Source organism: Asterias rubens, chromosome 4 (genome assembly GCF_902459465.1).
Source record: "Asterias rubens chromosome 4, eAstRub1.3, whole genome shotgun sequence".
In the NCBI taxonomy this organism is placed as follows: domain Eukaryota; kingdom Metazoa; phylum Echinodermata; class Asteroidea; order Forcipulatida; family Asteriidae; genus Asterias; species Asterias rubens.
The window spans coordinates 12,124,649-12,182,729 of record NC_047065.1 but is presented as its reverse complement, the minus strand read 5'-3'; the positions used below and the strand labels follow the sequence as shown (position 1 = coordinate 12,182,729).

Sequence of the window (58,081 nt, the reverse complement as noted above, 5' to 3'; positions counted from 1 at the left end):
GAGACTTCATTTATTACAAATGTACGTTTATCTTGTGACGCTGGTATAGGCCTCTCGGGAATGGTTTCAATTGAAAGGGGGGACTGCAGTGTTCCTAATTGGGTTTGTTTCCGCAGGACGATATCATGATTGGATGAGTTTTGCACCAAGATGAAGACTTTGCTGGATGGCCCCCTTTTCAACCGAACAACTGATGGTTGAGGATGAAGATCTTCTGGCCACTGGGTGTCCACATCAGGCTCAAAGACAGCGGTAGTGTCTTGATTCAGTAGATATGATGTCGCTCTGCAGGCTACCTCGATGACGCTTCCGCCGGGTACGGTGACTCCTTTTCTACCTACATGGACACGGCAGATGTCTTCTGGTGGCTCTTCTTGAATAATGTTTGCAAGGGCTGTCACTGCTCTTCTCGTCATTGATGGGAATGCCGCTCTCACGGCTTGAGTAGGGGTTGAATGGAGAGTATCTCTTTGAACGATTTCTTCTATGACGTTGTACCCAATTATGGGGACTCCAGAAGTTGCCCGTGTCACCAAAACTGGAACTCTGATCTCATGGTTCAGCCCTGTCATCAAACTGAAGGAGACATTCAGCCAGCCATCATAGGGTATGGGGGATCCATTTGCAGCTGTAAGGTTTAGGTCAGTTCCTCCTAACAGCTCACACAGTGGTCTCAGCTTGGCTTGGGGCAAGTGGGTTGCTCGCCAATCAGCAGGTATGATGGTGACCTGGGCTCCTGTGTCCCATAATGCCTGCGTCTTTGTTCCGTCTATCATGCAGCTCACCATACATCTCTTACCCACTAGTCGGCTGACATTCGCTTGTCTTGAGGGGGTTATTGAACAAAGATGGGACTTCTGGTAATTGCTTTTGTAGGTTACTGGCCGTCCCGTGGCAGTAACCCTTGGCCGTTTCCCGATTGGTTGCGTCGCCACTGTCTGCATCCACGAGCAAAGTGCTCCCCAGAGCCACACTTGTAGCAATGCTCGCAACTATCTCCAGTGCCACTCCGTTGGCAATTAGAACAGCCTCTCTGTCTGTTGGTGTCACGGTTGGTCCTTGGGGTCCACTGCTGGCGTTCACTAGGCTGGGCTAGCGACTGTTGCAGACCAGCTATCTGGGTTTTCATAGTGGCAATCTCCGCAATTCCTGCCTTCAATTCAGCAAGGTCGGTCATTAAACTGCCTTGTCTTGGCTGCTCCTTGAAGTTGGTCCCCGATTCTTCTCTGCTTGATCCCTGGTGTTGCACCACTTTGACGGAGATTTGTTTTGCACTGGTTACCCCGAGTTTCTCTTGTCGTTCTGCTTCCTGGCGGGCTGCTACATTTATTTTCTCAAACAACTGCTCATCCGTCGTACCTGGATTCTGGAGATAGGGACGCAGCTCTGACTTAACAGCATCGCTCCTTAACCCAGTCAGAAGTCCATGCAGGAACATACTCTGTACAAGTGTGGGGTCATATTTCAATCCGGAACCTGCTTCCTGGCTTGCAAAGATCACTTTTTGTTTCAGGTCAAGGGCACGAACAAGAAAACTCTGTGGGGATTCTTTGATGTCCTGAGTCACACGGGATAGTTGTTGGTAAAGTTCTGTGGCATCTTTCTCTCGGTAATGGGACCGCAGAACTTGACGCAGACTGGGCAAGGTAAGGGCTACCCTACCTTCCAGGTAACTTCGCAGGGGAGAGCCTGGTGAAATCGCTCGGATAACGCCTTCTATGATTTCACGTTCGGTGTGGCCCTTTAGACGACCATTCTCGATCTGGTGAGCTAAGCTGGAAAAAGATAATTTATCTTTCTGGTTGGGCTCTCCTATCTGGCCAGAAATTTTGAACTCCCGTCTGGCAAGAGTCATCAAACTGTGGGGTGTGATGGGAAGAATGGGTTTCTTCAGTGCTAGCTCAGCATCTAGTATAAGTGGCTGTTCTCCACTTGCTGGTTGAGGAGGATGTGTTGCAGATTTAGATTCCGTGGTCGGGGATGGTTCAGTCGAAGATTCTGAAGCTTGGGGTTTCACCACTAGTGGCTGAGGCTCAGGAACGAGTTTCTTTAGAAAACATTGTATCTCCTTGAAACTGTCCAGGCCTTCATCCTCCATCTCATCAATCTCACCTCGGTTGAGGTGACGGTTGACTTTTCTAACTAGAAGCTGGTGGTTGTCTTCCTTCGCCTCTAATGCCTCATAATCGGGTAGATCAATGAACTTACAAACTTCGAGCAACTGGTCACGGGTGAGTTTACTGACTTGGTACATCAAAGACTGACATAGCTCTTGTGCGGACTTCTCCATTTTGGGGCAACTCGTTTCTTCAAACTCTTTGTTTGGTCTTTGACTTCGTCCCTTGCTTGCTTTGTCCACTGCTATTCACTTTTCTCTTGCACTACCTAGTCTGGACTCCTGCTACCATGGTTACTGTAGCTCAGGTCTTGGGTTCAGGTTCAGGGTCGCTGGACAGGCGCTGTCGTTGAGCATTCTAACGGATGTAATGCTGAAACACACCTGTCCCGTCGGAGGTGCCAAATGTTGCACCCGTCGTGAATTAAACGTTCACTCCACGGTGTACATTAATGAAGATTCTGTATAAAAGGATGGAATAAGGGATCACAGTGAGTTGGGTGCTTAAGTACTTTTAATCATGTGTCTTTATCTCACCATCACATCATCCAGTATGGATCTTTAACAATAATAATAACACTTAAACAATAATAATAATAACACTTAAACATTTACTTCGAAGCTTGTCATTGTTTCGGCACTAATTACTTTCTCTGCCTCAATTCAATCCTAGTATCATTTGCAATAAACAAATACTCTGATTGTCAATAAACATAATATACAGTAGGTCAGAATCTATTAATACTGACTCCATCTGTTCACTACTGAAACTAAACTCAACAAGTAAAGCAATCCCAGTGGTTTTGCCAAATAGTCAAAACAAAGAAACACATTAATTTTAAAGGATAAAGAAACACGTAAACAAAACCCTACTGGAACATAAGCAAAGTCTTGGGTCTGGTATAAACAAAATCAACTTGGCTAAAACTAGGCAAGGTCACTTTCTAACCTGGCACTTGCCTCTTAACAAATAAAACAAAGAAGGTTGTTCAGGCAGCAAGGCTATCCCAGGCTATCTTGGCTATTAAAGAGCTACTGCTGACCAAGCCCTCAGGGGTTTAAGTTAATGACCCTACCAGGCTTTCAGTCTCCACTAAGAGTTACTGTCTCAGACCAGGGTGGTCTTTTGTACACGTGTATCACATACATTAAGTACTGTACAACTGAACTTATAAAAGATGGGCAACTACCCCTGCTTTTCCTCTAGAAATATGCAAAGTTGGAAAAGTCATAAAACACAATTCTTAGCATCAAACAGTTCTATAGAATATGAGCTATCAGAAACTCAAGTTAATTAATCAAAACATAATAAGGAAATGGAATAAAAGTCTAAATCAATTCAGTACACTCTTGAGCTTAACCATGTTTCAACCCAATAGTAAAGCATAGGCCTACACACATCGTGGTTCATGGTGAAAGTAGCTAAGTTTGAGGAGATAATGCTCTCCTATCCTTGAGTCAAAACAAGTTTATAATAATACCATGTCAATCACAAGGTTATGAACTTATTATATTAAACAAATTAAAATCCACATACCTGTATAAAAGGATGAAATAAGGGATCACAGTGAGTTGGGTGCTTAAGTACTTTTAATCATGTGTCTTTATCTCACCATCACCTCATCCAGTATGGGGGGACATCTGTGGGGGTGAGACCCATACCCACTCACTGAAGTATTTCCAACCTTTTGATTGGTCTAAACCGGCTGTTGAAACAAGGGGGTTATGAAGCAGCTATTGAAAAATTAGAGGGGGCATAAGACTTGAAAATTTAGGAGGGGGCATAAGCGACCTCTACACATGCATGTGAGACTTCCTCTTTCCTGGTTTTGATTTTCATATTTTTTCTACACTTTATGTGTACAAAAGGATAGGAATATTATCTTTTCCTCTTTTTTTCTTGCCTGGTTTTATCTTTTCCTCTTTTTTCATGGGTAGTAACTCACATGCCTGTAATAAGAACCTGTCCTGCTATTTTGTTCCTACTTCCACGAAGTAGAAAGGGAAAAAAAGTTCTGTATCCAGATTCCCAATCTACTTAAACTCGATTGGCGACGCTCTTTTTGTTAACATAGTTTCCGATATCGCAACATGTATAAATAATAATAATAATAATTAACCATTCTTATATAGCACATAACACAACAGAATACAAACAGAAGATATGGCTCAAAATCAAGATACAGATCTTAGACTTGCCCAGTCCCTCCAAGCCAGTTTCCAAGTCGGTTTATAACAGCGTTGCCAATCAAGACTACAATATTCTCAGCAGCAATAGATTAATAGCAGGACAGTTCTTTCAAGACACATCAGTGTACATGTATATGGGTAAAAACCAAAATGAATATTCTTTATCATCGGTAAAAACCAAAATTTTATCCCAGATGCAAATTTAACATTTTTAAAAGGACGGTTCTTATAAACCTCCTCAGCAAAGCAGTTATTAATTATCCTGGTGTTAATACCACAAACCAAAATGCTTAATTAATTAAAGATTTTTACAAGCAGAGAGTGCATATAAATAATGCACTGGATTGACTTTGTATATTAGCATGTTGATACCTACACAGTCTGTAATTATTAAGACCACTGCCATTTTTCATTTTTTTCTGCCATGAACACGATTTTATTTGTATGAAATATTTCAAAAGGTAGTGGGCAGGAGTATGCCTGTCAACAGTACTTAAAATTTCAGTGTGACAAAGCCCAATCTCATGGCTCTGCATGGAAACCGTAAGCAAAGAATCGGCGCTTACACAAGCAGAAAATTCCTCGCTTGCATCAAGCATATTTCACATGTTAGCAGGGAGTTTCTGCTTGTGCTTGTTCGTAGTCCACATTAATAGGCTTCCTTTCCTTACATAGCTAGTGCAGAAATTCAGCATTTGTCCTGTCAGTTAAAAATGGTGGTTGCAAGCGCAACATTTTAGCAGTCAACAGAGCCATGAAATTTGGTCCCGGATCCCTTGTGTCAAATTTATTATGCTATAGTTATTCCTGAAATGTGATTCGGTCACCATTATTGCTTGCCGTTTAATGAGGCATTTGTGAGTTAAATTTAATAATAATAATAATGATAATAATAATAATATTAATATTAATAATAATAATATTGAAGTCTTATATAGCGACGTATCTAGCAAACAAGGTACTCAGAGCGCCGAGTATATACAAACTTTCAGAAAGATAGGTTATTGCAGTGATGAATTCTGAGACCCAATTATGTAGCACTTGTAGTACAAGGTGCTACGGCGCATTAAGCAGCCACAACCAGGAACACCGGGGCGAACCCCTTCTCTTTTCGATAAGTGCACTGGGTTCTTTTACATGCGTGACACAACACATCGGACCAACGGCTTTACGTCCCATCCGAAGGACGAAGCAATGGTAAAGCGTCTTGCTTAAGGACAAAGTGTCACGGCTGGGGATTTGAACCCACACTCTGCTGATCAGAAACACCAGAGTTAGAATTCAGTGCTCTTAACCGCTCGGCCATGACTTGGTTGGTCACAAGTGACTGCTTTAAAGACAGTGGACACTATTGGTAAATGTCAAAGACCAGTCTTCTCACTCGGTGTATCTCAACATAAATGTATAAAATAAAAAACCTGTGAAAATTTGAGCTCAAGTGGTCGTTGAAGTTGCGTGATAATAATGAAAGAAAATAACACCCTTGTCACACAAAGTTGTGTGCGTTTAGATGATTGATTTTGAGACCTCAAATTCTAAATCTGAGGTCTCGAAATCAAATTCGTGGAAAATTACTTCTCTCTCAAAAACTATGGAACTTTCAAGGGAGCCGTTTCTCATAACGTTTTTTACCGTCAACCTCTCCCCATTACTCGTCACCAAGTAAGGTTTTATGCTAATAATTATTTTGAGTGATTACCAATAGTGTCCACTGCCTTTAAACATCTGGGCCCAATTTCATAAAATATTTGAGAAGAGCCCTTTGCAGAATTTCTATTTCATAAAGCTGTCTGTAGAATGGTGAATCCAATTTTAGCGCAAGCCACTTTTTCACCAATCAAGTAATTGTACTCGTTAGACATTTCTAAAAATCTAACTCACAAATGGCAGTATTATATGTATACATGTACATGTTGATGTTTTGTTATTTGAGGGTGCGTCCGCTTAGCTTCCCTGGGTCGGCCCCGGTCTGCCCCGGTACGTTCAAATAGCTTTGACGGGGATCACCCGGGTCAGCCCCCAGTGCCCTGATTGTGGAGTGGGTCACTTGGGGGTGACCTGAGGTACATGCCGTCACCACGAGAGGGCGAGTGTGATTGTTCGATTAGCTCTTGTCAGGGGCTCACCCGAGTGAGCAATGCGGGCTCGACCCAGGGAAGCTAAATGAAGGCACCCGTAGACAACTGCTTTAAATAACGGTCCGAATCCAATAAGATATTCTTTATCCTCGACGCAATTATTTCATTTGTTAAAATTTTTGTTGTGTATAATTAAAAATCATTGTGCAATGGTTCATGGTAAATATTATTATATAAAAGAGTTTATACAATAACTTTGCATTCATACATTATGTTACCTAGTTTGCAAAGTATTGTTTTCAGCATTTGGCTTTCTTGGTGACAGAATAAAAAGACGATAAAGAAAAATACCTCTATTAAATTTGTCATTAAATAATTCTGTAAGTCGAGCCGAAATCCCATCCGTTTTAGCTCTTTGTGAAATCACCCCAAGGAATTTGATCGTGGAAGAGAACAAAGCTTTTACATTTTGCACTTCCATGGACAATCTTTTGAAGGGCACCAAGGCCAAGACGAGGGCTACAGAGGCTGTGGCTGGCTACAGAGGCTGTGGCTGGCTACAGAGGCTGTGGCTGGCTACAGAGGCTGTGGCTGGCTACAGAGGCTGTGGCTGGCTACAGAGGCTGTGGCTGGCTACAAGAGGCTGTGGCTGGCTACAGAGGCTGTGGCTGGCTACAGAGGCTGTGGCTGGCTACAGAGGCTGTGGCTGGCTACAGAGGCTGTGGCTGGCTACAGAGGCTGTGGCTGGCTACAGAGGCTGTGGCTGGCTACAGAGGCTGTGGCTGGCTACAGAGGCTGTGGCTGGCTACAGAGGCTGTGGCTGGCTACAGAGGCTGTGGCTGGCTACAGAGGCTGTGGCTGGCTACAGAGGCTGTGGCTGGCTACAGAGGCTGTGGCTTCCATGGTTGCCGTGCCCCAAGGTTTCAATGGATTAATAATAATAATAACAACCTTACTTATACAAAGCCTTACGAAATACAATAGCAACCAAACAAAAAGATAAACTACATTGTTTTACAGACAAAACAATGCAATTAACATTGATTCGATCTAGAGTAACAGAGGCTGTGGCTGGCTACAGAGGCTGTGGTTTCCATGGTTGCCGTGCCCCAAGGTTTCAATGGATTAATAATAATAATAACAACCTTACTTATACAAAGCCTTACGAAATACAATAGCAACCAAACAAAAAGATAAACTACATTGTTTTACTGACAAAACAATGCAATTAACATTGATTCGATCTAGAGTAACTTAGGATAGAGGTGGGTTTTTATTTGGGATTGGAAGGAACTCAGGGAATTGGTTAAACGAACAGATTGAGGAAGATGATTCCAGCATTTTGGCCAAGTTGCAGCAAAAGCTATAGATCCTACATTGGTGCGTGATTGTGGAGCATTCAATACAACAGCTGAAGTGGATCTTGCAATATTGTTGGCTCCCAAATACGACTCTAGTCACAAGTACAGAGGTCACACAGGAGCAGCATTCTCGAGAAAGCGTATTTACGACAGCTATTGCGCTAACACCGTGACAAACCATTAACGACTTTCGAGAGAGCGTATTTACGACAGCTATTGCGCTAACACCGTGACAAACCATTAACGACTTTGGAGAGAGCGTGTTTACGACAGCTATTGCGCCAACACCGTGACAAATCGTTAACGACTTTCGAGAGAGCGGGTCTACGACAGCTATTGCGTTAACACCAGGACAAACCATTAATGACTTTCGAGAGAGCGTGTTTACGACAGCTATTGTGCTGACATCGTGACAAACCATTAACATCTTTCTAGAGAGCGTGTTTACGACAGCTATTGTGCCAACACCGTCACAAACCATTAACGACTTTCGAGAGAGCGTGTTAACGACAGCTATTGTGCTAACACCGTCACAAACCATTAACAACTTTCGAGAGAGCGTGTTTACGACAGCTATTGCGCTAACACCGTGACAAACCATTAACAACTTTCGAGAGAGCGTGTTTACGACAGTTATTGCGCTAACACCGTGACAAACCATTAACGACTTTCAAGAGAGCGTGTTTACGACAGCTATTGCGCAAACACCGTGACAAACCATTAACAACTTTCGAGAGAGCGTGTTAACGACAGCTATTGTGCTAACACCGTCACAAACCATTAACAACTTTCGAGAGAGCGTGTTTACGACAGCTATTGCGCTAACACCGTGACAAACCATTAACAACTTTCGAGAGAGCGTGTTTACGACAGCTATTGCGCAAACACCGTGACAAACCATTAACGACTTTCGAGAGAGCGTGTTTACGACAGTTATTGCGCTAACACCGTGACAAACCATTAACGACTTTCAAGAGAGCGTGTTTACGACAGCTATTGCGCTAACACCGTGACAAACCATTAACGACTTTCGAGAGAGCGTGTCTACGACAGCTATTGCGCCAACACCGTGACAAACCATTAACGACTTTTTCACAAGTCTGTGTACAGTACCAACCAACAACCCTTTGACCAAATCCATCTTGGTTGGTTTTTATCATTTTGTTTTGCATGGAAATAAAACTATACAACAATTAAGTAAAACAAGATATATTTAAATTTCCAATACAATTGGATACATTTATTTCATCATGCTTGTACACCAAGCAATGATTACAAATAAAAAATAAGTAATAAAACAACAGAATTGTCTTTTATAAAGACGATCTCTTTACATTATTTGCATGATTAAAATATCACATTTGCTTTTGAACTCATCTACAATCAAACTGGTATTCAAGTTTAAAAAAAACCCTTTTTTTATATAACACTCTGGGCCCACTTTCGTGTCCCTGGTTACAACATTCTGCGCTAACTGTGCCTCATGAAGGGCGTTCTGCTTTGGGCTAGGCAGGGCTCTTTCAAAGACACTGGACACTACTGGTAATTGTCAAAGACCAGTCTTCTCACTTGGTGTATCTCAACATATGCATGAAATAACTAACCTGTGAAAATATGAGCTCAATTAGTCGTCGAAGTTGCGAGAAAATAATGCAAAAAAAAAACACCCTTGTCACACGAAGTTGTGTGCTTTCAGATGCTTGATTTCAAGACCTCAAATTCTAAATCTGAGGTCTCGAAATCAAATTCGTGGAAAATCACTTTTTTCTCAAAAACCACGTCACTTCAGAGGGAGCCGTTTGTCACAATGCTTTATACTATCAATCTCTCCCCATGCTAATAACTATTTTGAGTAATTACTAATAGTGTCCAAGCCTTTAAGCAAAGAACTGAACTCCATGTTAGTGTGGCATCATAAACTTGGGCCCTGGTATAAATAGGTCGACAAGCAACCATAATAAATTATTTATCTTTTAGTTTAAATACAATTTTTACTCTTTGGTAGATACATGTAGTGTTAAGTTTTTAGCATTGCACCATCATAACTTACTTTATCCAACAGTCAACTAGATTTGATGCACATGCACATGATAGTAAGCCAATGTGCGTTAAGACTTGAATATTGTCTGGTAAAATGCTTGGCTTAGTCACAAGTTAGCTCAGACTATAAAATAACTTGCAAACGACTTATTGTCTATTACATTTACAAGTATTGTGTGTCACAGAGTCAAGTGTCTGTGACTGCCATGTACATTGTACAAAGGTATGCATCATATTGCTATATTATTTTGATATATTTTTAAGTGGGACATCATGCTCTGGGTGGGGTACTTCATCAAGCTATTTACTGGTGAGAACATTTCTTGTGCTCAGTAAATGTACATTATCAAAAGTTTTTTATTATTTTATAATTAATGGTCAAGAAGATAGGAAAGTGGTGGTGTGTGTGCATTCACATTGGATTTGCATTATTAAGGTCACCCAACAGGCAACATCAGGCCATTAACCTTTGGTTTATTGCAAAGAAGGAAAGACTTGGTGGGAGTGCAGTACATTCTCAGTTAAACAGTCCAGCTGGTCATTATCAACCGTTTAAACACCCCTACATGACGCGCTCTCCACCAATAGCGAAACTGTCGGAGGTATTTATGAATAAACATTTGAAAACAGTAACACAATACTTTTTTGAAAGGTGGGGTATTACTTCGGTAACAAACCCCAAAATAAATTGTTTTTTATTCCAAAAAAGCCTACTTGTTAAACAGAAAAATGTCATGTTAGTAAGCATTGTACATGGTTAACCCCTGTGTTTCTGACATTATCATAATTCATAAAAACTTCAAAAACTTGTCTTACGTAAAAAAAATCTTTCTTGGTATAAATCACCTTGAGAAGCTTATTGTTGGATACTACATGCTCTGAATAAGACTGCAGTATTATTTTCAAAATTTTAATCAGGCGAACAGAATTCCCTACAAATGAAAGCACTTCAGATTATATCGTTTTTCGGCATCAGTCAACTTTGTCCTGTACTATCAGCATAAATAATGTTCTATCGTCCCAGTTCTTGCAGTATCGGTCTCTGAATACTTGAAAAGCTTTGTGTGGAGTTAAAAGATATTATGTGATAAATCACAGCCGAGTTATAAAAATAAATATGGTTACATAAAGGATGAAACTGAATTTAATTGATGACGAACCCTTGCTTACAAAAGGAGTGACCTTGTACATTCCACAGCTTTTCTGACTGGCAAGATTCTACACTGGTCATAACATGTGATTTCCTTCCCCAAAATTTGTTTATAATTCCATATAAATTCATAAAAAATAACAGCTGATGTGTTTTTAGGATGCCCCTATCTTCATATAAAAAGTTTATGAAAAGACAATTCAATCCCCCCCCCCCCCCAAAAAAAGAGGTTTTTTTTTGTGTACTTCAATTGAGCTGTTTACAAATTGTGCCTGCAGGAAGTCCAGGCTCTGTGTTTGTTTGTTTTACTTGTGATGTCACAGGTTGCATGGTTTGCGCCTTGGAACACCCAGCAAGGTGGACATGTGTGCATTACAAATCTTTATTATTATAATTATTTTTTACTGCAGACTTTATCAGAGTTCTACAGTAACCGTTTTTCCTGTAATTTCCTTCTCGTGATTTGCTTGAATACAAGTGCCGTTACTAATACCGAAGCAACCATCGTCTAGAAGACAGAGGTATCTCGGGTGGCGGCACATCACCCTCTTGTGGCTCCTTCACATTGGAGCACCCCTCCACCAGATCATCGTCGTCATTCTCCGAGAGAGACCCATCTAGTGATGGAGCTTCTCTCTGGGTCACCGTAGTAGCAACGTCCGAACTGTAAGTGTCCGCCAGAGGGCGCAGATCCAGCGGGGGCACCTCTGGAGCTGTTCTAGGGAGAGGAACAGGAGCCTGGGTCTCAGTTCCTTGTGGCTCTTCATTCATTATGCTTTTGTCGTCCCCTGCTACGATGAGCTGATGAGATACTGTACTCCGAAGAGATGTTTGACTACTGTGTGTCTGACCCGAGTCGTGCTGTTGGGTTCGTTTCCTCGGTACAGGTTTTGGCACAATGGGTGGTAGCTCTGCTTTGACTTGAGTTCTGGCTTCCAATTTAGGTGATCTCATCCTGCTGTCAGGTTTAAGATCAGAATTCACATCCTCGCGCACCTCTGGCGCGTCATAATGCCTGTTCGAATTCGGCGCGGATTGTTTCATCGCAGGTTCTTGATCAGAGTCTCTATGCACGTCAGCAATAGTAAATTTTCCCTCAGAGGGTTGTGTTAAGATGTGCTGACCCAATTGTCTCTCTGGTCTCTGCTCTGATCCGCGCCGACTCTCAGAACCGGATGTCCGATAGCCATCAACCTCCTGAGCAAATTTTGAAAGCAGTGGTTCCTGGTAAGAATCTTTCCACTTTCGCGTCTCAACATGTGGCTTCGCGACATCAGGTAGCAGACCAGCGTCCTTCTTCAGCGAAGCTTTCCTCTTGGCCTTTCTCACATGGGAGCTGCTCTTGGTATTTCCATCTATCATTTGAACTCCTCCTTTTAAGGTGTCCAGGTCAGCTTGCCACGGAGGCCGTCCGTTCATCACGTTTGGGTGGCTGTAGTGGTTGAAATTGTCCAAAGGGTGTTGATACAGTGGACCTGCTTGGTAGTTGCCTCCATACGGCGGAGCGATCTGCAAGGGGTTACTGAAGGAGCGTCTCGTCGATCGCTCAATCGGGATCTCATTCAGACTCTCTGCGGAGGAGGAGTGATAGTCCACAGCCGGGGCGGGCGAGTCCATGCAGATAGCCATCAGTGGAGGAAGTTGTTGGTTCCGCATGTTCATCTGGGTGGTTGGAATGGGCTGCTGCTGTTGCTGCTGCTGCATTGAGGGGAACTGCTGAGTGAAGAAGAGGTCCTCGACAGGCTCTGCAAAAACCAAGAATAAAATTATATCGACTCTTAAGATTATAATGAACAAGATTATAATATAGAAGATTATAATGAACAAGATTATAATATAGAAGATTATAATGAACAAGATTATAATATAGAAGATTATAATGAACAAGATTATAATATAGAAGATTATAATGAACAAGATTATAATATAGAAGATTATAATGAACAAGATTATAATATAGAAGATTATAATGAACAAGATTATAATATAGAAGATTATAATGAACAAGATTATAATATAGAAGATTATAATGAACAAGATTATAATATAGAAGATTATAATATAGAAGATTATAATGAACAAGATTATAATATAGAAGATTATAATGCACAAGATTATACAGTAATGTGAGATTATAAAATACAAGAAGATATTGAACAACATTATTACAATATGAGATTATAATATAAAAGACAATAACAGTGCACAAGATGCAATAATATGAGGAACAAGGCAAGGTGTGGATTTGGAAAAGGCTCTGAAGAACACTGAAGAAAGGTTCAACCTGCCTGCTGTATAAGGAGCAACCACAACATAATGTCAAGCACATTCAAGCACATTGGAAATGATAAAAATACAAGTTATATATAAGACAAATAGCACATCACAAATGTATTTAAGAGCACAGGAAGCTTGACCAGCAGTGTAAAATAAATACCACAAAGGTCGCCACAAAAAGAGCGACATATTTTGTTAATAACAAAAAATTCACTATTAACAGAGTATCACTGTTAAAAAGATAGGGCTATCAGGGGCCGCTTCAACACATTGCAATGGAGACTGTGACGTCAAAAATTGTTTCGCATTGGCACTTACGGGAAGTATGAACCGGGCTTACGGCAAGGGATGCAGAACTTGGCAACCTTGTACGGGTGAGAAGAAGTACAAGTAGAAAGTCTTCACTTACCGGCTGCAGGGTACTGCTGTTGTACCCCTCTTGGGGCAACGATGGGCAGACTGTAGCGTCGTACTAGATGTTGCTCCAGGTAGGTCTGTGGCATACTGTGTGCTAGCTGGACTGCTGGATACTGGAGATGACCCACTAGGGCTGGACCCTTTGGCTCTCTGGCCGTTAACGAACGCTGGCGACCTCGCTTCTTCTTTGTTTTCTTTTTCTTTTTTACCTGGGAGGGAAACAAGTTTTTATTTATCCATTTCATTTACAAGTCCAACGGGCAAACAACAGGATAAATAGGAAAGATGTTTTAGATGTGAGAGGAAAACCCCAAATTGAGGAAAACCCATGCAATCAGGACCCAGTTTTCATGAAGCTTGAAAGCACAAAAACTTGCTAAGCACAAAAAAGTATTGCTTAACAGAAACAGGTTACCAGCACAAATAAAATCATTTTAAACTATTTCAACTGGTGCCCTACTTGTTCTTTGCTAAGCAAAGGAATTTTTCAAGCAGTATTTTCTGCTTTCCAGCTTTATGAAGTTGGGCCAAAGTAGGTACTGAAAACCCAATCCACATGCAAGGCTCTAGTCTGTGGTGGGATTTGAATCGGGGTCCTGAGATGAAAGGCATGGAAAGAAAACTCTTTTAAGAGAAGTGTTGGTTCTGATTGCCTTAGTCGGGAGAAGCTTCAAATATCACTTACTTGTGGTTTACTTTCAACGAGGGCCGAGCTAGTCCAATTGTCCTGTCTCACCCGACAAAACTATGCTAAGGTTACAGGCCAAAGTACCTTAACTTTATGTACCATCATAACTTGCTTCTTTTTGCTTAGCATGAATTTTTTAAATCAAAATTGCCTGCTTAAAAGCAGCTCTATTGCCCAATTTCACAGAGCTGCTTCAGCATACGATAGACCGATCCAGCAGGCTCCGCCCACAACACACGTGTGAGCAAGAACATGTGGGGCTCTCCAATGCCTTTCTGCACAACTCTGCATGTCGGACCTCATTTGTTGGACCTTCGTTGCGTTGTGATTGGTCAATACACAATGGGGCGGAGCTTAATGGATTGGTCTATTAAAGTTTAACAGTCCTCTGCTAAGCCAAACTAAGCAGGCGACCAGCCACATATTGTATAGACATGGTTGTTTGCCTGGTAACATTTTCCTGAAAAACACTGCACTGCTTACAATTGTTTGTCCAAACACTTATTTCCATCATACATCTATATTGAGCAACTATAATTATCAACCACAAAACAACATCACTCACTTGTGATTTGCTTTCAACGAGGGCCGAGCTGGTCCAATTGTCCTGTCGCACTGGTTTGATGAGAGGTTCCGATATGACTTGTTGCTGTTGGAGTTGTAGGTTAGAGTTGGAGTTGTTATTTGATTCTTGATCGGTTGCTTGTACGTCTCTACAAGGGGAGAACACAAACAAAAACCAAAAGAAGTTCTAACGGTAGTTAGCCTCGTTTGTATTGAGATAAAAGTAATATCTGGTAAACGATATACATGTATATGACATCAATAATAAATAAATAAAATAAATAAATGATTGACGCTTTACACCATTTTCATGCAATTTACATAAAAAACAACAATATTTAAAGTTCATAAACAAAAATGAAAATTATAATAACAACATTTTAAAAAAATAGCATTTTTATTTAAGATGAATTTTACAAAAAAATCATCCGATAAAACCATTTGAAATGGTCCAGGTTAAACAGTAGAGCTTTTACAATAGTCCAACAGTTTGGGTCTTGAGTCATCGCATCATGTTGAATTTTGCAAGCGTGAAAAAGATATCATTGTACACAATCCAGAAAAGATTTAAAGGGAATTTTGGGAATTGTCAAAGACCAGTCTTCTCACTTGGTGTATCCCATCATGAGCATAAAATAACAAGCCTGTGAAAGTATGGCCTCATTCGGTCACCAAGTTGCGAGAAAATGATGAAAGAAAAAACCACCCTTGTTGGACGAATGTGTGTGTTTTCAGATAGGATTAAAAACTTCTAGCTAGAAGTCTTTAATTATTTTAGTGAGAAATTTACCTCTTTCTCAAAAGCTGTGTTACTTCAGAGGGAGTTGTTTCCCACAATGTTTTATACTATCAACAGCTCTCCAATGCTCGTTACCAAGTAAGTTTTTAAGTAAATATTTGTTTTGAGTAACTACCAAATATGTACCTTCCCTTTAAGGTTCATGAACATTTAATAGCTATAAACAATTACAGAAATACATAACATAAAAACAAAAGAGCAAGGATAGATACCTAGTTGGCTGTAGGTATATAGTGACGAGAACATTGATGTAGACCCAAGTCATTGGGGGTCTTTGCCTGGCAAGACGGGGCAAGTTGAGGGCTTAAGGCATGAATTCTTGCTACACCTACAAACACAAGTAACAGTGCGTGATGGATGAGCGATGGAATGACGAGAAGAATGGACTGACAGATGATTCAATAAGATGGATAGATCAAGGAGAAATAGACCACAGACATGTGTATGGATAGAAAGATATATGACATTTGAAACACTGAGAAGATGCAGTGGAAGAAAAAGAAAATTAACCCTCCTACTCTCTGACCATTCAATATCATCCACTGTTGTTGGGATGGACAAACTATGCAAGCCTGCAAACATGATGTTTGGAACGCACTACATAGTACTACACAGTCAACCCTACTACTGTCTGATCATTCAATTCCACTGTGGTTTTATATGATAGATAAAACAATGCCAGCCTGTAATATGATATAATAAGTTCAGTGCATCTACACAGTACACAGTCAACCCTCCTACTGTCTGACTATTCAATATCATCCACCATGGTTTTGAAATACAGAAACTTTGCCACATTTTTAACAGCTAATTCTGTGCAAAGCTGTGCCACAACATGGTTGGTCATATCCCCAGAAAATGTGAGCAAGAGTCCATGTAGGAGGGTTAAGGTGAGAGCAGAAAGAATAAAGGTGACAATAAGAATAGCATAGCAAAATAAACCGCCAAAGGCACATAGATACAATGTGATGAAAGCGTAACACCATGAATATGCTATGACAATTGAAATTAGCAGGACATTTACCTGAGAGGGAAATAAAACAAACAGACAAATACTGTCATTGTACATCGTGCACAAAACAACAAAGCAAACAAATAACAAAAATCTTCTTCCTGGCATTTCATTCATGCAGCTCTAATTCCTAATATGAACATTTATTTTCTTGAACATTTCACTGCAAAGAACACGCTTTTCAAACAGTCAATGAAAAAGTTGTGCGCAGCGATGATAGGACTATTAAAAGAACTTTTTACCTTTTTTTTTAAGCGAAATAAAATCATGCTTACCAGACTAAGGTTACTGGCCAAAGTACCTGGTCTCTATGATCTTTGACGGCTACTTATGCTTAGCAAAGATTTTGTTAAGGAAAATTTTCTGCTTAAGCAGCTCTATTGCCCAATTTCACAGAGCAGACAATACATGCTGAACAATTTGCTGCTAAGCAAAATTAAGCAGGACACCAGTCGCAGATGGTATAAACATGGTTGTTTGCCTGGTAACATTTTCCTGGTAAATACCGCACCGATTAACAATTTTTTACAAACACTTAATTCCATCATGCATCCATATTGAACAAGTATAATTTTCAACCACAAAACAACAAAATCTAAAAACATTCAGCACTTTAAAACAAAACAAAATCATCTAAATTCCAAGATCTGAGACCTGTAAAGAGACTTACTTTTTGACATCAGCCAGTTCTATGTCTTCCTTTGCATCCTGAAGAGGGGCTACTTGATTATTGCACTGCAAAAAAGAAAAAAAGAAAAAAAAGTGAACAAAAATTGTCTGCTAGATACATAATAACAATTCTTATATAGCGCATTTCACAATAATTGATCAATGCGCTTTACATTCATAGTGTCCAGGTCGTTGGGCCAATAACATCCTTAAACAACAAAAAACATTTCTCGGCTTTCTTGGGAGTATACAACCTGGTCAACAGTTTATATCGCTCCAAAGGCTTTTCATTCACAATATCAACCTCGACCCTCGCAGGTTCCCATTTACACCCCTGGGTAAAGAGAAGCAATTATAGTAAAGTATCTTGCTCAAGGACACAAGTGTCATGCAACGTATCTCTCCTTAGAAAACATTTGCAAATTTTTCGTTGACATGCCAAAATATGAAATCAAGAATAAAGAAATCACTATAAAACAGAGAGTTTGTATGTTTTTTATGTTTTCAATAGTTTTGTCAAACAAATTTAACTCCTAGATGACATTTTCTGTAAACTTTTTATGACAAATAAGCCCAGTGTAGCCCAAGTAAATATTTGAAGAATTGTTCTTGCTTTGCCAAAATGAATAAAAACCTGCTTTAAACAACATCTCAAACCTGTACATTTAAAAAAAATATCTGCAGAAAAGGTTGTTTTTAATGATTAATAAAAAATAAAAAAATAAAAAAATGGGGTCGGGGGGTTTTGAACGGACGGGCGGGGACGATCAACAATTTTCTTTTTTTATTTGGCCTAAAGCATCAAACAGCGCACAAATTTGTGGGAAACAAATCTGCTTTTAGCAACCTTTGCAGGATACCAGTCAAACAATGTACACGTGGCATTGTATTTTTGGTGGTAACCTTATTCTGATTTAAGCATAATTTTGTTCTGTTTTAGCTACTCTGAAAGGTGGGGCCCTGGGTGATGATTGCATTTGTTGAATCCTATTGCCTTACCTGGCAGCAACCCTTCTTCTTTGGTCTGATCTGCTGAGATTCAACATCCCGGGAGTTGAACGCAGTTCTGTCTTGCATAACGTAGTCATATGTACTAAGTTTATTGCAGACTGTAACAAAGAAAACAAAAACAAATAATGTTGAAACATTTCTGAAGAAACATAATGAGCTGTTGCAAACTGCCAAAAGGACCTATGGTATAAATGCAACAAAAAAGTGGATGGCCTGACATATTTAAAGCTGGCAGAACTTTCCCCAACCAGAAAACACTACAAATTTACGCTCTCAAAATTGGTCAAAAGAAAATATTAAGTATCAAAATTCATTGTTGATTAAAAAATAATGGGGGAAAAAAAACACCCAAATTTTTTAAGGGGAAAATACCTGTGAAGCTTATTCTCTCTCGTTATGTAAATATGTGATGTCTTGATACAAATAATAATTATAATTCGATTTATTAAGCTCCTCTCGCTAAACTAACATGAGGTGCTTGAAAAACATGTAATAAGAAAGTTCCACACACACAATGCATAGATATGTGAGGTTTTCTTAAAATGAATATTTCACCTTCGAGGGTTATGCTTACTTAAAAAGAGATGAAAGCCCAACAAATGTCCCAAAAGGCAGAGGGCAACAAGGAGGAGAATTGCAATGACGACCGCCACAATGAAGAAGGCTAATCCCGGTACTGGGCTGAATATCTTAAGATTGTTGCGGTAGACGTCCAGAGGGTCTGGGTCCGGCTCTGAGTTAAGTGGCATTCCAGACGCGTTTGCAGTTTGCAGCTCTATTGTTGAACTTTGCAGCGAGGTTCCAGAATAGTCTGGCGATAAAAGACATTTTTATTTATTAAAAGACTGACGGATACTTCTTGAAAGAGAAAAAAACTTTGTTTACACATCTCTAAAAACTTAGTTTATAACAAAAAACAAATGCATGAGATTAACAACAATAATAAAATAGTCATATTGTTTTCCATAAATGTAACCCGCTCTGTGAAAATGAGTCAGATGTAGGCAATTTCAAGAATTTAGTTATATGCATGGCTGGAAAGAACACACCAGCAGCAGTAATTTGGTATGTGTCTAAGCTTTTGGGTGTGTCGCGTTGCTGAGTTACTCTCGTTTGAAGTTAGCCAATACTTAAAACCCATCTCTTCAATCACAAAAGCGCTTAGAGCAATTTTGTATTATGCGCTATATAAGAACTGTTTATTATTATTATTATTATTATTACATCATTTTTTTGTGAAAAATTAATTCCAAGTAAAATGATAATTTAAACTACCATTGTGTGCAAAAGGATACAAATTAGACATAAGTATGATCACAAAATTGTTTTATTCATAGCTTTATTGCCTAAAAGTAAGTGTTCCAAAGGTTAACCATGCAACTAAAGATCCTTTTTTTTTTTTAACATTACATTTTCCACATTAAACTGTCCATAACTTATTATTGCATTGGGCGCACCTGACTCATTTTCACAGAGTGGGTCACAAATAACCCTTGAAATTGTATGTTTTTGCGTAAACTACTTCGTCTCGGTAAAATTATCAAGAACCAGGCCTCGTTGGGATTAAACCACTAGTTGAAAACCTCTTCACCACACATTGATTCCCTTAGTTATAGTCTTACCAAATAGCTCTGGGTGTAGAAGTATCGGATTGGCCCAGTACACGATGGACATGTAGAGGAAGACAATGAATACAAAGAGGCCACTGAGGAAGGCAGCGCTGAGGCACGTCACGAAAAATCTGTAAATGCAAAATATAAATATTATTAGAATAACTTGTGGAATATTCTTTACCCTCAATGTAAATTTCCATCTACTACATAGAAATAGAAAGTCTGTGAGAGCACTGAGAGACTAACCCTGGAGGACTTTCACATTCACAGAATAGTCAATTTGTGCATAGTTTCACAGAATAGTCAATTTTGTGCACAGAGAACGGTAAACATCGGAGGTCATAAAAACAGATTGATTAAAGGGTTTGGGTCCTTTATTCTGACACAAACCACAAATGTTCACAGATTTACATTAACCTAAACACAGCTTAAAGGCCCCGTCCCATTGCAGCGATAAAAAGAGAACGCATTACATTGGTTGAATGAGCGTGTGCCTATTCTGCGTGGAGCAATTTGACCAATATAATGCGTTTTCTTTGAGTCGTGATCATTATCGTTTTCGTTATCGCTGCAGTGGGACCGGGCCTTAAGATAATGATATTAGTAAAAAGCTGAAGTTTTTGAGAAATGAGTAAAACAATTTCCAGAAAAATAACTTTTGTTTTCAAACTAGTAGAAGCAAGAATTCAAACATGTTCGATTGATTTCAACCTGTGTGAGTGACTTCAGCCATGAGGTCAAAAAAGTCTTGTAACACAGTGATTACAAACATACAAGTGTTACTGCAGATTATAGACGATGCTACGTGTATGTTTACATTCAACCACCAAAACACAAAAACACTATACACATGTTTTTGCCGGGCAAAAAGATGCATAGTCATGGTAAGATTGCATGTAAGCTGGCTGCCAAAACACAAAGGTTTTGCCCGGCGGTATGCACGCAAATCATGTTATGGTTTTCGAGTGACGTCAGAGGTCACATCGTCTATATTGTTAAGAAATTTCTGCTGCAGCAAAAACAACATGATACCAGCCACAAAATGGTATTTCAGCCGGGTCCGTTTTCACAAAGAGCTAAGATTGATCTTCAAGTATTATTTTAAGCTTTGCATGGTGTGGACAAATACGGAGAAACTATAAATAAAAAGTAAACTTGCGGGTACAACCATGTGTAAATCTCTTTTCGAGAGTGTTGGCTCTGAAAAGGGCCTGTTTGGTCTCTTTTCAGAGCCAACACTCACCCTAAGAAAGATGATCTTAACTGCAAATCAATCGTAGTTGCTTAAAGAAAAGTGTGATGTCACAATACAATACTGACAATTTGTCTTGCGATGAATTCTATTGCTTTGTGAAATCGGCCCCATCTAACCTTAATCTGGTGAGGCTTTATTTTGTTGTGCTTCTAAAGCTTCTTTTTGTTGTGCTTACAAAAGCAGATCTATGAAATTTGACCCTGGCTAGTACTAGTAATTTCACTTTCACATCGTGGTATAGAACATTATAAATTCTTACTTGTAGTTTCTGGAGCCGACACAGTTGTTGAGCCACTTACAATGATGATCAAAACCAGCAACACACTTATTGCATGTGCTGCAATGTTTGGATTTTAAAGCTCTGAAACGAGACAAAGAGAATGCACAATATACCAAAGGTTTGCAGTAACAGTATGTTATTATATTCTCTAAATGAGTTGGGGTGGTTCTGGAAAAAAAAACCATAGGCTATCAATTCAACCTTTGGATCAGTATGCTCTGATCATTGTCTGGTGAAAGCATGACTCTGATGGTACACTACATGCTGCTTAAAATAAACAGTGTATCTTGTGTACAACGCTGATTAGGTAGGCCTACTGTAGTGATCTGGGCCCAACTTCTGCATAGAATCGGCGCTTATGGAAGCAGGGAATTCTGTGCTTACGGCAAGCGTATTTCACGTGTTAGCGGCGAATTTGGGCTTCTGCGCGTGCGTACTTCACGTTACTAGGCATTCTACGCTTACAAGGCTAGCGCAGGGAATCGCGACCGTAAGCACAGAATTCGGCGGTAAGCACAGCCATAAAATTGGGCCCTGCTAACCTGTTATCGGGGATTGAAGGAGCAAGGGCCCTCAAAATGAGGCCAACAAGCATTCACAACGATCTATACATTTTGACGTCAAGTATAAAACATATTGCATTCATTTGCATTGATTAGTAGAATACAAGATGAATATAGCACACTTTTAACAGCACCACACTATTGTATGACTCTCTTTCTCTCTCAAAGTCAGTGAGATTAAAGACAGTCCAATAGCCCATGCACGCACAATAGTAAGGTTTTCCTAATTAAAGGAACACGTTGCCTTGGATCGGACGAGTTCGTCTATAAAAAGCGTTTGTAACCCTTTTTTATAAAATGCATATTGGTTGGAAAGATGTTTTAAAAGTAGAATAGTGGTTTTCCTTTTACTGTGGGAACTAACACGGTCGGCCATTTATGGGAGTAAAAGGAAAACCGTGCAATTTCGAGGCATGTTTGTGTGGATCATTGTATTCTACTTCTTTCAACGACTTTCTACCCAATATGCATTTTATAAAAAAAAACGGTTACAAATGCTTTTCAAAGACCAACTCGACCGATCCAAGGCAATGTGTTCCTTTAATATGCTCCTATTAAAGTTGCATTGTCACACAAGTGAACACTGAGGGCGCAATTGGTATCCCTAACCCCCCCCCCCCAAGTAAGAATAACAAAAACTGTATAACATGCACACATTATATTCATTGTAGTGCCTACAAGAACAAAAATACAAAATGAAAAGTACAATACAATATATGTACATACATGGAAATATACAATGAAAAATGCAATGACAATGAGCGAGAGAAGGCTAAAGACTTGCGTTACAATTTACAAGTACGTAAGAAAGTAGATGTTTGCGGTTAAAAATTGCCCTGTCCCCCGCCAAAAGTTATACACATCCAACTATTTATAATGATTTTGGGGATCCTAAAAAATTCAACCGCCAATGATTTTGCGTAAAAAAAGAAAGAATTTTATTACAAGGATCAAGCAGTAAAGATATAGACCGTATTGAGTAATCCTTTTTTGGCTATGAAAGTTGCCATCTTGTAGGGCAAACCTTGCGCGTCCAAACGTGTACACCAATGAAGCACACAGCATTCCCGGTTCAATTTCTACGGCACATGCAACCACACACAGCCACCCACACAGCCACCCACACCCACACAGATGCGCTGTTGTAAGGCAGATATTTGAACGGTGACGCCATATTCAATACGGTCTATAGTTTGTTTACAAGCAAAGCTGAATACTTACACATCCACCTCGCACAGATAGCAGTGATTATTCTCAATCACATGGGAATGCTGCGTCCTATCAAAGGATGGCATGACCTTCTTGGCTTTGCGGATGGTGTTCGGATCAGCAGGATTGATGGTCAAACAAATCCAATGGGTGATGATGTGCAAGGCCAGCATGATACCGACAATCTGGAGTTTGGAAGTCAAGGCCATTTAACATTTTGAACTTATTTAAAGCCATTGGACACTTTCAAAAGAGAACAACAATTAAAAGTTCACAGATTTACAAATAACTTACAGGGTTCACAGCAGATAATGGTGAAAGACTTCTCTTGAAATATTATTCCATGAAATGCTTTACTTTTGAAGAAAACATTAAAACAATATCAATTCTCGATATCGAGAATTACAGATTTATTTTAAACACATGTCATGACACAGCGTAACATGCGGAAACAAGGGTGGGTTTTCCCCGTTATTTTCTCCCGACTCCGATGACCAAGTGAACCTAAATTTTCACAGGTTTGTTTTTTTATATACAAGTTGTGATACACGAAGTGTGGGCCTTGGACAATACTGTTTACCGAAAGTGTCCAATGGTTTAAAACTGTGAAGCAAACTATGAATACAGTCTGTGCCAGTGTGTACGCATCAATCCTCCTGGGCCCAGAGTAAGCTGCTTCATATGATTTGTAAAACCAGTTACCACTTCACACAAGTACAAAATGAAACATATAACCCCAATTAAAGGGAAGGTACATGTTTGGTAATAACTCAAAACAAATATTAACTTCGAAACCGACTTGGTGACAAGCAGTGGAGAGTTGTTGACGGTATCAAACATTGTGAGAAACGGCTCCCTCTGAAGTAACATGTTTTTGAGAAAGAGGTAATTTCTCACTAAAACATTAAAAGACTTCTAGCTATTGAAGTCTTTTATTCCTATTTGAAAGCACACAAATTTGTCCAATTGAGCCCAAATTTTCACTTGTTATTTGTTATTTTATGTTTATGATGGGTTAAACCAAGTGAGAACACTGGTCTTTGACAATAACCAAACGTGTACAGTGCCTTTAAGACTATTAGTTTTTTTATAGCACATAACAAAAAGTCATAAAAACATGTCCTTGTACGCTGTGGAGAAAATAAAGAAAACATAAATGAATTATACAAGATGTGCAAATAAAATACAAGATGTGCTGGCTATCAAACCAAAAATGCATGATTTAAGGCCGGTTCGTACTTCCTGCGAATGCCTATGCGAAGCGAACGTGTCACAATTTTGCATCGGATACTTTGCAGCAAACCACATGCTCTAATCACTTGTGAACGCTGCGAAAGGAGGGTTGTGACGCCAAACTCATGTCAAATTCGCATCGCATTAGCATTCGTGAAAGTTTGAACCGGGCTTTAGAGATTATAAATAGAACTTTCAAAGGATACAATGTGACAGGCTGGTTGCCAATGGTAAGGCATCGTAGGCACTGCCATTCCATGATACATCACAGCAAAGAAAGCAATAAAGGTCCACGCAACAAACTGTAACGGATGCGGAGGGCAGCTCCATCCGTTCTTACGGGAGCTGGACCGGTAGGTCACTGACTTGGAATTAGTCTTAGCTTTCATCTGTATGGGCAAGACAAACAAGTTATTGCATTTTTTAAGGCCACAAATAAAATAAATCATTTTCCCCCCATCCGACCATCAAAAGAAGCCCTTCCTCTTAAAGCCAGTGAACACTATTGGTAAATGTCAAAGACCAGTCTTCTCAATTGCTGTATCTCAACAATATGCATAAAATAGTAAACCTGTGAAAATTTGAGCTCGATTGGTCGTCGGAGTTGCGAGATAACAATGAAAGAAAAAAACACCCTTGTCACACAAAGTTGTGGGCTTTCAGATGCTTGATTTCGAGACCTCAAATTCTAAACTTGAGGTCTCGAAATCAAATTCGTAGAAAATTACTTCTTCCTCGAAAACTACTCCACTTCAAAAAGAGCCGTTTCTCACAATGTTTTATAGTATCAACCTCTCCCCATCACTCTTCACCAAGTAAGGTTTTATGCTAATAATTATTTTGAGTAATTACCAATAGTGTCCACTGCCTTTAAAACCTTTTCCAGTAAACAGAAACACATTTCAAATAATAAGAAACCAACCAAAAGGAAGGAAATAACATTAACAGAATAGTAAAATTCAATGTAACCCCCCTCTGGCCTCTTTTAAGTTTTTTATCACCTTTTTTTTTAAATTAAAGGCAGTGGACACTATTGGTAATTACTCAAAATAATTATCGTCAAAAAACCTTACTTGATTACGAGTAATGGGGAGAGGTTGATGGTATAAAAAACATTGTGAGAAACAGCTCCCTCTGAAGTGACATAGTTTTCGAGAAAGAAGTAATTTTCCATGAATTTGAGGTCTCGAAATCAAGCATCAGAAAGCACACAACTTCGTGTGACAAGGGTGTTTTTTTCTTTCATTAATATCTCGCAACTTCGACGACCGATTGAGCTCTAATTTTCACAGGTTTGTTATTTTATGCATATGTTGAGATACACCAACTGTGGAGGCTAGTCTTTGACAATTACCAATAGTGTCCACTGCCTTTAACGAAGGGCACCAAATAACCTTGTGTTTGATCAATCGGAGTAGTTTCCATATGGTGCCAGCACTTTTTCATTCGATATGAAATAAAATAGTATCTCATTTACCTCAATTAGATATCCCTTTTTGTAAAAAATGAGTTAAAAAGTGGTGGCGCCATACGGAAAGTTATCCGATATAAATCAACGAGATGAAGAAGGAAATGTTTCTTTTGATTTAATTTATAATAATATAAATAAAAAAATGTAAGTAGGCCTACTGTTTGTTGTTTGGTTGGAACGATCCATTCATCTCGTTCAAGGTTTATCGCAAATAGCAAAATATCAAGAGAGGGCGCTGTTGAACCCACACAAAGGTAAAGGCATTGCGTGCGCGCGCGAGTTGTAGAAACTGCGGATAACTTTCCGTATGGCGCCACCACTTTTTCACTCATATTTACAGAAAGGGATATCTCATCGAGGGGATAACTTTCCGTATGGCGCCACCACTTTTTCACTCATTTTTACAAAAAGGGATATCTCATTGAGGTAAATTAGATACTATATTATTTCATATCGAATGAAAAAGTGGTGGCGCCATACGGAAACTTTTCCCATTGAGGTAAATTAAATACTATATTATTTCATATCGAATGAAAAAGTGGTGGCGCCATACGGAAACTTTTCCGAAACTGCCTAGAAACCGCCCCATATTCCTTCCCACAAGGCATTGCGGTCTGAATCACGATAAACCTTATCGAACAGAAATTACATTCAAATTTTTAGAATGAGATCCTCAGTCAGTCAGAGTCAGACTTCCTTTGCTTTTCTTCATAACATCTACCTATTTTATTTGTTTTACTTTTAAAATGTTAAATCACAATATGTTTATACACAATAAATATAATGTTTATACACAATAAATTATATAATGAATAAATTATATAGGCCCTAATATGGAATTATAATAGATATGACAACAAAGTCGGTACACCATGCCATGGAGGAAGAAAAGAAGCACTCGTCTAGTCCGAGTGTGTTTGTTTTGTTGGACGAGTTGACTTCAAAGATATTTAGACTGAAGCCTCAGACCAACACATCTCAATGTGCACGCCTTTTATTAACCGTGAACACTAGGTCCCAGACTGCATCCCACTGCGGTAACCACCGTAAACATTTTTGTTGTGTTTGGTCTTTCGGGGACAAATATAAGACATTACAACACTTACTGCTTTTCTTTCTCGAATTACTCGAAGGCTACATAATAATTAGGTCTCATTTGCTATCCAAGTTCGTCCATACAACATTTCTGATCCGAAAAATCTTGCATTAAAAACTACACTATTTTCTATCTCATACGTCCACACAAGGTAAAATCAAAACCAACAATGCGAGATATATGAATATTCATTAGTTGGTGCTTAGTGTGTGGATCACTACGCAGAGCAAAATAATTCGTTTGGGGAAAAAAAGTCCCCGTCTCGGGTTTCAAAAGGTTATGAGGTTGCATTCAAAAGGTTATGAGCAAAGAGGCGATGTACCTTATCCAACGGGAAAAACAAATTGTATATTTGTTTTATATCACATCATTGTCGACACGGGCGGATTGATATGAACTTCTTATTGTTTAGCAAAGAACACCAAATATAATAAACAATAGAGGGCCTGAGATGCGCGTCACAATGACATTATTGTTTCGTGGGCTGGCTCAAAGGAAGGGCACACAACACCACCGGTCACTTTTTTTCCAAGAACATTGTGGAATCCACGTTTAACAAGTCCTAATAATATCGCAAAATTTGATCCACCTAGGTATTCCATGCCTAATATGCAATTTTTATTGAATTTTACTCATTATTTTGTACGTTTGTAATTCAATTTTAGTTAGATGTCCTTCTTTCATAGGTTAAAGATAATACTTTTCGGAATAAAATAAAATTGTTAAATGAAAATCGGTCGGTGCCACTCCGGGGATCCACTTTTTTCAATTACATGGTGTTTGTATGTCGAGTCTTGCCAGATAATTTTGTTTTGCTTCAAATCTTGTTCGCCGAGTGTTTTATGATTAGTTTTATTATAACGGAATGTCGGAAGTTGGACCATGGAGCAATTGCTCCTTGGACCCATGCAACCGTCGTTGCCAAACATGCATGTAAGAACTATGCCCGATGTGTCTCCAGCTGCGGATGTACTTATAACAACGAGGTTTTCCGGACCCCTCCTTTTTTTATTTAGGCAAGTCTCTGTTGGTAGGTCGCTACCCCCCGTGGGGGCTCGATTGCACAGAGAGTTAAGATTGATTAACTGTAATCTAAATTACGAAGAAAAGTATGATTTCACAAAACAAATACTTGATAGTGATTGTTGGTGCTTTGTGGAATCGAGCCTGGTTGAAGGTCATTGATCCTTCTTTTGGCAGGATCAAGCGCGGCAGGTTGTTTTTGGTGTTCTCTTCTGAAGTATAAGCATTTCTAGACCACCTCGTTGAGCTGTTAATGGCTCCGCTTTTAACATCACTGTCGCAGTGAAATGGCGACAGTGACGAGACCGATGTTAGAAGCGGAACCATAAACAGCTCAACGGGTGGGCTAACGCATTTCCAACTTCTTTTGGCATGTAGCAAGTAGCTCGTCCAGAGATGGTGTTTGTTGTCAAAAGTATTTAGAGACTTTCTCCTCAAACTGCTTACTTAGTTACATGCAGAGCCGTAGAGCAATGTTGAAGGGAAGAACACAGCTGCCTTTTTTCTTTTACAGTCTGAGCCAAGTCTTGTGTTGTATTGCTTGAGTTTCTATTATACATTGTTGATGAGCATTCTGAAAGTATACCTGCCCCCCCCCCTCCCAACCACCCCGTCATATGTGAGTGCTTTTGAATCGTTCAACCGTTTCTTCGTTTAGTCATGGTTTATTGTACTAGGTGATGGATTTTGGAGTGTTAATAAAGGTCATCACCTCGGTTTTCATGGCTGATCTCGAAGCATTGGAGTCAGTAAAAACTATCTTCAGTTCACATATTTTATTCAGCATCTAAAACGAGAGTCATTGGCACGAATCATTTTAAGTGCAATTTCTTGGATGAAAACTTTTACAAATAAAACATTTCTATAGCTTTTTGAAATCATCTCTAAATTTACTGATCAAGTCGGCATCTTTCAAGGCTAAAAAACAAAAACAAAAAGGGGGGGGGGGAGAAAAAAAGCTTTAAAAAAATGACAACAACAAACGTTAATCTGAAAAGAAACAAAAACAAAAAGCGGTTGATTCTATTATAAAGTTTTCATTTTAGCGATCTATTTATTGGAAAGGAAACAATATAAGAAATGAAGAAGAACAAGTATGGGCCATGTAACAATTCTTGGTGAAACAATTCGTTCAGAAGCGTTAAAGTGACAACATCTTATTAGTTTGACTTATGCTAAACAATAATTTTGAAGGAAATAATCAGTAATAATGACACTATGTTTTACATTGTTTTCAAAGTCCTCTAATGCTTTCAAATTTTTACCTTCATTCCTAAAAAAATAAAATATTCAAACTCTACTGCATTAAGCAAAATGGTACACAAAATTACAACACAGTACAACACACACATACATCATTTTGCATTGGATCACAAAAATGTCTTGGTGGTTCCATAATAAAGTTTTTGTTGAAAGACAAAGAAATAATTCCAACGAGTGATTTTGAAAGCAAAAGGGATTGGACTTCTCCTGATAATTCTATAAATATTTACAGGGGAACAAAAACAAGTGTACCAAACTGAGTTGTGAGCTGACCGTCTCTAAACACTCTGACTTGAAGTGCAAGTGCGATAATAGTTAATTGTACACACACTGGAAGGAAAGAGGAAAACGTCAGGCCATGTACAATTTGTGTTGCAAAATAAAATGTCATTAGAACATGATTGAGGTAGGGGTGTTACTGTGGCCGTTTTTAACAACCATGACTTGAGATTTGGCCGTTTCAGTTATTTAGAAAACAAGTGCTTTCCTACGAGACTCCAATATGCAGGAGCCAAAATCCAAGCTTGGTTTCAAAAATGAAACAACTCACATAAAATATGCTGAAAATGGTATGAAAACCCTATCAGTGACATTATAATAAAATGGTAATGACATAAACTTTAAGCTAAAAAATATTACCTTTTTCTAAATTGCAAATAAAAGTATGAAAGATATTGAATAAATAAATGTAGTCACGGATGAACGAGGTGACATACACCAAACGTTTACTTCCACAATTGCTTTTGATCTCATCCTTTTAAAGTTAAAACTTTCAATTGGCCATGGACACTGCTAGGGTTGTGTGAGTCTTCATAATTTCCACAGGTATGATAAAACATTCTCATTATGCAAACTTCCCATTATGGTAAGAATAAGTCCTCCCCATGAAAATTATTTTTACAAAATGATGTGTTCTCCGCTAACTTTGACACACTAGTCTAAAAGCTAAACGTCAGCTGTGATAATCGTAGCTGTTTGCTGCGACCCTTAGATTAAAAAAAAATTAAGAGAAACAAGTTAAACAAATTTTCCCTCAACATTTTCAACAATCCAATTGTGTACTTTACATGGGGAAAACATCGACATAACCCTTTACTAGAAAATACATGGAATTTATTGCAAAAGGTGTTCTGGTAATAAAATAAACTGAAAGTTTTCTCAGTTACAACATACATGTACAAATATACAGTTATTACACAGTCTAAGCCAAAGGACCCCAAAGCCCTTGAAAAAATTCTATTTACAAAAAAAATAAGAGAGAAAAGACAAGTCATCAAACATAAACACAAAAAGTTTGTTACATTCGGAACTAGGTTTCCTCCTCTAACCTTTGGAGAATTCTGGTCAAACAAACTACCATTAAAGACACTGGACACTATTGGTAACTGTCAAAGTCTAGTCTTGACAGTTGGTGTATCTGCATAAAAAAACAAACCTGTGAAAATTTGAGCTCAATTGGTCGTCAAAGTTGCGAAATAATAATGAAAGAAAAAAAAAACCTTGTCACACAAAGTTGTGTGCTTTCAGACGCTTGATTTTGAGACCTCGAATTCTAAATCTTAGGTGTCAAAATCAATTTTTTGAAAAATTACTTCTTTCTAGAAAACTACGATTCTTCAGAGGGAGCCGTTTCTCACAATGTTTTATACTATCAACCTCTCCCCATTACTCGTTACCAAGTAAGGTTTATGATTATTTTGAGTAATTACCAATAGTATCCACTGCCTTTAACATATATATTGAGTAATCTAAAGAGAGAGAGCCTTGTGAACATTCAATTGGAACTGCATTTTCAGACCTTTATTTACCAAAACTACAGATACGGAAAAATATTGTGTATGAAAACTAACTAATGAAAGTTTCCTCGTAATCCTTTATCCAAATCTTTCAGTATTGTCAACATTTTATTATAATTATTACAAATGGTTGTGAACAATTACATGACAAACTTCAGCCCCATCGCTAACACACCCATTAAAATAAATTAACAATGACTATATTTTGTGCATCATTTAACAACTAACGATAAGTACAACTTCCTGATAATCTATTTCAACATCCCTTGTCCCCAAGATGCTACTTAAAGGGTATTACATACTTTTTCCTAACAAAAAACACAATGTCCACATATTTACATTAAACTTACACAGTTTGAAGATTATGATAGTAGAAAGCTTCCCTTGAAATTTTACTTACTGAGGTACTGAGGTGCTAGTTTTTGAGAAATGAGTAAAAGTAATAATTCGTCTCAGTTTTAGCACATAAACACATATTAACCAGTTACCCTATGGTTTTGGTATAATATCAAAAGTGGTTAAGGGGATTTTACATGCTAAAATAATTTTGGTCTCATGAGACCAAAATTAGTTTGTGACTTGTTTTACCGATTTCTCAAAAACTACAAAACCTTAGTTAGTAATATTTGAAGGGAATCTTTCCACTATATTATCTTCAAACCCTGTAAGTCTAATGTGAATCTATGGACATTTTGAAAAAGTACCTGAATCCTTTAAACACAAATCCATAGAAGTCTCCAATCAATCTGCAGCAGCTATGTAACATTTGGTTCTTAAGGAATCTAATCAGAAGAGTGAGCCAACAATGCAAATTCATTGCAAACGCCACACACACATCAAATCATCTCAACAGTTTTTTTTTTTTTAAATACCCTTTTTTGTTGCATTGTTTTCCTGCTTAATGGTTAGCAAATTTTTTGTGCTTACTGTAGCAAACAAAATTGTTACGGTGGCCATGGATTTGCATTGTGACATCATTTTTGTGTGTGCAGTAAGCACCGGAAGGTTAGCCTGCCTTTTCGTGTGCTTACAAGTACGCAGCGCTATGAAAATCGCACAGTAAGCACAAAATCGGCTGCTAAACAGTGCTAGGAAATTGTGTCCAAGGGTGACATAGGCAATGGCCCTGTTATTCCAGACCAAACTCAGAATTACATAAAAAGAGGGAAATTACATCACAACGTATGCTTGCCACAAACCCATTTCAGTTGAGTATCCTGATCTACTTTGAATGAAGTCTTGACTGATCTCCACATACATTGGCATGCGTAGGCTCTACAACCTGAAATGAGAAAACAATCAATAGTGGACTGGTTAACAATAGACCTTCTGCATTGACGTCATCACACATTTATCGAAATAGTGATGATAACAATAATGAAACATATATTTGGTTTGCGGTAACACCATGTGTGTATCTACTTGCCAGGTAGAGTTTGTTCTTAGAGAACTGTCTTTCTTTATTCTACTATTGCGGAGTAGATTATCCGGTGTTCGGGAGATTTCAGGAGTTCTTTTCAGAACTGAGAAGTTTCCTGAAGTCTCCCGAACATCCGATATTCTACTCCGCGATAGTAGAATAAAGAAAGACAGTTCACTAAGAACAAACTCTACCTGGCAAATAAATACACACATGGTGTTACTGCAATACCAAATATATATTGATACCTCACCATGCAATGCCTCAAATCATACAACAATGAAATAATGAATACGTAGGCCTGGAATTACACTCAGGCCATATTGAGATCTGGGCCCAATTTCAACGAGCTGCTAAGCACAAAAATTTGCTTAGCATGAAATTTCTTCCTTGATGAAAACAGGGTTACCAACCAAATTTCCACGTGATTTTCAAGATGAGCAAACAACAGCTGAATACCAGTAACAAGCAATATGCAACAAATGGAAATTTGGTTGGTAACCTTGTTTTTATCAATGAAGAAATTTCATGCTAAGCAAATTGTTGTGCTTAGCAGTTTTATGAAATTGGGCCCTGGCCAAGAACTCTCCTGCAATCAATTTTTCTTAAAAACTTTATGACTAGAGCTGGAACTTCTACAGTGAATAGAGATTCATGTTATGGGACAAAAACTTGATCTACTAAAGGTATCAAAACCATTTAAACTTGCACAGTTTCATGTTTATAGATAAAGAAATATGCAGATTTTTAAACCTTACCTTTCCGTTTCTTTAACTTGGCACTTAATTTCTTGAAGTCCGGAACGTTGTTCCTGAAAAACAGGTATTCACAGCTGGAATCCCACTCAAAGTTGTCGAAAAAGACGATCTTGAAGTCACATGATGTACAGCGTAGTTGATCACACATTCTGTGAGGAAATAACAGTATTTCTCAGTCAGGTTCTTTCTGTCCCACACTTTACCTTAAAGCCATTGGACACTTTCGGAACAGGAAAAAAAAAAAAAAAAAGTTCACAGATTTACAATAACTTACAGGGTTTACAGACGGTAATGGTGAAAGACTTTTCTTGAAATACTATTCCATGAAATGCTCACATTTTTGAGGAAACATTAAAACAATTATCAATTCTTGATAGCGAAAATTACAAATTTATTTTAAACACATGTCATGACACGGAGAAACATGCGGAAGGGTGGGTTTTCCCGTTATTTTCTCCCGACTCCGACGACTAAATTTTCACAGGTTTGTTATTATATATTTAAGTTGTGATTCACGAAGTGTGGGCCTTTGGACAATACTGTTTACCGAAAGTGTCCAATGGCATTAATGATAATTTCAGCTACAGGTACGCATACTTTTTCTCCAATTGAACTCAAAGCAAATACTTTATGATAAATGCAGGCCTGGACCTACACTGAGGTCACAGAGGTCATGCATTTTGTTGCCCTACGGTTTTGGCCTTAGTGCTCTTTTAAAAACTTTCATATAGATATTGAATATGACGTCACCATTCAAATATCTGACCTACAAGATGGTGTCTGTGCGCGTGTGGCTGGGTGTGTGCGTGCATGTGCCATAGAAATCAAACCGGGAATGCTGCGTGCTGTGTGCTTCTTTGATGTACGCGTTTGGACGCACATACGGTTTGACCTACAAGATGGCAACTTTCAAAGCAAAAAAGGGGGGTTATGCAATACGGTCTCTATAGGGTTTTTCCAATGAATAATGTATGTAGAGACCACCACCCCATACAGTGAGTGTACACTTGAAACAGTAGCCCATTGATTTGTATATATCGTGTATTAAGCAAGACATGTGTGAGACACCATAAACCAAGCAAGCAATGAAGCAACAGCTCTTGTGGAACTCAAGACATTACACTTGGTACCCTATCTTCCCCCATCCTTACCTCTTTGACACAGGGTCCGTTCGTTTAGCTTCCCTGAGTAGACTCCGGTCTGCCCCCTGTGCGTTTGAATAGCTTTGACGTCATTCCAGGAGCTCACCCGGGTCAGCCCCCAGTGCCCTGCTTGTGGAGTGGGTCACTTGGAGGCTGGCCCCAGGTGCATGATGTCAATACGAGAGCCGTGAGTGATCGTTCGTGTAGCTCTCTTGTCAGGGGCTCACCCAAGTGAGCACCGCGGGGAAAACCCAGGGAAGCTAATCGTACGCACCCACAGAGAACCTATCCCCATTGAGCCCTAGGTACCCTGTCTTGCCCCCCCTCCTTACCTCTGCGACACAGCGGAGCCTATCCCCATAGGGGTGTCACTACCCCCGACATAAACAGGATGACATCGCCGCTGAGATGTGCTCTGAGTTCTTGAGTGTACACTGCTCTGACTACCCTGTCTGTTTAAAGCGCTCTGTGATAAAAAGAGAAACCCACAAAAACCCTCATCAAATTTCATCAAATTTTGTGGTGTCCTTTGTTAAAGGGAAGGTACACGTTTGGTTATTACTCATAACAAATATTAACTTAAAAGCTGACTTGGTAACGAGCATTGGAGAGCTGCTGTTGATATTATAAAACATTGCGGGAAACGATTCCCTCTGAAGTAACGTAGTTTTTGAGAAAGAGGTAATTTCTCACTAAAATAATAAAAGACTTCTAGCTAGAAGTCTTTTATTCCTATCTGAGAGCACACACATTCGTCCAACAAGGATGTTTTTTCTTTCATCATTTTCTCGCAACTTCGATGACCAATTGAGCCCAAATTTTCACAGGCTTGTTATTTTATGCTTATGGTGAGATACACCAACTGTGACGGCTACTCTTTGACAATTACCAATAGTGTCCACTGCCTTTAAAGTAGGATTTCAGGTGATACATGGTGAAGATGCAATCGAGTGAGGTTTTTGGAGACATTTTGTAATGTATACATGTATATTTATTTGACAAGTAGATGTGAAATTTCTGATTTTTATTTTATTTTTTAATGCGGACAATCATTATTGCATGGAATTGAACTGAACTGAATCGTGTGTTTAGTGTAGTGCACTACGCACTCAAAGGAGGCAGCAGCCGATTTCACGAAACGCTAGGATTAATCCTAACTCGCGTTAGGACGAGTGACCTGTCCTAACTTAGGATGGGTTCAATTCGTCCTATGCATTTGGATACGGAACTGAACCCGTCCTAAGTCCTAAGATGAATCCTAAGTTAGGAAGAGTTTGGTGAAATCGACGGCTGGTATATTTGAAATCAGATGACTAATGTGATGCCATAACAGATTGCAGGAACTTACCGGTGGCTCTGGACCATCTATGATGTCATCTATCATTGAATTGAGGTCATCATCCTCCCTGGATTTTGAAGTACTGCAAAAAGATGAATATAAAAACTTTTATGAGGACAGAAGTTTTGTTCCATAACCTTGTATCTGATACAAAGAGTTGCTTCATGCAATTTTTAGGGGGGGGGGGGGGGGAACTGCCTTGGACATAAATATTGGTTATAGTGTATTGTACAATGTTCAAGTCAGTTTTCTACAGCACAAGCAATCAACGGAAACCTTTGGAACAAAATAGGATAAAAATAGAACAGATGATAATTTATATTTATTGGAGGAATGACCCCAAATTACAGTCTGCTCAGAACTACATGTAATAAGGAGGCCAATTCCATTGATTTGTAATGATAAAAAAATGCATTGAATATAAGTTTGAAAAAAATGTATCCAAATAAACAAACAAATGTTTGACTTAGAAAATAAAACAGATGTTTCTTTTTGCTTTAACATTTACTTTTTTAAAGACCACTTTTGATCAAGAAACCCCAAGTGTATGAAGTAGTGTACCCTGGGGTTGTGTGTCATAATTGCTAAGCAATTCATTGCAAATCAGACTCATTGCATGGTGTGGGTTTGCAGAGATGCCAAGTCCAGAGGCCAGCTATGCGTGAGATTTTTCAAAGCTCACCACCACGCCACCCCCCCCCCCCCCGAAAAAAAAATTGCCAGATTTAGAAAGCCTTTCGAAAAAATTGAAGAAATTTAATTGTGGACAAAAAAGTGTTGCAAAATGCATCAAAAACCTCTTCAGAATAATTTAAACTCACATGAGGTACACAGGAGATGTTGATGGTTAATGTGGAGGTACGATTGTATCAGATTATTTCCTTCCAAAATAAAAAAAAATCGACCAAAAATGATGTCCAAAACTGCCTGTTGTGTCTTAGCTAGTGGAGCACATTTAACGAATTTGCTAAACGAATCGGGAAAAACTTGTGTGCAAGAAGCGTTTTTCGCTCTGCCAAATTTTAGCTGAACCTGCTGGGAGATCTGTTTGTACGGCAGCTCAAGTTGATGATTCTGATAAACTGCGTGAAATCTGAAGATTGTGCAAACATTGTAGATTGTTTTTGTTTGTACACACGAGCATGATTTGGCAATGCATTGTCGTTAATTATTATTTTTTCCCGGTCTGGCCCCAATGCGCGTGAAAAGTGTTGCTGTGCGTGTGAGCCTGAGACAGAGCCCAAATGCGTGAGTCTCACGCCTAATGCGTGAGACTTGGTAGGTCTGGGTTTGAATCCTGGTCAAGACACTTGTGTCCCTGAGCAAGACATTTATACATTTGCGTCTCATTACCCAGGAGTTAATGGGTACTGTGAGGGGCTGCTATGATTACTGTGAATTATTTATTGTAATGTGCTGCATCATTGCATAGTTGGCAGCAATGTGCTATTGGAGCTGAGTTTGAGGAATGGATTGAATGGCCCATTGGTACTTTTTATGTTAGGTTGAAAGCGCAATGATCATACTTCAGAATCGTGCTCTAGTAAGAGTCACTGTTATAATTTTGTATAATGGTTCTGGGGCCGATTTCACAAAGAGTTAGGACTTGTCCTAACTTATAGCACTAGTCCTAGGAGATACATGTATTAAAAACGTATGGCCAGTCCTAAGTTAGGAAGAGTAACTTGTCCTAACTCGCAATAAGACTAGTCTTAACTTTTTGTGAAGGCCCCCTGGGCTTTTACACACTTTTCAGGTACGTAAAAATAGAGAAGTAGATGACATTATGCACACAGTATCCTTCAAATTATGTTGAACTCCAGTACATATGGCAGCACATCTCACATGTCAAGTGTATTGCTTATTGAAAGTAACCAGGTTACACGTATAAAAAAAAAGTGTTGTAAAATTTTCAACATCTGCCGTGAAACGAAACAACTACAGCAGGAAGGTATCTTCAAAAAATGAGGGGGGGGGGGGTCATATTTGTTATCGTAGTGTGTGACTGAAACAAGTGGAACACCTAACAGCACTAATTGTCACCTTGAAAATCCTGTTCGTTCGAGTGACTGTGTGTACCATTTCTGAATCTGTTGTGTTGCATAGTATCGCCATAGTTACAGTCACCTAGCAACCAATGAGTGCACAAAAGATCAATACAATACAATCTTAATTAGGCATTAAAAAAGGGCTTTGTGAAAGAAAATAGGGGCAGCTTGATCGGATTAAAAAAAAACCTGATTTGATATGTTTATTGCTGTTGGTTTTAAGCAGGCTCTTACAATTGCTACACAAAAGAACAATTTAAACTAAGCATGGAAAATCTCTCAAGATGGCTGTAGAAAAAATGTTTTAAGTTTATGTATTGAATTTGTTTTTCAAAGTAACTGTTTTGTTGGCATTTAAACACAATTTTGGACAGTGGTATTGCTTTATACTATAGTCATATTCTTAATTTAATTTTTTAAAGAGTAAATTTCTGTGGAGGTTTTCAATCATCCCCCCCATCAATAATTAACACTAACAACATTTTACTGTCATTCACATTTGTTTTGGTAGGTCGGATTACAGCAAACATACAATTTATTTTGTAAGGCCCATAATACAAACACTCAGTCAAAAGGAAGGGTTAATAATAGACTTCAACAAGTCACCTTAATTATGTTTTTGGCCTACATTGAATAACCTTTAGGCTAATGAAAATACTATTAGTTTCTGGTCAACTGATAAGGGGTATTTTGTATTGTACATTAAGGGGTCTTTCAGAATTTAATCAATGTTAAAGCCATAATACACTTTCGGTTAACAGTGTGTCCCACACTTCGTATATCACAACTTATATAAAATAACAAACCTGTGAAAATTTAGGCTCAATCGGTCATTGGAGTCAGGAGAAAATAACGGGAAAACCCACTCTTGTTTTCGCTCGTTTCGCCGTGTCATGGCATGTGTTTAAAATAAATCCGTAATTCTCGTTAACGAAAATTTATATTGTTTTGCTGTTTTCTCAAAAAGTAAAGCATTTCATGGAATAATATTTCAAGAGAAGTCTTTCACCATTGCCTTCTGTAAACCCTGTAAGTTATTTGTAAATCTGTGAACTTTTATTTTTTTTTCTGAACCGAAAGGGTCCAATGGCTTTAAAAAAAATAATTTTTGTGTGAAATATTGACAGGCTAAAAATAAGCATGGTGTAGGGTACTCTATATACTGAAGAACTAGATATTGCTCCAATGCAGTTGGTATTTTCTCAATGTTCTCTCAGCTCAATAATTTTTAAAAGCTTAAATTTCATGCTTCCAGAGTGCATCTTTGTAGCTGAAATGGACAAGGAAGTTTATGCTATCTCTCCCATTGGGTTTTGAGTCGGTTGAGACTAAGATTTTTTTTCTTCTTTTATTTCAAATTAGATCTAGGCCCCTATATTTTGTTTTTCAGTTTTCTTTTGACACACCCACCCACAATTTTAACAAAATATATTTTTTAAGTTGGATGATTCAGAATGGGCACAAATTCATTTCCTAAATATATTTCAAAACATTTTAAAACAAAATGTCAGATTGTTTAGGCCTATTTTTCTGTTTCTACATAAAATGTAGTTATGTAAGTGTAAACAGCTGGCGTATCAAGTGGGGGTGATCATAAGGACAGCCTGATGTCCATGCCTACTTCTATTTCAAATCTGGATTTATGGGATATGTCCCATTTTTAGAGCCATTAGCTTTGATCTGTTTCTTATGTAACCGTCTGTCTCATAAAACAATACTAGTGAATGCCTACAAGCAAATCTTTTTAGTGTTATCCGACCCTGTTAGTGTTAACACAGGTCCTCATGCAACTAATACTAGGTATAAATAAGTTTGCGTTTGATTCAAACTGAAGAATTGGTGGCCTGTTTGAAAAAAAATAGTAAATAGTAAATAGTAAGGCCCTCATATCCTCCTCTTTTTTGAAAAATCCGGACGATCAACTGGTATTTTTTGTTATTTGGCCCTATGACACTCGCGTCTTTTTTTTGTTTTGAATCTACTGTTTTAATTGGCAACAGGTGCCCCCTAAAAATGGTGCACCCCTTGTGCCCACCTTAATTTATCTTAGTTTTAGCGCTGCAGGAAGTTGACTAATTTTACAAGTAGTTTTTTTAGAAGAGAGTATTTTGCATACACGCTAAAAGGTCAAAAATGGTGCTGATGAGAAACAAAAAACATTAAATTGGCCTTTAATATGGACCAATCATGTAAAAGAAAATGTTGACATTTTTTATTGATGGAAGTGTTTACCATAGTTTGTAACGAGTATCACAGGCATTTTATTGTGGTTTCTATGCAAGCATGGAGAATTTAGGTAATTTCTAAAACAACTTGTTTCTTAGCCAAACTTTTCTAAACTGCGATGGACTTTTATGAATGCCTGGCAAAGCTTGCTAGGGGGCGAGATGACCAGCATTCAAGAAAGATGTGGTTGGTACCGTGCTCCATTCTGTACGCGCTCGACGTGGATGAATTCAACGTTCTTGTAAAAACCCAAAGGACAGTTTTTTGCTGTTTTCTTGGCCAGTAGACAGTACAATCGAATAGATTTAATATTTAAAAGATATTGTATGATCTTTTTTTATAATTTTGACAATAGATTAGTATTATAACATAATTGACAACAAACTATTCAGTATTCTGGTACTTTAAAAGTTTAATCTTGATCTTGTTTTGTTACAGTTATTGAAACTACAATATTTGATAGGATAGTTGCACAGCTCCTGTTTCGAAATTGGCAAGAAGCTTTTAAATTTAATAATATTAATAAATTTTTATTAAAATCATATTTTTATTTATTATTAAATTATTGTAAATATTTCTACGCTGAATTTATTTATTTTACCAAAATACAGTAAAACAACACCAGGAATTGTGACATGTATTGTTGTTTTGAAACAAATATTTTTGCCACATTTACACTAAAAATGTATCACCAACATCTAGATCAGTGGGTTGCTATCTACCTAGCGAAATCCATACCGTTTTGACTGTGTGACTGCCGCGCGGCGACTTCCCCCGCCGTCCAAACTCTTCTTCTTGCCCGCTGCATCACTATTGCCACTCTGGTCCTCTTGGCGACGGCTGGACTTCTCCTTTTTAACAGGTGTCCTGACACAAAATTTAGTTTCTACTTCGTCTAAAAGGTCGTCGATGTCATCTGCCATATTGTCACGTAATAATTGCTCTTGATTTGAACAGAGAGGACATTATTATGACAAAATTAGGCAGTCTCAACTTAATCCTCCACCGATTTCAGATCCATCTGGTCAATAATGAATAATTCATATCTCCGAGGTCAAAGGGTGAAAAGTGGGACGAGCCCCGCCCCTCAACTTTACTAAGTCGTTTTTGGAGACTCCTGAAAAATGTATACAAAGAGCATAGTAGTGCAGTGACATGTGAAATCTAGTTTTTTCTTTTGTGAATTTGAAACTTCCACTTGCTTTCTTTGCATTTTTTTGCTAATTATGGAAAACTTACTAATCTACCCGGATTCCCCATTGACAAATTTATCCTCAAGACTGAAACAAGTTTAACTATTTAGTGTGGTACAGGCTTAAGAGCAAACTATGCAATTTCTTCATGACAGAAGTCCGGGTACCGCTCTCATAGTGCTACATGTGGTTTGCACGGTATTTTGCTGTTGCACAATAGGATTGTAACTCAATTGCATGCGCTCTTTATTTTGCCAACGAAATAACGGTTCCCAATATTTGTGTGATTAGAAAGCACAGCCTACAGTTGTGAAAACGTAAAATTAACAATCCTCTCTATATTTCAATCAAAAGATTGTCACATATCAGCCACAAAATGGCCGTTCGTGCACAGTTTGAAAACAGCAATGAAATCGGAGTGTTTGCCAAATTGACAAATGCGTATTGCTTGGCAGCAATTGGAGCTTCAGAAACATTTTACAGGTAGGTAGGCCCCTGAAAAGTTATTAAAAAAAAGTTTTGATAGTTTTACATTCCTCCATGGTTTTACTTTGGAAGCTCTGTTTTGCCTGATAGTTCTTTATAATTATATGATCATGAACAAACTTTGTAAAAATACTAAATTAATTAATTGAATGTATAAATTATTGTTTTGGTTGACATTATTAATTCCTTTTTTGTTATTTATTATTAATTAAAATTGAATATCATATTAATATTATAATAATAAAGTGTAAAAAAAAAAAAAAAAAAATTTCCTATTAAAATTAAATATAATAATGGTGTCTCATGTTTGTTGACAATATTTTGAAAGCTTTTCTAATCTAAATAATTGTAATTTTTTGTAGTTGTGATGACGTGTTGATATTAAGAAAACTAAACAAGTTAATTAATGGATTTGGATGAATGTCCAAACTCACCTCGGTTCAAGGCGAGTCTTGGAGATTCAATCAAATGTTTGTGGTGTGTCGAGCGGTGAATGTTGAGGATAACTTTCCGTATGGCGCCACCACTTTTTCACTCATTTTTACAAAAAGGGATATATCAATCAGGTAAATTAGATACTATATTATTTTATTTCGAATGAAAAAGTGGTGGCGCCATACGGAAACTTTTCCAATGTTGAACCTTAAGAGATTTGGTTGATGGTAGCTAGTACCCCGTCTCTACCGATGTTACCTCATTAATCGTTGATGAAAAACTGCAGCAGTTGTTTTGCAGTTTTCTCAACAAGAAGACTGTGTGTTCAGCTGATCTGACACTTTCACAGTTGAATTTATATATTGTATCATATATTTCTATAAATTAGCACATGTGCTGATTTTTTTTGCAAGGTGGTGGTCGCCAAAACAAAACAATAAATTATTATTATAATTATTTATTTGACTAAAACAAATAGGATTTCACAGGTAACACAATTGTTTTCTTTGTATTCACAGTGTGTTTGAAGGAGAGCTCGCAGATGTTATTCCTGTTGTTCATACTTCAATTGCAGGATGCCGCATCGTTGGGAGATTATGCGTGGGTAAGCATTCCCTTTAAATGACTGAAATGAGTCTGAAATTTGTTCGACAAACAACCATCTGTAAAACATTACTGGTTTTACTGCATAGCCCCACATGTGTAGCCAACTCTCTGAGTCCTTGGATTCAATGATTCAGATGGTTGGCCACACAAAAAGTGTGGGTAGTTGCTGCAACGCAAACCATGAAGGTACCAAAACAATACTGCCCACAGAAGACTGCGGGGTGACCTCATACAAGTATCCAAAGTGATGTATAGGCTCCAGGATTCTCTTCCAGACAAGCTATTTCTATTTGACATGTCAAGAAATCTAAAGGGACTAAGGGGCCATCACTCAAAGATAAGTAAGGAACACGATACGACTAGAATTCGTAAGAACAACTTCACACAGGGAGTCTGGTATGTTTGGAATAAATCAACAGCTGCAGTTGTTCATTCACAATCAAACAAATGTCTTAAAAAGTGGCATATTTGACTTTGCAAATTCAGTACTTTTGCAGTAAGTTTTTGTGTGAATATGGATGGGCGTTTTAAAAGCTTAATTTAGCCTTCATTATGCACAGCCTGATTCTACAGGTAAACCGGTAAAGATATTCCTTTTTTTGAAAAATAACCCAAACTCTTTTCACTTTTAAAATAAGGATCTCTGACAATCTATTTACAGGCAACAGACATGGACTCTTGGTTCCAAACAGCACAACAGATCAAGAGCTGCAGCACTTAAGAAACTCACTGCCGGATTCTGTTGCACTTCAGAGAGTAGAAGAGAAGCTGTCGGCCTTAGGGAATGTCATTTGCTGCAACGACTACGTAGCATTGGTAAATCCTGACTTAGACAGGGTAAGATCGCAATGCTGACGTTTACGCTTGGCGTAGGAGACAACAAATTGGTTGAAGTGTAAACTTCTGCAATGAGCTGTAGGAAAAGTGGGATAGTTCAAGCATTAAGCTAGTTGGTTTAAGCAAAGAGACTCTATGGTTCAAGATGACAAAACACTAAAAGCAAGGGGAAGGCTACCATATTTGGCTTTATGTGTCTTGTAACAATGAAAATAATGTGCAGTTTTTATCACATCCAAGGTGTCTCAAAATGCACACTTGTTTTTACAAGGTATTCGTAGTTATGTTTGAAGCATATAACTCCATGTGACTTTGTTGTGTTCTGGGAAATTCAGGAATTCTTTAGAGGATTTTAGGGTGAAGTTACTTCTGTACAAGAGGATAAGAGTGTGTAAAGATTGGTTAAGTACAGGAAGATTTGAGGGACACCCTCTGCCACATATTAAAAACAAAAATAAAATTATGGAGGAGGTAAGAATGCCATTTGCTTCTTTTTACCTTTAAAATGTGAAGGGAGCTACAAGTGAATGATAACCAGTGCTAAGCCATGTCCACAAATGATTAATTGACATTCTTCTTTTATCCTTAATTTAATAGGAGACAGAGGAAATTCTCACTGACGTTTTGAAGGTTGAAGTTTTCCGACAAATGGTCGCAGAAAATGTCTTGGTCGGCAGCTACTGTATTTTTAGCAACAGAGGTGGCCTGGTAAGTTTATATGTGTGTAGAGTTAATACCAGTAGTGGCAATGATGAAAGCAGAAATCACTGTCAGGCATATGTAACTTTCAGCTGATTTCTTCATTTATTTTTAAAACAGTGCCATAGAAAACTGAAAATCACTGTACACAAAATAAGTGTGACCAGTCGTTTCCTCTTATATGCAGTTAAAAATGCCTGCACTTTTAAAACTCTCAGTGGTGTTTTAAAAGAGGGGTTCCACTGTCAAATTTAGTTTTGAGATGTACTTATTTCCCAGTTGCTAGAGACTTCTTAAAATAAAAGTGGGTGGGGGGGAATTACCAAGTATCTAACCTCAAGTTAAAGTGGGGTAAAATGCCATTTTGTTTGACATTCTCAGGCATGATATTTGGTCCTTGGGGGAAAGCTTGGGTTAATTATTTTATCGAGTACAACGGCTGACCCTTCATGTTGTTGGCTTCAGAAGATTTTAAGGAGAGAATGCTATTTAATAATAATTGGTCTGATGATTGTGAAGGACAAACAAAAAATTTAAAATTAGAATGCCTGCATTTTAAAACTCATGATTCACACATAAGTGATATTGCGAGAGCTCAGAGGATAATAAGAATAATAATAATAATAATAAGAAGACTTTTAATGCGCACGTATCCACCCTGCTGGGTGTTCAAGGCGCAGAAACCTTGTCGCACCACCCATGTTGCACTAAAAAAATCATTGCTGATTTTGTTTACAGGTTATTTTCCAACAAAGAAATTCTGGTATTTTTTTATTATAACTATTGACATACTGGTTTAATCAATGCTGGTTATTTATCTGTTTGTATTCAGGTTCATCCCAAAACTAAAATTGAAGACCAGGATGAGCTGTCGTCTCTTTTACAAGTTCCTCTCGTTGTAAGTCATAAGAATTTATGAGAAAAATACACTTGTAATACACTGTAAGATTGTTTATAGTCTTGTAAAATTTCTAAGCTTCGAAAGCAGTGGACACTATTGGTAATTACTCAATATAGTTGTTAGCAGAAAAAACTTACTTGGTACTAAGCAATGGAGAGCTGTTGATAGTATAAAACATTGTGAGATACGGCTCCCTCTGAAGTAACGTAGTTTTCAAGAAAGAGGTAATTTTCCACTACAATATTTGAATTTGATTTTGAGACCTCAGAATTAGATTTTGAGGTCCCGAAATCAAGCGTCTGAAAGCACACAACTTCGTGTGACAAGGGTGTTTTTTTCTCCCATTATTATCTCGCAACTTCGACGACTAAATGAGTTCAAATATTCACAGGTTTGTTATTTTGTGCATATGTTGAGATACACCAAGTGAGAAGATTGGTCTTTGACAATTACCAAAAGTGTCCACTCTCTTTAAACCAATCCCTGTGGGTTTTAAGATATTTTACAAAAATTTGCACCTGTTTTTGTTCATCACAGGCAGGTACAGTAAACAGAGGCAGTGATGTTATTGGAGGCGGGATGGTCGTGAACGATTGGTGTGCATTCTGTGGTCTGGACACAACGAGTACTGAACTTTCAGTGGTAGAAAACGTCTTCAAGTTGTCAGATGCCCAGCCTAGTCACATTGCCTCAACGATGAGAGAGACTCTTGTAGACAGGTTGGTATATAACAACGATAATGGTGGCTTCTTATAATAATAATGAAAATTTATAAGGCGCCGGTGTCCGCCATGACTGACGCTCACATAGCGAGCATATTTTTCACTCAGTGACGCTCAAGGTGCTTTAAAGGCAGTGGACACTATTGGTAATTACTCAAAATAATTATTATCATAAAACCTTTCTTGGTGATGAGTAATGGGGAGAGGTTGATGGTATAAAACATTGTGAGAAACAGCTCCCTCTGAAGTGACGTAGTTTTCAAGAAAGAAGTAATTTTCCACGAATTTGATTTTGAGACCTCAAGTTTAGAACTTGAGGTCTCGAAATCAAGCATCAGAAAGCACACAATTCAACTACGTGTGACAAGGGTGTTTTTTCTTTCATTATTATCTCGCAAATTCGACGACCGATTGAGCTCAAATTTTCACAGGTTTGTTTTTTTATGCATATGTTGAGATACACCAACTGTGGAGACTAGTCTTTGATAATTACCAATAGTGTCCACTGTCTTTAACATAAAGTGTTTTCCTGCAGGATATTTTTGGACTGCGTTTGAATTATGAGACCTCCTTTTACATAGCACCATGCAGTCTGCTGTGGCCCAATATGCTGCCAATCAAACCATGAACACCGAGGCATACCCCTTTTCTATTTGATAAGTGCACTTGGTTCTTTAATGTGCGTTACACAACACACAAAACCAACGGCTTACTGTCCCATCCGAAGGACGAAGCATCATAGTTTTGACACAGGGTCTCAAACCTACACTCTGCTGATCAGAAACACCATACATGTAGTTTGAATCTGGTGCTCTTAACTGCTAGGCCATGACACACCAGAAATATAGACCCCCTGCATTGGCTGCCGTTGTGAAAAAAACCTGCACGCTTCAATGGCTTTTATTAGCTGAGAGTCGTTGGCTGAGTGTTTTCTTGTTTACTTGTCTCTTCAAATTAAAGAAACTCTAATAATTTGAAGCAATCGTGTTGTTTATAGTTCGGCGTAATAGGTTCATCTTGAACACTGATTTATATTGTTCTAGTCTTGCAAATGTTAAAAACTCTTACAGTTTGCAGCTATTGTGGTGTTTATAGTTCCTTGGAAAATGCATATCCCAAATAAAGTTTTGGGTTAAACAAAGAAAAGTTTACTAGAGCGGGACTGATTATCCTTGTTTGAGGGATTCCAGTCAGAAGCCATACAACCTGACTGTAAATGCCCTTTAGCCCGGGATCACACCCAAGTTCAGGATACAACCTGGGAAGCAGGAGCAGAGGGATCAAGTAAATGGATCAATTATCAAGTACAGGCGATGCACTGCGTTAACAGTACCTCTACAAAACAGTGTTTGGGTACAATTCAATTATCTTTATCACTGATACAATTGATACATCTGTTGATTGTTATTTGTATACATTTGTGTTTGTTTATTTTGCAGCCTTGCTTAAAATGGTCAAGTTGGAAAAGCTTGTTAAAGAAGCAAATATTTGGAGCTGCCGTTGACGTCTCAACTTCCAAGACCCAACCCAAACCACTGAATCCTTTCCTTGCAGAGGGTTTCAAATGACATCACAGTCAGCTCATTAAATTTAATTGCACGCTGCTAGGCTTCCTCATTGGAATGGATATTGCACTTAAAAAACTGTTGTTATGTTTCACTAACCCTTATTCTCCACTATTTGTTATGTTTCACTCAGAAATAAAACTAGACTAACGGAAGACGGAAATGAAACTCATGTTGGGAAACTGAATTATAGTTTCAACTCATTTTAGAAAAAGGTTTCTTACCTCAGTAAATCAATGAACATACGAGTTAAGAACGTTATGTGGTGCGAGCAACGCCCTTGAGTCATCTGCACCAGTCCAATGGGCATAGGGTGTTTTATAGGGGGCTAAAACAATGAGGTCGTAGTGTGTTTCCTGAGCTACAGAAAAGGGCTCCACAACACTGTATTTTTTGTTTCAAAAGAAATTATTTATGTGTCCTCGATGAGCACAGAAGCAGCTTGTTTTTTTCGAATTTTCCGAAGCAGACACAACTTTCTCCCTCCAGAAATCAAAAACTAAATCCCACTGCTTTGAACGAACAATTACTTGTTAAATGTAACAAGCTTAATGGGAAGGTATATGTTTGGTCATCTCTCTTAAAATTTAATTACAAAAACCTTTTTGTAAGAAGCCTACATCAGCTTTCGATAGTATTAAGAATGTACAGAAACTTTTCACTTCGAAGTATAGTGGTTCCGTTTTGTAAAAAGATATGAGCTTTTTAAGCCCTCATATTTGATTCTGATTCAGATGGTGTATTCCTTTAGGGATTAGCAGACAATTGTTTTAAAAGTACTATTTTTGGCTTAAAGGCAGTGGACACTTTTGGTAATTACTCAAAATAATTATTAGCATAAAACCTTTCTTGGTGACGAGTAATGGGGATAGGTTGATGGTATAAAACATTGTGAGAAATAGCTCCCTCTGAAGTGACGTAGTTTTCGAGAAAGAAGTAATTTTCCACGGATTTGATTTCGAGACCTCAGATTTAGAACTTGAGGTCTCAAAATCAACCATCTAAACGCACACAACTTTGTGTGACAAGGGTGTTTTTCCTTTTATTATTATCTTGCAAGTTCGATGACCGATTGAGCTCAAATTTGCACAGGTTTGTTATTTTATGCATATGTTGAGATACACCAACTGTGAAGGCTAGTCGTTGACGATCACCAATAGTGTCCACTGCCTTTAAGCAACTCTATGAAATTGGACCCGGGTGTGCTCACAAACCACTATCAGGGCCCAAATTCATGGATCTGCTTAAGCATAAAGCATAATGTATGCTAAGCAGAATAAGGTTACCAAGCAGAATACTGTGTCACATGTACATTTTTGTGGTTCCTGCTAATTAATGCTAAGCAGATTGCTTAAGTAGCTCAATGAAGTTGGGTCCAGGAGGAATTCAATTGTCTTTTTCTGGCTGTGTCTCCCTTTTATCAGGGTTTATTGACAAAAGGAACTGACACTGCCCAATTTGAATAAACCTGGGTAAACAATTTTATTGTATTAGATTATTCTGATATTTTTCAGAACTCAAACACAAAATGTGAGGTTATGAAGTGTTTGTGCTTGTAATTTTGCAAAAGCTTCATTACATTTGGTTAGGGTTATAAGGAAAATAAAGCCTCCATTTTTGAGACTAGAGTTTCAATGAGTTTGGGGAAATTATCTAATAATAAAACTAAAATTATATAACTGAGGTTTGTAATCAAAGTGTTCTGTTTGCTTTATTTCATCACTATGTGTGTCATTTGAATAACACTTTTTTTTATTACCTTTGTCAGAAACATGTTTATCATTTTTCAAATGAGTTTCTTTCTGGGGTATTATTGAGAAACAAAATTAATCATGTAACATTTTCATAACCATTGAGAGTACATATCTTTAAAGGGGTTTGTAAAAAGAGTGATTGGCATCGCTGTTCCACTATATTGGGGACATTCGGATTAGTCAATGTTGAACAATTTCGGTTGTCCCCTTAAAACTGTGGATGGGTTGGGTCAAATGATATAATAATTAATATTCAATATTCAGTATGTATAATAATACAACGGAATAAAGCGAATGCGAATGAGAAGCGAAGTTGACGTGAATTTGACGCCACACCCTTATTTCGCAGTGATATTTGCAAGTGAGATGAGGGCAACTCATCTCAGTGCGAATTTGTGACATCAACATTCATATCGCATTCGCATCCGCAGGAAGTATGAACCAGGCTTAAGAGGAACAACAAATACCCAGCTAAGAAGATCATGCATTCCTGATACTTAAAACATGTTGAAGACCGATGCGTAAAACTAGTTTAGATGAGGGATTCCGTTGTTCTTCAAGGTATACATGTAGATTGTGATGTGATGCAATTAAAAATCAAAACTTTGGGCGGGTTGGTCAAAACAATTTCGATTTGAATTGATTTGATTTGTTAATTTTGTTATATTGATTATTATTCTGAGGGAAACTTGGGGAAAAAAGATCAATGGGGATGACAAATTGATGGTTGGCAAATCAGAATGCCACCAAACAGGACATTATTTTATGTACTACAGCTAAAAAAAACCACCTACATGTAACTAAAAACAAGGTGAATGAATTAAAAAGAAAAGTTTGTCAAACCTCCCCCTCCCCACGCCCCTAAAAGGCACACACACAGCATGCAGCGCAAGCAGACAGAAAACAATCTTGCATAAATTAAGCTATGTTTGCCACACACAAACGTTATCACCAGCAGTCGCGTGACGCTTAACCTGCACTGGTACCCGCCAGACTACGCGGCTTGTAAGCACAATACACGTCGTACTGTTGGGACCACCCAGTGGATGTAGTCGTTCTTTTCCTCCTTGCGTCTGTTTGGAGGCTAATATCTTTCCACCAATTGACGACTTCAAAGTGCCACTTTTCCACTTTCTTCAGCGCACGGTAAGTCTTCGAGGTACTGTCACAGAATACTATGGAATTCGAGGACTTTGTCGGTGCATTTAGTGATGCAAGTTCACTTAAATTGCTTGAATTTTGAGGGTGGTAAATAACGAGAATGTGTGGTGCGGGAACAAGTACAAAAGGCTGAAGCGGTGAAGCGGCAAGGAGTTGTGTTAATTTTTGCCATATATATATATAGAGCATGCACCTGGCCGAGCGCTGCTTTCTTATATATTACTATTAGTGCTTGTTTAATGTTCCCCTACTGTAATTATTGTTGTGGTGAGGCACGATTTGGCCTGACCATGGAGGTAGAAATATATGCTCTGCCTTCCTCTGCTGAGTTGGGAGTCGTTACACAAGTGGTTTCGACTTTTTTAGGGCGTGCGTGCGAGTGGTTGCAGAAATCTTCATACCGACCCCTACTTCTAGAAACTAAAAGGTTCCCCTGTGGAGCCTTATAGTTTCTAGAAGTAACCGACCCCCAGCCAGGCTAGGCCATCAGGACAGGAGCTCAAAGTTCCAACCAATGGTTTATCGCGATTCAGAAACGCACTGCATTGTGGGAAGGAATATGGGGCGGTTACTATGCAGTTTGTACGACTCGTGCACGCAACGCGTATACCTTTGTGTGGGTTCAACAGCGCCCTCTCTTGATATTTTGCTATTCGCGATATAACCTTACGCAATTTTGAATTTGAATTATAAAAAAAAAGTAGATTTTGTTTAGATTCAGATGGGAAACCAGTCAACGACCCCCCCCCCCCTATAACAAAGTCTTCCATCTAATTAGAACTACAATTTCAAGGCAATACACACAATACAAAGCCGCTCTCTAAACTAACAAAGTCGCCCCTCAATCTCATACAAAGTTGAAACTCTGTAGTCAGGGGCGGCTTTGTGAGGGGTGACTTTAATTAGGGGGGGGGCGGGCAACTTTGTAAGTGAGGGGTCTTTGTTTGTAATTGTAGGGGTCTTTGACAATTTTTTTGTAAATTATAGTGGGTGACTTTACCCGGTTCACACTTGAACGTGAATGTGAATGCAAAGCGAATTTGACAGGAATTTGACGTCACAACTATCCTTAGCAGCGATATTCGCAAGTGAGTTGAGCAGAGCTGAACTGCAGCGAAATTCGTTGCAAATTTTGTGATGTCAACATTCGTATTCGTTTTGCTTTGTGGCAAGTTGACTGCCATTCGTTTGGATGGTGAGATTGAGTAAGGTCACCAGTAGCCAACCTTGATGAGCTGCCAATTGCTCTCTTTTACAACTGTGATGATGAGACCGATGCTTAAAGAGACCCAGTAAAGGTCAGTTTCTAGTCGGTCGATCGTTGGAAGTCTTGACGCGCGTAACAGTTTATAATAGTCATTGCCGAGGCATAAAAACCGTCTTTTTTTATCGTACGTCAAGATTTCCATCGCCCTGACTATCGTGCGACCATTGCACGACCGACTATAAACCGGCCTTTTTAGCTCAACAAGGTGCCGTGGGCTAGGTCAGCAGTAGGAAAGTAATTATATGGACCTTCAATCAAATGAATATTAATTTTCGACAGTCGGCAGCTCAGTTTGGATGAAAATTGATAGCGCAAAAGTTTCAGATTACTGCCCAGTCACAGGGGTACACAAGAAAATTTTGTGATCGAGACCCTCTTGTTATATAATAATTTTTGTTTTCATCTATTAAAATAAAGGAACTTGTTTTTATTTTCAGAAAATGTCTCCTGCCATGCCAGCCACCACTATTGTATTTGTTATTGCATTTTAAAATGTTTACCATTGCCTGTACTGCAGTATTATAGTTGCCAAACTATCTTTTTGAAAATTTTGATTTTGAAATGGCAAATACCATCCATATTCGGTAGGGAGGTCTTGATGAAGCACATAAATATGCACTAAGTTTACTTATTCGGCCTACAAATTCTTCCATCAACTCTGATGTGTATTTGTGATCAAGCCTTCAGGATAGCAAAACAATATTTCTCAAAATAATTGTATAAATAATTGTTTCATTTTTTATTTTTTGGGGGATCCCACAAAAAAAGTAATCCCAAAATAAATAAATGAACTTAATAAGAAAAAAAAACAGATGCAAAATCTAAATTTTCTTAAATTCAAATTGTTGCATTACTTTTTGCTATCAAACAACTAATTTTGTTTTAACTATCCTTTTTATCAGGAGATCAAAGACCAAGATGGCCAGCCAGGAGGAGGTATCGTTCAGGTGCAAGATGTGCCAATTTATGGCCAAGTCAAAAGTAGACATTGCCGACCACTTCATGGAAATTCATGCTGCAGTTGAGGTCGTAGACACCAACGCTCCGAATTCATCGGGGCCAAGTCAAAGCAGGAGTCCAGAGAAAAGCAAAACTGGAGACATCGATATCAGTGCCATTAAGAAAGAAGTAACTGCCATCAAAGAGAAGGTGAAGAAACCGCAGACAAAGGTCAAGACAGCATCAAGGTCAAAGCCTGGTTTCCGTGGAAATGCAATACGCAGTACTATTAGCCATCTTGTGAGGGCTGCTGAACAACAGGCTCAAGGTACGTGAATAATTCTAGATGGCAAGATTGTTTATATCTTGACATTCAACTAGAAAGTTGTGATGAAGTGTTTACACTCAAAATATTATTTACCTGTGGATAATGATAATATTTAAAACAAGCACTTCAAGGTGTGTTAAGAACACGTTCCATTGGACAGATTCTTAATAATAATTCATTATCATCACGTAAAATCAATATATTAATCCATGTAACAGTTAACAAAAACAAATTTCTTCCTCTCAAAATGCTCCTGACAAAACCTTTTTCTTTGTACAAAATTTGTTTGACTTAAAGTAGGGCGCAAGAGTGAAACAGTAACCTGGAAACATTTCACAGAGAAATACCTCACAGACCGTGCACAAGTTGGGAAATAAATTTGTTATTTACTTTTTAATTTTTTTCCCTTTTTTTCAGCAGGTACTTCAAAGAGTAGAGTAAAACCGAGCGTTACCGTCAAGTTTGTCGGGAAAACATCCAACATAGTTGACAGAGAACTTCGTCAACATAAGAAGAAGCGCAAGTTTGACGATTTCGTCATGTATAATGACGACGACATAGTCATAGCCAAAACGGCAAAGCTATCTACAGATAGTAATGAAAACGGAACCCAAGTCCCGAGCCCTCGTCCCAGAAGCAAGTCTCAAGTTAAGAAACGAGAGTTAGCAGAAAAAATATCCAAGATTAAGGTGAAGGATTTCAAGGTTTTAACATTGTCCATATCTGGGCAAGAATTTACGGCCAAAGTAGAGGAGCATTTACAGATCTGGTTGGATAAGTGGAACGAAAAGAACAATTCCAAAGCAGCCAAATGTGACCACGAGAACTGTGGTCTTGAGTTGGATCAGTCGCAGATGTTGTTGCACAAACAGTGCCACATCAAGAACTACTACGGGTTTCGGTGTCCACACTGTGATTTCATGCACTCACGCTGGCGGAACATGAAATGTCATGTCTACAACCTGCACAAAGGGAGGCAGTTGTTGAGGTGTGATTGGGCGGGATGCACGGAGGCGTTCACGATCTTAGCGGGGCTGAAACGTCACATGCAGCGAGATCACATTCAGCAAAAGCTTATCAAAGAGTACACCCCCGGGCTGGAACAGTCCCAAGATACACAAGATGGTGAGGAACAAGTTGGTGAGAAGCAAGTTGGTGAGAAGCAAGGTGATAAGGTACAAGATGGTGAGAAGCAAGATGATGAGGAACAAGTTGGTGAGGAACAAGTTGGTGAGGAACAAGTTGGTGAGGAACAAGTTGGTGAGGAACAAGTTGGTGAGGAACAAGTTGGTGAGGAACAAGGTGGTGAGACACAAGATGGTGAGAAGCAAGATGGTGAAGAACAACAAGTTGGTGAGAAGCAAGGTGGTGAGGAACACGATGCTGGAAAACAAGATGGTGAGGAACACGATGCTGGAAAACAAGATGGTGAGGAACAAGATTGTGAAACACAAGATGATGAGACACAAGATGATGAGACACAAGTGCAGGAGTCACAACATGATGAGACACAAGTGGAGGCGAAACCTGCCAAAGGAGCTTTGAATGTCACAAAGCAGCAACTGACCAAAGTGGATGGCCACGTCATTCGGAAGAAGTCGAAGAAGAAGAAGAAAGAGCGTGAGGAAATCACTCTTAAAGATCTGAAGAAGAGGAGGCGACGATTCGAGCCACTTCCCTGGCGACCTACCTGCTCCATGTGCGAAATGAAGTACATCGCTCTGGACAAATTGGACGACCATTTGGAGCAGCATGTGGTGCCCGAAGGGGAGGAGAAAGTCAAGTGCACAGAGTGCGGGATCGTTACCGACAACAGGTCCTTGCTGAAGGCGCACATGCAGAAGTGTCACCCGCGAATGCTGAAAGTCTATCGCTGTGATCAGTGCAAGTACGCCGGCGATCGCCAGTTCGACTTCCAGAAACACCTTATCACCCACTGCGACACCAAACCGTGCATGTGTGAGGTGTGCGGTAAGCTCATGTCAACGGTGTACAACCTGAAGGTCCACCGTCTGCGCGTGCATGCCACAGATGCGGAGAAGACCATACATTGCCAACACTGCACCTACCGCTGCGCAAACATTATCGTGCTGAAGGATCACATGCGCTTCCAGCATAACCTGATGTGGAACGGAGACTGCTACAAGAGCGACGAGAAGCTGCGCAGGTACAAGTGTGACTTGTGCTCTTACGTGGGCAGGAAGGAGAGTAGTCTGCAGTTTCATATGCGTGTGCACACAGAAAATCGTCAGTTCCCATGCAACTTGTGTGCCTATGCAAGCAAGACCAAGAACAACCTGTTCCTGCACATGAGGACCCACGGAGGGATGAAGCCGGTCAAGTGCCCCCAGTGTGATTACAGAGGTACGTTGTTTACCCCAATATTCAGCTCAGTATAAATTTGTCTTAATTTATACTCAAGGTGCTTGATGATTGACGGGACTGTCTTCGTCTTGGTCTCTTCCTGTGAGCTGTTTTCTTAAGATACTTTTAGTTTTACTGGCAAGACAGACTGATTTTAACACAAATTCAACAACAAGTTTTGTAATCCACTACAAAGAGTCCTTATGATGAGGTCTTAAACTTCATTAAAATGGTGTAGAGTACCAAACTGTGATACCCTTTTAATGCATTTTTTCCCCTACAAAACTAAAATAAAAATTGACCTGAAAGTGAAAGAGCATCAAATAGTGTGACATTTCAGAACCATTTTAGCATGAGGTTAGTGACTAATAATTTTTTCCCCACTTTCATGAGGACTCTATCTTTGGAAATTTAGTTCATCACAAAACTAAATTTAACTAAATTTAACTTTGTGGCCCCTCTTTAAAAACAAAACCTCATCTACTTTCTTGGAAAGATTAAAGACGTTGTCTCAAACTGCTGTCTAATTTTAATAGTTCTTTCATTGTTGCCTTTTTTCAACATCTCAGGTGCGACCAATAAAGTGGTGAACGAACACGTACTGAGCAAGCATTCCTGCCTGCGTCCTTACAGATGCCCGTGCGGCTGGTCCACATCCTACAGCGGCAACATGTGGAAACATGTACAAATGCACCGTGAGAAGGATGATGGCTACCGGTCGGTCGCCATGAAGATGTACGGAAGCCCAAAAATGAAGAAGGGTGAGTTGAAGCAGGGACAGGTGAAGGCGGAAAGCCCACCAAACGACAACGTCATAGCCACCATCGTACGAGATCTAGAAGGAGTGGAGCACAGAGAGGAACTGCAGCTCAACAACCTTGCAGAGGCCGTGTGCATGGCAGCCGATAAAGGCAACGTGCAGCACGGGGGAGGCCAAGACGCCAGCCATCTACAGACCACACAGGCAGCAAATTTCCTGTCCAAGCTCGCCCATGCTGTTTCCACCGGGCAAGTGGACAAACAAATGCCGGAGCAGACCACTGAGGGAGCGGACCAAACTATTGAAGACTTGGTCTTGTGGTAGTAACCCCTCCCCCTTAACACTCATAATATCTGATATTTTAGACTCATTACCATTACAACGCTTGTGTTTTATAATAATTGTAGTTGACACTTGGTAGTGCCAGTATCCACCAGTTTTGGCACTTATGGCGTATGAACATTATTACCCCCGTCATTGGGCCTTCTAGTTCAATTCTTATACCATCTCAGCTCCTCGGGGAGTATAATAACTCGGGCTGTTGATAGTGTTAATCATTCCATTAATCATTCACAAGAACCAGGGGTTGATTTCACAGAGCAATAAAATCCATCGTAAGAAAATTTGTCAGTATCACCATAGCGATTTGTATTGTGACATCACACTTTACTAAGCAACTACGATTGATTTGGAATTAAGATCAATCTAAGCTCTTTGTGAAGTTGGCCCAAGCTCTGCCCTCTTTCATTAACCCCTTTAGTGAAGAGAAGCAGTTATAGTAAAGCATCTTGCTCAAAGTGTCGTGACTGGGGTTGGAACCAACGATCCAATGACTAAGCCACCTTAAGTTGAGTTGGATGCACTAGAAAAGATTGTTGAAAACAATTTTGCGATTTACCATATTCCAATAGGTACAAAAGAGATTTCTTATGTGAGTTTGAACATAATACAAGCCTTAACCTCGTGCTACAATGATGTAAATTGCCACTGTATTTGATACCCTCACAGTGCAACATTTTTCAACATCCAAAACATTCGACGACATTTGTTCTGAGAAAAGCTGGTTCTGTACATTTTTATATAATAACAATAGCGCTTTTATTACAAAAGTACCATAAAGCGCTTTACAAAATACAAAAGCAACCAAACAAAAAGATGTGGATGTTTTTTTTCATGTAAGTGACTTTTTTCGTCTGACAAGGGTGTTTTTTATTTCATTATTATCTTGCAAGTTCGATGACCGATTGAGCTCAAATTTTCACAGGTTTGTTATTTTATGCATATGTTGAGATACACCAACTGTGAAGGCTAGTCTTTGACAATTACCAATAGTGTCCACTGTCTTTAAGAATGTTGATGTTTTTCATGACTACTTTCTTGGAAGTTCAGAAGATTCCTAACCAACCAAGGAGGTGATAGTAATCCATTTTCAGGGTTGTTTATCCTTGTTTAAACACTCCTGACTCTTAGTACATCAACATTATTAATTGTTCACATTTAACAAGTATTTTTTTTCACTGTTCCGATATTTACATTTGAATAAGTGGGAAAGTAGTTTGAGGTGTATTTAGTTACTGATTTTTCTTGTAATCGATTCTGGGTCAGTGTATTTGACCCTTCTACTTGACCCCTTGCACGATGCGCAGCACACTTACACGCACATTCTGTTTGCCATTTTGTTTGTCAAAGGGTACATTGAGGAATTGACCCTCAAAATTATGGAAATGGTAGATTTTGTTGAGGTGCGAGTTAAAGACACTGAACATGTTTGGTAATATTGTCACAGATCAGTATTCTCATTTGGTGTATCCCTAAAATGCATAAATTAACAAACCTGTGGACATTTGTGGAAAGAAAAAACACCCTTGTTGCACAACTTTGTTGGATTTCAGATGCATTAAAAGGCCTCAGCTGAAGTCTTTTATAATTTGAGCGGGAAATTACCTCTCAGTTGCTC

At 38.7% G+C, this 58,081-nt stretch overlaps 4 protein-coding genes across 4 annotated transcripts; 2 read left to right on the top strand and 2 right to left on the bottom strand.

Annotated features, from left to right (window-relative positions):
• Window positions 1-9,545: 9,545 nt before the first annotated feature.
• LOC117289426 lies at window positions 9,546-27,254 on the bottom strand. Its single transcript, XM_033770547.1, has 11 exons — window positions 27,103-27,254; window positions 24,732-24,914; window positions 23,305-23,477; window positions 21,500-21,601; window positions 19,995-20,113; window positions 18,947-19,183; window positions 18,361-18,470; window positions 17,363-17,427; window positions 14,883-15,030; window positions 13,622-13,838; window positions 9,546-12,680 (listed from the first exon to the last, which is right to left on the bottom strand). Exons 2-11 carry the CDS (start codon window positions 24,912-24,914, stop codon window positions 11,422-11,424), a joined length of 2,613 nt encoding a protein of 870 aa, XP_033626438.1. The 5' UTR covers window positions 27,103-27,254; the 3' UTR covers window positions 9,546-11,421.
• A 4,924-nt stretch (window positions 27,255-32,178) lies between these two features.
• Window positions 32,179-41,116, bottom strand: LOC117289454 (protein C8orf37 homolog). Its single transcript, XM_033770586.1, has 5 exons — window positions 40,846-41,116; window positions 35,843-35,915; window positions 34,827-34,960; window positions 33,353-33,501; window positions 32,179-32,456 (listed from the first exon to the last, which is right to left on the bottom strand). Exons 1-5 carry the CDS (start codon window positions 41,028-41,030, stop codon window positions 32,350-32,352), a joined length of 648 nt encoding a protein of 215 aa, XP_033626477.1. The 5' UTR covers window positions 41,031-41,116; the 3' UTR covers window positions 32,179-32,349.
• A 378-nt stretch (window positions 41,117-41,494) lies between these two features.
• Window positions 41,495-48,382, top strand: LOC117289722 (eukaryotic translation initiation factor 6). Its single transcript, XM_033770980.1, has 7 exons — window positions 41,495-41,783; window positions 42,740-42,825; window positions 43,489-43,664; window positions 44,262-44,372; window positions 45,196-45,261; window positions 45,802-45,983; window positions 47,426-48,382. The coding sequence occupies exons 1-7, from the start codon at window positions 41,677-41,679 to the stop codon at window positions 47,433-47,435; spliced, it is 738 nt and encodes a 245-aa protein (XP_033626871.1). The 5' UTR covers window positions 41,495-41,676; the 3' UTR covers window positions 47,436-48,382.
• Window positions 48,383-49,841: 1,459 nt separating this feature from the next.
• Window positions 49,842-57,321, top strand: LOC117288938 (zinc finger and BTB domain-containing protein 41-like). Its single transcript, XM_033769812.1, has 5 exons — window positions 49,842-49,866; window positions 50,349-50,451; window positions 52,636-53,000; window positions 53,418-55,364; window positions 55,934-57,321. The coding sequence occupies exons 1-5, from the start codon at window positions 49,842-49,844 to the stop codon at window positions 56,446-56,448; spliced, it is 2,955 nt and encodes a 984-aa protein (XP_033625703.1). The 3' UTR covers window positions 56,449-57,321.
• The last annotated feature ends 760 nt before the right edge of the window (window positions 57,322-58,081 follow it).

Excerpts from the sequence above, each read along its gene's own strand:
- LOC117289426 (XM_033770547.1), bottom strand. The coding sequence starts at position 24,914 with ATGAAAGCTAAGACTAATTCCAAGTCAGTGACCTACCGGTCCAGCTCC. Across the intron at positions 23,478-24,731 it reads GGCAACCAGCCTGTCACATT|ATTGTCGGTATCATGCTGGC; the intron begins GTATCCTTTGAA and ends TCCAAACTCCAG. Across the intron at positions 18,471-18,946 it reads GGGCTTTCATCTCTTTTTAA|TCTGCAATAAACTTAGTACA; the intron begins GTAAGCATAACC and ends TCTTTGTTACAG.
- LOC117289454 (XM_033770586.1), bottom strand. The coding sequence starts at position 41,030 with ATGGCAGATGACATCGACGACCTTTTAGACGAAGTAGAAACTAAATTT. Across the intron at positions 35,916-40,845 it reads GCAGTCACACAGTCAAAACG|TACTTCAAAATCCAGGGAGG; the intron begins GTATGGATTTCG and ends ATCTTTTTGCAG. Across the intron at positions 33,502-34,826 it reads GGCTCCGCTGTGTCGCAGAG|AATGTGTGATCAACTACGCT; the intron begins GTAAGGAGGGGG and ends ATTTCCTCACAG.
- LOC117289722 (XM_033770980.1), top strand. The coding sequence starts at position 41,677 with ATGGCCGTTCGTGCACAGTTTGAAAACAGCAATGAAATCGGAGTGTTT. Across the intron at positions 41,784-42,739 it reads GCTTCAGAAACATTTTACAG|TGTGTTTGAAGGAGAGCTCG; the intron begins GTAGGTAGGCCC and ends TTGTATTCACAG. Across the intron at positions 44,373-45,195 it reads TTAGCAACAGAGGTGGCCTG|GTTCATCCCAAAACTAAAAT; the intron begins GTAAGTTTATAT and ends GTTTGTATTCAG.
- LOC117288938 (XM_033769812.1), top strand. The coding sequence starts at position 49,842 with ATGAGGGATTCCGTTGTTCTTCAAG. Across the intron at positions 50,452-52,635 it reads TCCACTTTCTTCAGCGCACG|GAGATCAAAGACCAAGATGG; the intron begins GTAAGTCTTCGA and ends CCTTTTTATCAG. Across the intron at positions 55,365-55,933 it reads CCCCCAGTGTGATTACAGAG|GTGCGACCAATAAAGTGGTG; the intron begins GTACGTTGTTTA and ends TCAACATCTCAG.